General features: G+C 38.5%; 1 protein-coding gene across 1 annotated transcript; it reads left to right on the top strand.

Moving 5' to 3' along the window:
- The first annotated feature begins 5,517 nt into the window (after positions 1-5,517).
- Positions 5,518-44,605, top strand: LOC145989977 (meteorin-like protein). Its single transcript, XM_083125531.1, has 4 exons — positions 5,518-5,961; positions 38,485-38,867; positions 41,148-41,204; positions 42,106-44,605. Exons 1-4 carry the CDS (start codon positions 5,792-5,794, stop codon positions 42,429-42,431), a joined length of 936 nt encoding a protein of 311 aa, XP_082981657.1. The 5' UTR covers positions 5,518-5,791; the 3' UTR covers positions 42,432-44,605.
- Positions 44,606-72,089: the final 27,484 nt, after the last annotated feature.

Here is a 72,089-nt window from a genome sequence, read left to right on the forward strand (position 1 = left end):
TCTTCGAGGAAATGAAAAGATGACGTCAGTAGCATATGACTGGAACTTATATGGAATCTGCCTAGGGGTTAGCCTCAAATTAGTATAAAAAACTGTGTGAAAATCGTGTGCAGAAGCTAAAAAATTAGCTTCGTGGAGTTTTCCACCGAACGTAGGAAGCGTAAAGAATATCCAGATGGGAAAAGAGAGTTAAAACACTTCAGATTTTTTACTTGTCTTATAATATGGATAACCAGAGTGGAAGTAACCAGAATTTGTTTCTCGGGTTGGACCAAGCTCTTGAAAACAATAAAAATAACGTGTTGAGAAAATGTTAAAATATTATTTTTTGCCAATATATTGTCGATAACATTGAACTCACACTATATGTATATATATACATATATTATAGTTGATAGATTCTCATTCATTAATTCGATTACTTGTGGTTAATTAATTGATTACTTCTATTTTCGGTTCATGTATACATTTGTACATGTCTTCTTGCAAAAATCAATTTGTATTTATGTTAGCTGTGCGTAAACCAATATGTATGTGTGATTGATTGATTGATTTAGCTTATTCTACTTCGCTTTTTTGCCACCTTGGGCTAATCGTGACAAAGAGGATGCATGTTGATAGGAAATTGATGAAGGGACACTCACAAAGAACACCCATGTGACTGTGCTAACCACTTCGCCACAGCGGCCGGGTGTTTTCTGTAATGTTCACCTCTGTTGACTGCACGAATTATTTAAATTTAATTTTGCGAATTAGTAAAAAATGCGTTCAGCATGTAATTTATCCAATTATAATCAAATTTGGGCAATGATTAATATTTTTCGATGTTGTCACGATTGTGAAAAATGTGATTCTTTATATTCTGGTCATACACAAATTCAATATTGGTATGTGGTTTCGGTCAAATTTCCTTGCATAACATGAAAACATGAATGAACAAAAATTAACATAATTCTTGAAAGTCGGTTTCCCTAGACCCATAAAGACAAGACTACTTTTGTTTATGTTCAAAACTTCAAATGTAGAGAAGGGCGTTTTTTGCAAAATTTCGGAAGGGGCCGGGTGAGCCCATACCTAGCTAGGCCAATGGTAATCAGGTTCTTTTCTCGTAGTGGTCCAATTGGTAGAGCGTTTGCGTGCCCCGCGGGAGACTCATTTCACTTTCTATTCTAGAGTGGACGAATTCAGGTGGGAAATTACCCGACAATGTTTCTACAAAGTAACCGACATAGCAGTAGAGTACATGGTTCTAAGAGTAGTCTTAGTGTCAGTGGTACCCAGGATTTTCGAAAGGGAGGGGTTATACACACTTTTTCTGGTAGTCCTCCCTCATTCCGCCATCTTTTCCTATCTTTGACTTTCTTTTTTTTAGTAATACTGGGCCAAAAGGGGGGGTTGTAACCCCCATCAACCCCCCCCCCTTGGGCACGCCACTGCAGAGTAGACCAATAATACGAAACTTAGGAAAAGAAAGAAGGCCAGAAACATGTAGTTCCGCCACTTTCCTGTAGATGGCAACGCGATCGAAACTTTCTCTACGCCTACAACAGCATCGAGAGAGAGCAAGCAAGTGTTGCTAACCGAAGTAAAATATCGTAACTGCATAACTATGGGGTGCCCGCAATTACGACGTGGAGTCGTTGGATAAACGAGCGGTGCTACTGCAGCCTATATATGATCTACTGTCTGAAGAGCAGTGCTATTGCTATTTCATATTGTTCATAAAGAATTATGAAAGAAGGCATTTGGAGAAGATCCTGGAGACAAGGCTGAAAGAAAAGACATGGGTCCATTTTTCTTTACGAAGGGCGAGCAGTGCAACAAAATAATTATTATAATAAATTAATTAATATTATATTTTTTATTATATGAATAGGTAAAAGGACAGTTTAAGAATAGTGATATAACAACACATATTCATTATCTAGCTTACGTGTTGTTAAGGTTCGGAAAATTTGAACAAATAAAACTGTCCTCGTAAGGAAATTAATGTCAAATAAATAAAGAATTGTATATTTCAAGACTAAAATTGGTAAACACTGTAAGTGCCACAATAATTCAAACACCGTTTTCCACGTTAAACTTTGAAATGTGCCATGCTTTAAAATGTGGTAAACGTGAAATGTGGCTGGTAGCTCTCGAAGTAGTTCAAAGGGCGTGTAAAGAGGTCACTAGTGTGCACGTTCTTACAGGCTGATGTGCGGAACGATGCGATTTCCCAACACTTTCGCTTTTGGCACTTACAACGTTTACCACTTATAGTCCTCATTTATTAAATATAAAAAAAAGGTTGTTAGATCTGGTTGACGAAAAGTAAAGTTCCTGATGATATTTTGTTAATGTTACGTTGCAAGTAACATAACAAGTACAACAAGGACGTATTTAGGGGGGCCCAGGGGGTCCGGACACCCCCGTCCCCGAAAGATTTATCAAGTAGTAACATTTAATAATGAAAAATATATTCGTTTAGCCGTTGTTGTATAATTTCCTCTGAGCTTATTAGAAGACAAGGATTATATTGGAATCATACGGCTTTGAATAACATTACAAAGAAGATTTATGTACACTACTAAAATAATATGCATAAAATTTTAACCAGAAACTTACTTTTCTCCAACTACATGAAACATCATTTTTCATCTATTTGACATTAATTTCATTTGCCAGGCCACTTGATTTTTATGTAAATTATTCCGATCTTAAGTACAGGTAAGCTACGTAATGAATATGCACTCTTATATCTCTATTCTTATAGTCTTTTTACCTAATCGTGTAATAATAATATAATATTAATTTATAAATTGTAAGTAGTATTAATTTGATTTATAATTATTTTAATATAAACATTATTATTATTATTAATATTATTATTCCTGAGACACTTGGTTCGGATCCCCCCCCCCGAAACATATTTCTAGATACGTGCCTAAAGTACAAGTAATTAATAAATTTTGCATAAATCTACTTCGCGACTGTCATTCAGAGTCGTATGATCCCAATATAATCCTTGCCTTCCAACAAGTTTGGCGGAAATAAATAACGCTCGATTAAACAACAAGCATATTTTCATTATTTAATTTTAGTAATTTTATTATTTCATTATTTAATTTTTGTAACTAGTAAATCTTTCGGGGGTTCCGGACCCCTGAAGCCCCCTTCCTAAATACTTCATTGGCCTGTGTCTTCATTTGAGGCGCAGTGGGGGTTGGTCTGACTGCCGATTTGTCGAGAGGAGCTCCCCCTGTACACCGACCTGTCGGAAAATGTATCGTGCCGGACCACGTCTGCATCTGTGCCATTAACCCCCGTTGGTTTCTGGTCCTGACTATATCGGTGTCAGAGACGACATCGAATTTATCGGTGCGTGTGCAAACGTTCGTAGGGTCTGGCAACCTGCAGCACACAACGAATTGGCAGGTTGCATAATTTGCCAGGATAATGCGCCAATAGCGATGTGAAAAGTTTTCCTAAGCATCCTCTTTCTCTCTCTCTCTCTCCCTGCATGTGTGGCGCGGCGAGGAGGGGATGTCAACATTCCATCTTAATATTTATCGTTGAATATGGGCGATATCAGCAAGGAGCGGGGATTTCGAATAGAGTAAAATCAGAATATCTTGAGTTGCGTGAGTTGATGCTTTAATTCCACTTTATACACAGTAAGGCTAATCGGGACTGGACATACAGCTTAAAAGTGGGGTCCGAACCACTGCGCGCATGCACAGGGTATCGAACCCGGTACCACTCGACTACAATGCGATTGATTCTAAGAAAAAGGAAAGAGGAGATGCAGTGAGAGAACGGGCCACGTCACGGGTGTATAAGATGCTCTGCATTCAGGATACTGTCATACACAGCAAGATAACAAGATTCTGTGGGGTAAAAGAGAAGTCACAGGTTCGAATGCATGGGTATTCTTTGTGAGTGTCCCTTCTTCCATGTCACCACATCAACACTGATTCTTACCGTCGCGATTAGCCAAAAGTGGCAGAAATGCGGCACTAAATAAGAAAATTGAACCAATCAAGATAGAAGTCAATTGCCATTGTCGTTTCTCTCTAGGCTGTAGGTGTTGTTATATTGATGTTACTACATTATGTGCCACCTGCCTTGAGGATGTCTTGTTTCAGACAATCTAAATTTGGTTCCTCCTATTTGTATTAGTATTATTTTTATTATAGCATATTACCTGCTCTTCTGCCATTCTAAGTTAATCGTGAAACATGATTGATTCTCTCTCTTTCTCTCATTGTCATTGGCTTGGTTTATACAGTATTACTTCGCTATTCTACCACTTTTGTCTAATCGTGAAGATGAGAATGAGTGATGAAATTGATAAAGGGACACAAACCGGGATTCGAACCCGGTACTCTTGACGTTGTAACGTGATTACTAGGGCCGGGAACTTTATGTCCTATAAAACCGTAAAATATGTATGTAATTATGTCATAAAAATTGAAAAATATGTCAGAAAAAGGTAGAAATATTCCCAGTAAATCCAAAAATATGCACAACAGTACTTTCGAATTTCTCATAATAAGGAATTCAGTATCTTCCAGGGAAGATCGACAAGGGTGGGTGTGGAGTATTAAATGAAGCCAGAATCCCGCACAACAATGTGAGAACATTTTCCCTCAATAATGTTTGCATGACTATTAATTGTCGGCGTGATAAAAAAGTGGGGGTATTATTGTTCTATTTTTAGTTGGTAAGAAAGGACTGCACCTGCTTTTAAATTCTTCGTTCGAAATTTCCTTATCCTGGCATCGATAATATGAACTATCAGCTGCGCTAAATATATGAAGAAAAATTATAAAATAACAGAGTATACAAGACAATCACGAAAATTGAAGAAATGTGTTGTAAAAAACGCGAAATTGGTAAAATATGTCAAAATATGCTTTATCAAGTTGGTATATTTCGGCTGATTTTCATCAGATATGTAAAGATCTCACCCCCAGTACACGATCCGAAGCCAAATGAAAAATATGTTATAACATAAAGTCGCGGGCCCTAGTGATAACCAATCAGCCACGGAAGTGGGCTAATCGTGGAACTGAATGCGATAAAGGAACACTGATTGATTCATTGATTTGGTGTTTTATGCCCAATTTATGCACAGTAAGGCTAATCGGGACTGGACCTACAGATTAAAGTGGGATCCGAATTGTGCCTTCACCGGGGTATCGAAACCGGGACCCCTTGATTACATGGCGACGACTCTACCACTGCGCCATCGGGGAGGCCACGAATGGAACAAACCGTTACCAATGGGCTAGATGTAGTCGAAACTAAAATGTGTCCCCTGCTAAGAATTGAAGTCGTAAACCTTTGATTGTAGTGGATATATGGCACAATGCGTACCGAAACAGGCGCGAAAGTTCGACAGATATTCTTAAACTGTGCAGCTAGCAACACTGCGCTTCTTGCCTGCCCCTCCTCCTTTCCAAAAGCTTCGCGTTTCGGCCGCTAGGATCCGCTCACTCGCTCCATCAGTCAGTTCCATGTTTCCAGTTCCTGGTTACGCTTCGTCTAATAAAGCGGCGACAGTGTGTGCGTGCAAGTGCGTCCGTGATTGTACACAACAGGTGGATATTCGCTTCGCTTCGCCACACAGCGTGTGAACGTAAACAACAGGCACCTGTGGATGCGCGCGGTCTGTTAGAATAGTGCTAAAAATATCCTTTTTGGCGAACCTCATGTGTCCAGTCCACAGTGATGTGTTGCAGGGTTGTAGGTGACATGAGCAGTGGATGTGATAAATTTGTGTGTTCGGTTGGTGGTTGTCGCCAAAATGAAAGACTTGGCACGCAGGTTGAGGCTAGGTTGTGTTTCTAGTCGGAGGACCTGGTCGGATTTCAACTTGATCATCGGATGCTGTTTGTTTCTCGGGATGTGCATCGCTGTTGACGGATCGGCGGCCAGCGCTGGTTTCATGGGTGACCAGTGCGACTGGACCGGCAGGTGAGTGTGACCGTATGGTTGCCAAAAGTCTTGACTACTCATGTGCAATTGCTTTCCTTGCAGTTTCTTTGAGCGTAGCGGTATTGTACGCTGTGGAAATTTGTGTTGGCGATGTTGAGATGTAACGGGGTGGTCAATCTGTGACGCCAACGCGCCATATGGATCAGCGGGCGATGGTGGAATGGCTTTGGCGGGAGGTAAGCTATCGTCGGCCGACAAATTTTCGTCCACGGACTGACCTTTCGATTTGTTTGTCCACCGACAACAGCAGCCGTTGGAGGCAAGTTTAAGAATAGCGACGCAAGTACACTGATGACTCCACTGGAGGGGTGGTTATATATCCACCCTCATAGGCGCCGACGTTTTGGGGTACAAGGCACTTTCTGCCTCCCCAATGCACTTTCTGCCTCCCCAATGCACTTTCTGCCTCCCCAATGCATAAAGTATTGTTTATGCCAACCTTGCCCCCCAATTACCTTATGTTGGCGCCTCTGTCCACCCCCCTCCCTCTGCTCATTTTTTTAGTCATCATTACTGCCCTTATGACGTAAAAGTGAATTAAACACAATGTGCCAATCGTGTGGAAACGATTGCCACTACGACGTTCACAAAATGACCAATTACATCGTGCTACGATTCCAGGGGTGCCGTGTTCGAATCCTGGCCTGGTCATGGATGTTTGTGAATGTCCAGTCATCATATCATCACTCATCCCCATCTTCGCAAATTAGCCAAAAGTGGCACAAAAAGCGACGTAAAATAAAGCAAATCAATCAATCAATCATATATTGAGTGTATGCGTATCATTTTTTAATGTAGAAAGGTTATGAAGTTGCGAATCCCCGTGGGAGATATCAGAAAATTATGCGAAAGGTTCAAAATTTCCCTTTTTTAAAATTCAGATTATTTATTCCCTCAAGGGACTGGAATGGAATACTCGGTAAAAGCTCGTACAGTGGTGTACATTATTATTACAAGGTAAATTGTCATGACATATTTCCATTTTTCAGGAAATGGAATCCTCACTGAGGCTCATGCACAGATTGTCAGCTGTTTCCTTGAATTTTTATACCAATTCTAGAACCTCACATTGAGTTAGACGATTTGTTTGGTAATATTTTTGGTATATCGGGGTTGGGCCCGACGTGAAATTTTGCCAAATTACACTGCTTTCATATTTTGCAGAAACAGGATTAGTCACTTTTTGTAGATCTTGGAATGATGCATTCGAAAATGTAGCTCTTGTTTTCATGTTATGCAAGAGGATGTAACTGAAACCAAAATGCTGTGAACGTTAACTGTTGTGAGCATTTGCTTTTAAGTCGCGAAAAAATTCAAATTTAGCATTCTAAGTAATTGTTGGAATTTCTCCAAAATGTTATGCCTATATTGTGTGTAAAGTAACTACGAAATCCGTAAATTTTCTATGCGAGTATAAGTCTTCGATAACATTTTTGGGAAAATTAGTATGAATACATATCTGTCACAAATTATATTCATAGCTACAAAGCCAGGCATGGACGTACGGAAAGGTAATGGGAAACCACGCCCCCTCCCCCTGGAAGATGAACGTCATCCAAGATTTATATTTCACACATTTTATTTCAGGCACAGTCATTTATGTTAATTATTATGAGGGCGTTGCTTGAACATGATGATTTTTTTGTGAGAGTAACGCTAGTGTGAGGGAAATTAAAAAGAAAAAGCTGTGATTACCTAAGGAACGTTCTCTTCATTTTTGTAATTAGAAGAAAGACCGAGACCAAATAAATATTTCCGATCTTTGCCTAACCCAAGAACTTTTAAGTGCTGAAATATTCGACAGAGGGCATGGCAGCACGTAGCTGTCGTCCGCGGATTTTTTGTGAAATTTGATTAGTTATCTTTTTTATTGCTTTGCATAAATTGGCGCCACAAATTATCACTTAAGGCGAAAAGAACTTCTGATAAATACACACAATAAAGAAGGAAGGAATAGATTTTTCTTGCCTCCATTAAAGAAACGAACCTGTCTAGAAAGTTGTTCAACCTCTCTCTTCTTGATCTTTGCCTGTGGGGTGTAATTTTCATGTCTACTTGCAATCCTGCTTTTCCCTCCAACGCTCACAGCTGAAAGCTTGATGTGCTGCATCTTCAGTGCTCTGTAAGCTCAGTCCAGATATGCCCCTGGTGACAATGCGCATTAGAATTGGGTTAGCTTTTATTTTTTTCACCCAAGAAAAAGTGTTCCAGATTGTATTGAGCAGAGGAAGCGTCACCTAAGGGAACAAGAACGTGAATCTCAAGTAATCTTTTTTCTTTTTTCAGGTTGTTGTTTAGCGACGAAACAAACGGACCAATATATATTTTTTTCAGTCAAAAGAAGCTTTGGTGGTGTGAAAGTAATCCAGTTCTTTTAAAGCTTCATTAAAACCGGAAAAGAGAAAATAGGATTCTCCCTTTGGCTATATTACGTCGTTTGTTCTTACTAGGACTAATACAGTGGGATCCATTAGTATTGCTCGGCAAATTGTCCGTGACTATTTTCATTAATTTTTCTTACATCCTATGTGTTTTTAAGCTATGGATTTTTATTTTTGCTGGTGCAATAGTTGTCACAGCTTGTTTTGAGTTTTCTTTTAATTCTTGAAACTCTTATTGGGTCAAATAAAGTGCACGAACATGGTGATGGACAATTTGCACGGTAATGCTCATGGATCCCACTACCATCACAGAGATAGCGTTCTACAGAGATACATGTTCGATTATATCGCCAATTAATTGTATAATGCTTATGTTAAAGGGTAAATATAGAGGGGTAAACAATAGGGACAGATTATTATTTATGCTTTAGCATGCGCACATAAATTTCAGTAAAGTCAATGTTATTTCTAAAGATTCACCTTCCATGAAACTGAAGGAAAATGGATCCAGAATTCTGCTGGCAGAAGCTTCTCACAATCATGGACGTCCGCAGGATTTTTTCCAGGGAGGGTCAAGAAAGGTATTTTTTCCAGGGGGCCCAAAAGAGTGTTGTTCCCTAAAAAAACATTGCTTAAATTTGAATTTATGGTGTTCATGCAATAATTAACACATATTATTTTGGCTAAAATGAAATTTTATGTCTGAAATACATAATTTTTGGTTGACTTTCATTTTCCGGGGGGGGGTACGTCCCCCCCCTTCCGGACGCCCATGCCCACAATTTAATTCTTATTAGTGGAGAATTTACAGAAATTTAGCCGAGAAATTAAATGCACTTCTTTGTGTTCAACTATCTGGAACAATTTTAATTAGAACTCATCTTAACATCGAAAACAGATACATTATAGGCCCAGGATAGCCCATGTTAAACTGCTAAGATATGTACAGGGTTTCAAATAGGATTTCGTTTTTGGATCCCTGTTTACTATTTTAGCTTTCCATTTTCTAGCTACAACTCCACTTATTGTTTGGGGTCGTTTCCAAAATTTATCGAATCTCTTGTTTTCTTTCATTATATGGTCTCTGAATTCGAATCCTTGGCCCATGTATATTTCCTTTGCACACTGCACCACGGAACACTAGTTTCAACATTTTTGCACGACCATTTTAAGATGTTGCAAAAAGAGAATAGTCTGTGACTGCGACGTTTTCTTACGAGCCGAAAAATGTCGTCAGGGTCGCATATCGATGGTCGAACGATTGCGTGTTCGATCTGTGCCCTCTTTACATGCTCGTAAGCCGTGCGGAACGCACCTTGATGGTGCATGTGGCCAACGAAACACGCAAGCAACATATGCCCTTGGCTCTGTTGGGCCGAGCAGCATTCCACACGTTTAATGGAGCGAAATCTCGCCATATGTGACGTGTTTTCGTCCTTGTAGCGACAATTATTCAAAAGACAATGGCGTGGAGCGAGAGTGTCGGCAATTACTATGCTTTTCTGCGTGTCCAGAGTTTATTGAGGTCATGGATCGTTGTTTTGTTGCCATACAAAACACTCATTTTGCTTGAGCATCCGACGAACGTTCCTGCCGCTACATTCTAATGTTTACATTTTGAGTTGAAAAAGATTTACGACGCGAAATCGTGGAAGTACTCGAGAATACGGTTTTGATGTAACACTGAAATTGTGCAAGGTGAAGCACTAGGAACAAACGTTTTGCAATAGGTTAAAGGTGGATTTTAACTAAGTGGCTATTTCTCTCTACTAAGTAGTAAGTAGAAATGTAAAGTATTAAAGTTTATTTATCAGATTAAGACATAGCTGAATGTATCTGTGACACGGAAGATTCCTTACGTTGAGGGATATGCTTCCTGTTACAATTCTGTAAAATATACTGACTAATGTGGATGCAGTATATATTCGATGCACGCATACTCTCATTGAAAAACATTGATATCACCTGTAATGCATTTAATAAGAATGAAATTTTCATCGAAAAGTAACAACATCGATTATGCACATTCAGAACAATCGTCAGGAGCGTATATTCTAGGCTATCAGCAAAGCCTGAAGTCTAGAGAATAAAATACAGGAGGAAAATCGATCAAAAATTGTAAATTATATTATTCATATCAGTGAAATGATGATTGTGATTCTGGAGTTGGCAACCTGATTACTTAAAAACACTAAGTTGCTGAACTAAACTTTAAAAAAAAAAAAGTTTAGTTTAGTTCTTCGTCTGGGGAAGACCCTGATACAAAGTTGAAACGTTAGTTGTTAATGGAAACAAGGCTTAATTATATTACTGATTTGTTATGAGTTGGCAACCTGATTTCTTATAAGTTGGCAACCTGATTTCTTATGTGTTAGCAACCTGATTTCTTAGGAGTTGGTAAACTTATTTCTATTCATAGCCTAGGACCACATGACATAGTGAGATAGCCCATATCTTGGACTCAGTATACGCTATTGACAATCGTAGATTTTTAAATAGAGTAGGCCTATTCATAAACTCGATAATGACTGTGAGATTGGGTTTTGTCATTCTTCTGCTTTTCGTCCACTGCAGGACATTTTTATTGTCATTATTTATTTGAGATTGCCGCCTTTAGCAGTTTTTACCATAACAATTAAGACAAACACATCCGAAAATGGAAAATGTGTCACTTTTTCTTCACTCTTTTACCACTTGTGTATTAAATCCCAGGATGAAAAGCACAGGACTCTAGTAGTGGGATTAATGAGTATTACCGTGCAAATTGTCCATGACTATTTTCATTATTTTTTTTCTTACATCCTATGTGTTTTTAACCGATGATTTTTATGAATGCTGGTGCAGAAGTTGTCAACAGCATGTTTTGAATTTTCATTTAATTCTTGAAGCTCTTATTGGGTCAAATAAAGTTCACGATCATGGTGATGGACAATTTGCACGATAATACTCATGGATCCACTGTACCAGACCGTCAAAGCTCGGTTAATAGTTCAAGCCTCGTGTCTGGCTTCAATTAATAGTCCCGAATTAATTGAAGGCATTGATACAAACGATTAGGAACTGTGGATTACTAAATAGAGAACTATTTTGGGAGGATAATATTGAAATTTCCTCCAAAACTTCATGTACTATTATGTTGCTGCATACGCAGTTTTCTACTCGTTCTTTAGCCGTCTGTATTTTTACCTGAACCGATATTTCTTCCCGCTTCCATTGCTATTTTTTAAGAAATGAAGCCTCTTCCTTCTTCGTGGAACACCATCCTCGAGGCAGAATGAAAATTGCAGAGAATGAGTCAAGACGATGTGGTCGTATCTATCGAATTATCTGCTGGTAAGGTTTGTTTGCCCCCAGGGACTGTGAAGGGGAGATGTTTCTGCTTGGATAACTCCACTTACAGCAAAGATAACGTTTAGCTGCTAAAAAGAAATACGAGTCCGTTTCACTCGTCAGCTGCACCTGCGTAGACCTGTTGATAACACGGAGCGGTAAGGTTGCACTTCGGAGGGGAGAGGAGGGTTACCAGTGTTTCCAACCAATTCGTGTATTTATCCCGATTTGATCTACTACTGTCAGTGCTTAAAGTGGTTTCACACAGGAGTACGAAGTGCGCTTGAGGAGGCACACTTTAAGTCATCCTGATAAACCAAAGGGGATAGGCGTGGAATTAAATAAATTTATGCAAGAAACTTGGCCGGGGGAGGAGGCGATCGACATCATTCTAATATTTTCTCTTGTGGTGCCTTCTGATAAATGAAGTTCCAGAAGGAATTATACAAACTCCTGCACGCACGACGACAGCGCTATCTACTACACCACCAGGAGGCTTATGGAAGTATGCGAGAGTTTAAACATTTCAAGTAAACCTTGTGCATATTGGTGAACCCGGACTATGAGGCTGATGAGAAATGTAACAGTGGTCAAATTGCACATAATTGTGTTGATACACTTTGTTTTAAGCAGTACAATGTTCATAAACAATACCAAATAAAGGTGTCAGTCTAGAAGACAACGTCTGCTAATGGAATCAATTACACACACAAATTATACAATATATTACCTTTATTTCCGCAACAGATACTGTTAGCAGCAAACAGAACTGTGGCCCGAGCGAACTTCTATTCCATCCGGATCATTTATTCCAGTTGTACATTACTATATTGTATAAATGGGGAAGTGGCCTTAAAATAAAGTAATGTATTGCGAAAAAGTTCTGAAGGTTGCAACACTAGTTCCAAAAACCCTCTACAAAGTTGTTTTCCATGCCCTAAATGCCTGATGAAGAACGGTTGGAAAATAGAATGCCGAGTATATAAAGGCTTACAGACTTTTCTCTGGTTATTTTGCTCAAAACTGGGTCTCTCGCTCTGTGGATTCCAATGGACTAGAATTCTTTTATTGTGCCTCGGCTAACCCCGCGTCGTAGGAAGGGTTGCAGTAAAGTCCATTGTAGGGTTACTGCACCTTGCATTGCTGAGTTCCCTTGAACACTGATCTCCCCAGCAAAGTGGTTCCAATCGAAAGCTTGTGGCTAAAGTAGGATCCGAACCATGTGTCTCCACCGGACCCGAGACACCTTGATTACAAGTCGATGACGTTACCATTACGCCATCGAAAAGGTAATTTTGAGATATTACTGAAAGGAAAACTATTATGGAACGATTGAGATCATCCGCGACTTGGAAACATACAACAATGCAACATAATAACTACAATATTCGCCCAGACGAGCGGCTAGAGACAGCTTTAGCAACTTACAGATATATTGTCAGTAGTGACGTCCCGTATTTATTGTCCACTGTGCAAATTACGCTAACAGCACTAAACCGAAATATTTCTGCTATTAGATGCATGCGGTGGTAGGTTAGGCAGACCAGTTTGGTGATGTTAGAGCTACTGTATTGCGTTAATTTCGAACACAAGGCAGCACGACTGAATCTACATAATTTATTTGAACAGTTCGCTAGAAAGAGTCGAATGGTTCATCAACGACACCAACACTACTGGACTCCAGTCTCGTCAATTGTGAGTACGAAGCAACAGCGCCACCATACTCGACAAGAAAAATGGGTACCTTAGACATAGCAACGTACAGGCAGACATACCAGGTGAGACACACCATGTCAATTAGCGGCTGATAGTTTACAATAATGATTGCCGGTGGCACAAATGGTTATTAAAAAGGAACGCATGAAACAAAAGAAGCCGTTGCCCGTAGAGACAACCTGAGGACCTCCTGGGTCCGTGACTTCATATTTCATGTCATGGGCATGCGGTCACCTGCAGCGCGTTCAGGATGTGAAGATGGGGCGGGTTCAGTACATACGTGTGCTTCCAATCAGAATCAACTACATAATACAGTTCCTCATCTCTTAAGAGAGATTCAGAATAGAAACAATTAATAAAATGGAGTAAACGTGATGGTACGCGAAATTGAATTCCGTATGGCGATAATTTAGACTGTCACTTATTACCCGGAGCAGTATAACCTCTATGTCTTCTCATACCACTCTTTTTCTAGAATGGGTTAACCTCTCTTGAAACTTGTTTGTCATTATGTGCTGGGTGCCATGTTCAATTTTGTGTCGATAATGTTGTATATTCTTGTATTACTTTTCGTATTTTGCAAGAAATTGGCTCGACTGTATCCAACATGCGTAAACATACCAATTGTTTATTTATTGTTCCTTCTTTTAGAGTTCAAGAACAAGGTGTAGCCACAACACACAAAACGAGTTCATTGGCCACAGGAACGTAATTATGCCACACTACGTCATTAATAAGTCACCAGATTGGGCGTTCATGGCTGGCTCACATTATACAATAATGCGACAAGAAAATTGAGCCCTAACATGCATAGTTGTTCCGTAATCGTTATTCTGCCACGAGAACATCAATCAATTTGCAACCTAATCGCTGCAAGAATATGAGGGGGGATTGTTCGTAATCGTAGAATGTTAAGTAATGCTAATGAAGATACTTCCAGCAAAATCGTCAACTCGTTGAATAACGATATGTTTGCAAACCTGTGGAAATGGACAGTTTGTAGATATTAACAACAAAGGGTAATTCTGGGTAAAGAAAATACTGTAGAAAGTATTAAAATAGCAGCTGGCACTTTGTGACGTGTGATTGTAATTTTTATTTCTTATTGTAAGAAACTGAGGATATATAATTGTACCGTGAGAATTTGTAACAGTTTCTTGAGTCATGTCAGCCAAAAATAACCAACGTTTGGTACCCTTTATTCGTGTCATAATTTTGCTGAAGGCTTGATTGTGAATGTTTTCTCCACGTTTTCTTTGTGGAACTAGCATTTAGCTGCTCAAGACCTTTAACAAAGGAACTCCTTGATACATGCAAACTGCTGCGGGGGAGTAAAGGAAAAAATATCTCCAAGACTCTGACCCCCCTTCTTCAAGTCACGTTTTCTGATTTAATGGTTCTTGATGCCTACAGTCGTAAGGATATTTAGCTGCGAGGGATATGGCCTCGTTGGGTTATCATCCGATAGAAAACAATTGTTGTGGGTTTTTATTATGCTATAAAGTCTGGAGAAGATCGGCCACAAAGAGTCAGAATACCAATGAGTTTGTGCATTCGTGATAGAACCACATGTTGCTGTTCCCTAATGGTCTGGGCGTAGATGGAAAATGCAAGGATGATAGTTTCAAATCCTAGAGCTCGGATTCTGTTTAATGAGCGTAGTCACCTCAAAATCGAAGATAATTGAAGGAACAGGTTGAAAGACTTCCAAGGCCCAGGTATATAAGCTTCTTTGCGAGCGGCAATTATCGTTATGGTAGGAACTTGTGTGTACCGTTAGCTGTGGAGGTAGACATTCTAATTGACTGTTACTTAGGAATCGGAAGGAATTTTTGCAGGTGTGTGCGCTGCACAGAAGAAGACAACAGGGTCTGTGGATAAGTTTGAAGGCGCGATTGGATTTGAGTGTGAGTTCTGTTAAGCCGTTTTGCAAACCTGGAGTTCAGACTGGACCTTACAATTGTGTCTACTCAGGTGTCAAGAAGAGAATGAAAGCAAGGCTTGTCTTGGTGCCTTTTCCTTTGTATGTTTTCTCTCCTTTACCAAAGAAGTTTGACCACAGGTTTCCCCGCGGAAAAGAACTTTCACCTTGTGTCCCTAATGGAAGCTTGCCTTTGCTGGCTCTTGTGTTTGAACCTTCTGGGAATACAGTTACTCTAAGCTTGATTATTTGCTAGGGCTGTTGAATATCACATTGATACATAAGCGCCGAGAACAAAGAGGGCTAATCAACAATGATTTTGGATCCATTGCCTGACAATATATTTTTTTTTATGTGATTTGTGTTGTTAAGCGTAGCTTCTCTGCAACCTTTGGCTAATCGCCAAGGCCGTATTTCGAGGGTGGGGGGTTTCTAGCGTTCAAACTCCTCCCGAAACTTACGTATGACATGTTGGATTAATGGAAGTTCAGAAACCAAAATCTGTAACTCACTTTCAATTTTTTTTCGAAGCATCACAAAATACAAGGAGACAATGTTGAAACGATCGAGCTAGAGTTTTCATACATTTGGAATTCTGAAACTTGAGTGAAACAGGATTTATTCTCGGAATCTTAGCACTCGCGATCCCTCCATTTTCACTTCTGCTGTCCTCTTTCCAGTGTTGTTCCCGCGTCACAAGCCGTGTTGCCACAATATGAGAGCACAATTTCCCTTTCCAAGGGGCCAAATTTCCCTTCTTGAACCAATTTTTCCCTTCACCTAAGTAGTAGTAGCAGTAGCTGTAATTATTATTATTATTAGTGGTGGTGGAAGCAGTAGTAGTAGTGTTTCCGTTGGTCCATGTCCGTGTGAATCAAAATGTTAAATTTTTCACATACGTGTCAGTTTCATCGCTTCCTGACCAGATGTCCCAGGTTTGGATCCTGGTCAGGAATCTATTTAATCGTTAATCTTCATCGTTACTATTATCCGAAGGTGCAGAAAAGCGATGTACTTAACAGAAATATAAATAGATACAGGCTATATTCAAGGGAGCAGAAAAAATGAGAATGTGAATATGAAACTGGAACTTAACATAAACTGTAGTAATGTAGTCAGATTTCTTAAAATTTCCTTGAAATCGTGGTATTTTTAATCGAAATTCCCTTTTCCCTTTTGGCTGAAATTTCGGTCCGAATTTCCCTGCAGAAGGGAAATTTCCCTTCATGTGGCAACACTGGTCACAAGGAATATAGACTGAAAATTCCCTTATGATTGTCCCAAAATTCCCTTTCCAACTTTTAAATTCCCTGTCTGGAAAAGTCGAAAATCCCCCTTGATAGGAGTTCAAACCTAGGATCTCCAGTTTCTTAGCGCATTACGTTCGCGATTGAGGTTACAATCCATGCACCAGGCTGTTTTTTTTAAAAAAAGAATAACTGGTTCCACACTTTTCAAAATTCCAAAAATTTAGTTTTAAGGTATAACAACAAAAACTTTGATTAAAATTTTCATCTAACTTTTAAAGCTTTTTCTTGAAGTTATCTAAAATTTAATAAAAAAGTATAATAATTGTGCATTTCAGTTATGTAACATTAAGAAAAAACGTGCTGGATTGAGTAAGCCCCCTCATGGATATGATAATAATAATTATATTATGGAATAAAATTGTTTTATTATGAAATTTTAATTATTATTGTATAATTGTTGTTGTTATTTCTATTATTCAAATTTCTGGCGACGCCCATGGAAACAATTATGAATGAACCCGAAAATTTTTCCTGACTACGGCCATGCTAATCGCGACGATGAGGATGAGTGATAAGAAATTGATGAATAGACACCTATAAAGAGAACAAACACCCTTACCCATGCCGGGAGCCTTGTAATAATGTGAACTCACCATGTATTAATCTTAGATCAACAACATGGAGAATGGTACACGTATCAAGCTGAATTCAGCCGTAAGGTTCAGAATTTGCGAAGAACGTCTTAGTAAGGCAACTGCAAAATTTATAGTGTTCAGCAGACAGCACAGTTTCGGGCGTTCTGTTTCAGTAGCACCAACTTGATATAAATAGAGTGGGGCAAAAGTGGCATGAACAATATTTTATGTATACATCTATAGCTATTTGTTACTGTGGTTTGTGCATTGTAAAGGGCATATGTATATTCATTTTCTTGTGTAAAGTATATGATCTAATGTGGTAGTAGAATCATGAGACATGCATGTTATGGTTGATATGTCACGAGCCTTGTAAAAGAATACCTAAATATAGAAATGTATGTAATAGATGCCCTTCTTGAGGGATTATCGGGCAAAAAGGTGCTTCCCCCTACAAAGTCGGCGTCGATGTTCTGTTTACATGTTGTAAAACGATTCTTCCCGTGGATTGCTTGCAAGGATTGATCGTGCAGTTCGTTTAAATGTGTTTCGCAAACGTGAAATTTCTTTAGTGGAGAATAATGTGGTATCGACTAAATGAACTATGTTTATGTTGACAGAAACATAAAAATAGTGAAGTTTTTCAATCATTCATAGAATGGATGAACAGATAGGTCTTTATGAACAAGTAATTCCCGTGTGTGTTTACACAAGTTGTTTTTTTTGTGTGAAATATTCACTGTACAATTACTTAGACGACAGAGTAACTGATGCAAATGATGACTTTAATGTAAATTCGGACAGGATTTCACAGAAAACCTTTTTTTAAAAAAATCGAACATTCTGTTATCTCTATGTTGGAGAAAACGTCGTTGGAGGGTAGTTTTGCTTGCCAGGCCCTGAATATGGTTCCAGTCTTTCCCTCTGGAACCCGACACTCAGTCCGTCATTCCTCGAAGGGAGGGTTGCTTTGAAGAACAAGAGGGAGGAGGGAAAGCACCCAACCGTGTACCTCCCAATGAAGAGGGGTTGAAGCGCTGGGTTGAATGGGTCTGTTGAAAAGCTGTGGGCGGAATAAGGCCGCACGAGTACCTGTTGTCCTGTTGGGAGGAACATTTCAAAGCAAATACTCTCCACTTTCTTCTCTTCCCCGCTCATACAAACTTCAGTTCTTGACAATAGTGTCATGCAGAAACTTGCACGAGGTTGAACGAAATGCTTCTATTGCTACAAAAGACTAAAATCTCCTCGCTTCTTTCAATTCCTGCCCTTTGTCTTGGCTTGTTTGTTCCTTGCAGCCCTACTGCAGGTGGTTTTCTTTAGGGACACGAACTGCTACTAACCTGACATGAAGATCAGATTAAAAGTTTATCACCTCAACATGTCTCTTAGAAATTCAATTAACTGCATCTTCTTGCCTGTTAATTTTAAACTCAAGCGGTATGTACATTTCCGTAACTGTTGTGCAAAAACTAGCAATGATGGCACACCATACTTTTGGTTTTCTCATCGGGATGTGTTGAGCTTCCAGGCAAAATGATGAACATTCATAGTTACTGTACATTTAAATTCAATCATACAACAGATCTGTCCATAACAATGCTTGTCATAACTAATAACTTTGGAGTTTTAAATGTTTAATGAATAAATTCAGTGCAAAGCATCACAAGTGTAGTGCTTATTTCGTCGTATAATGTCACTGAAAATAAATAAAGCTCAAAACTTAAAATTATTAAGTCCAGATCATTTGGACATGAAAAATTGTTTGTCTTTAACTCGAATACGAAATCTACACCGTGCAAGATATCACTATGTATCTTACTTATACAGTGTAACGTCAAATATTGTTCATGTCAAAAATTTTATAGGGATGTGATATAGCACATATACTGCTTGCTCATTTTAGCAAGGATTAGCAAAAACTATTAATTCGTTCGTAAATAAAACAAGGAAAAAGTTTACTTTCGAAACTTTTATGAAGCTAAATGATTGTAAAATCTACAAGAAGATTAGCTTAGTACAGTAATTTGCACTAATGTTACTACACAATTGTCTTCATAAACCAATTAGTAGAACCTTTCATATCACACAGTGCCCTTGTACGTTTTTGTGTGTTTAAAAATTGATGTCTAACACAAGAATTTTTATCTACGACTCCTCTGTTCTGTGCTTGCTTAGGTTAAAGAAGCGGACCACATTTTTATGTGTAATGGAGTACAGGAAATGTAGCTTTTTGCTAGTTAACATATATTCATTGTAGAGAATGAATGGCTTTGCTCCTTCCCTAGCGCAGGAATTCTGCAATAATTTCATCTATAAAGAACATAAGACTAACTTGTGTCGTTGACTTTAAGGCTAATGCGCCATCTTTAGCTAAAGATGTGCAATTTAAAAGCAGGGAACGCACTGTCAACAGAAGCGTTTGCAAGTTCCCGATAATGTTATCAGGTTCCGAGAGCGCTAACGTCATGTAGATTTTGCCTTCTTATTTACATATAAGTGATATCGATTGCTGATTTGGCTTGCACTGTAATGCTGATATCTGGAAAACGCAATTTTCAAGTATGAGCAAACATGACTTCTGGTTAAAATTTGCACACGCGCGTTTCGTGTTATCTAAATGAGAATTTGCACAAGGACGTGATAGTGATATCAAATTGAGATTGTCACCAGGTAATTTTAGCTACAAATGCCCTGATACTCGACTCTAATTTGTACAATATCATTGCACAAGCATCTTCCTAAATCAACAGAGCCTTGCACAAACTGCACCCTTGTACACTTTCATGTGTTTGATTAAATAATCAATATTTCTTGGACGAGATTTGTGCTAGCAGATGTGCAAATCGAAAGTTGCAGTGTTACCAGACGTTGAACCAAATTCTCACACTTCTAAACCTGAAGAATTCACCAAGTTACCAACCGTTAATTTCTCCAAACAGACGAACACGTTGATATGGAGTGAAAACTACATCAATTTTGCAACCATGAACCATGGCTCACAGGATTCGAACTAGGGTCGCGTGCGTCGAACCAAAATGCCTTACACAAGCCACATGACTGAACTGGTTATGTGAGTTCACTATTAGACCTCTTCTATTTGTCTTTCCTTGCGTTTTTGTCACAGAAAACCGAGATAACGGTGTTATGAGATAAATGACCTGCTAAAAAGACAACTATCTTGTGCAAAAATATAGATCGTTCCGTTAGAAGAGCATGGGTGAAAAAAATCAACCACGCTCACAAACATTCATGGCGCCTTTTTTAGGCACGTCAAATCACCATCTAATCTCAATTTGTGTAGCAGAGGCAACCCAAGCAAAAAATAGTTTGTGGTCACAGCGACTACTGGTACCTGCACCAAGTTTTTCATTCTTCTTCGAGAAGAGCTCGCAAAGAAAACTGTGCATGCTGGAAGCCAAACAAACCAAGAGCTAAGAAGTTGGTTCCTTTTTTACCTTGTGACAGTCATTTATTTTTGTAACGTTGCTGTCGGGTCGTTTATAATTTCAATTAATGCTCTCCTTGAGATTTCTCGTTCCACTACTAGTTCTGCAACGCATATCGCCACGGGCGTTGTTTTTTATTTCCGTATGTCGATTTTTGTAGTATAGGCGTGGTTGGTTGTCCACATTACAATCAGACCAAGCGACAGTGGCGCCAACCCGTGAAGCAAATTTCACCATTGGCTGAATTTTCTTTAATCTTTTGACGTACCTTATAAACGGAGACTACAAGAAGCCAACTGATTTGTTTCTTTACACATTTTACTTACACATGATGCAATTGTTATTACTCGGTTATTATAAATTCAACCGTGGTAGGTGCTTAGTCAAATATGTAATACGGAAATCCATAGGACATAATTATTTACTAGTGGAATGAACACCATAGCGGAAACCGTCATGGCAAAGTCTCATCCCCGTAGTATGCTTTATTCGTCGAGATGTAGAACAGCAATATATTTGTCGTTCAAAATGTACTCATCAACGAATTATACATACACACCAACTTTTGCTCATTTTTCACACTTTCGAACGTGCACTTGCCCCATTTAGCAATAAAACAATGTAAATAAAATACGAGGTTTAGAAGAAGCAACAAGTCATCAATGTTGCGACACCAAAAACAGCAGTAAATCTAAATAATTTGAGATGAAATAGTTTGATATTGTAGTGAAGGTAAATTAGTAAACGTGTTTCAAGATGGCGGACTTTATACCTATAGATGATACTGCAAATCTTTGTAAAATACACTGTTTTTATGCACGAATTTTTGATAGAATCATGAAAGTTTTGATTTCTACGTACTAACATTAACAAAACGAAGAGTCCAATTACAGTTGTGCATAATAGCTCGTGTTTATTCTAACAGCAAGGGTATGGATAAACACATGCAGGAGGACAATCGCACATACAGTTAATCAGCACCTCTGCCAGTGATAAATACCCTGTTGAAATGTGAAAGGAAGTATGAAGAATGACAAGGGGGAGCATGTAACACGCAGGTGTTGCTTGCATTTCACAGGCTGTTGAGTCAAAAGGGCAAAAGTGGAGACATGCCCTTGCACTGCAAAAACCCCATTGTGTAGAGTCTCTGCTGCCAAGAAGGCACGCCCGTGACTTTGTTTACAATATTCGGCATGCTCCAGCCTTTTGCCTTGCACAGTTTTGCAAATGGACGCCTTGTTAGTATTTTTTTATTCCTACTGTGTCGTATGAATGGGCACACACAGGGAACAGAAAAGGAAAACGTGGGTGAGGCTTGTGAAAACAAAAGAGCAGTCATAATGTTTGCACAAGTGCGGTCTTGAAACGCAGTAGCCGAGGTAGCCAGCACAATATGGCGCTAATGCAAGCGAGACAGCCATCTTGACGAGTTGCTATCGTCCTTAGCAATGGTACTGTAAACATGGCGCGTTCTCGACCCGGTGTTTGATTTCCATACTCGCATGGTAGGTTGCGAGTGTCTTGTTCTTTTGCCTCTTGCAAGCAAAACAAGCCTACTTGGCTATTATACCTCGCCTACGTTGAATACTAATTCAAGGGTAATTTTCATGGCTCGGGAATAGGATATGCCTGCATTAAGGGAACATTAGTGCCTGATCAAGGGTTCTTGGTGCCCTTGGCAACGTTTGTTGCAGCAGACCTTGGATTGGACACACACTGTGGTGTGCGAAACCTGACGCTTTTGGGAAAATGGATAATTAATAAGCAAGCAAGAAATGCGCATTATCAAAAACAACCACTCATTTGTTTAGTGAATGGAAAAAACGCACAATAATTAGTTACGTGTGTCATATTTCTTTATTATATTGTACATTTATTTATTACATATCTTTAGTCGGGGCAATCTTTTCTTTCGAATTCGAAACGCGAAAATACCCTGTTTATTTCAACTCACATTCAGGTATGTTTTTCGTTATAAGATCTCCTTTTCTCACTCTTTAAAGCATGCAACTGTTATACGTACATTTAAATTATGAATTTACATGATACTTTCTAATCAATGGAGGCGATTAGCAGGGGCGTGGGGCAATTGCGGTTTCTTAATGTTTAAAACCGTGTCTATCAAGAGAAAGTAAACCGTCCTTGCCCGACCCACCCAGTTTTTGCACCCAATTACCGCCACTGTTTCTAATCATTGTTAAATGAGAATTGAATGCTTAAAATACGCACCAGGCTTGTTGATGATTGTTGGCAGATCGGTAAACATACATGACAGTTCGTGGATTGTTTACATCAGCAGCATCAACTGTGAATGGAAAAAGAAGATTACAACATGGAAATAGAATAGTGATCGGACACTCTAACTTCCTTTCATGATCCTATTTCTTCTACTCCACCCAAAAATAGCTATCAGTCACTATCCCAAATATTCACTGCTTACGAGACTAGTATACTGGAAATGACACCTACCTGGACCAGGCACGTATCTAGATATATATTACGGGGGGGGGGGTCCGAACCAAGTGTTCCAGAAATAATAATAATAATAATAAAATTAAAACATTTTTATTATTACATGAATACTTAAAAAGAAATAACATCACATATTTATTATATAGTTTGCGTGTACTTAAGATCGCCAAATTTGTATGAAAGCAAGGAAATTAATTTCAAATAGATAAAGAATTGACTTTTTTTTTAATAATATAAGAAGGATGTTCCTGATAAATAATTTATGCATATTTTCATAACAGTTGGGCTGAAAAGTTCGTAGGCTGACTCATAGATGGCGTTACTAGAATTAAATCCATGTGATTTTTACTTAGTACTAACCTTCAAAAGATACGTGTATAAATTTCACAGCTGCCGGATAATTAGTTCGTGAGATATAGCATTGTGAGTGAAGCAGCTTTTGTTATTGTGAAAAAATGGATAAAAAAGAATTTCGTGTGTTAATAAAGCATTGCTTTTTGGCGGAAAAAAATACTGTTGAAGCCAAGGCTTGGCTTGATAAACATTATTCGGACTCTGCACCAGGAAAATCAACCGTTGAGAAGTGGTTTGCTAAATTTAAACGAGGCGAAATGAGCATCGAAGACGATGCACGCAGTGGACGTCCCAAAGAGGCTGTTACCGACGAAAACATCAAAAAAGTCCAGAAAATAATTTTAAATGATCGTAAAGTGAAGTTGATCGAGATAGCTGAGACTTTAAAAATATCAAAGGAACGTGTTGGACATATTGTGCATGAATATTTGAACATGCGAAAGCTGTGTGCAAAATGGGTGCCGCGCGTGCTCACAATCGATCAAAAGCAACAACGTTTTGATGATTCGGAGCAATGTTTAGCGATATTCAACCGTAATAAAATTGCTTCCCCATCCACCATATTCTCCAGATCTGGCCCCCAGTGACTTTTTCCTGTTTGCAGACCTTAAAAGAATGCTCGCTGGAAAGAAATTTAGCACTGATGAAGAGGTAATCGCCGAAACTGAGGCCTATTTTGAGGCTAAAGAGAAATCGTACTATAAAAATGGCATCGAAAAATTGTATGACCGCTATAATCGTTGTATCGCCCTCGAAGGCAACTGGGGCCTCCCCGATGGCGCAGTGGTAGCGTCGTCGCCTTGTAATCAAGGGGTCCCGGGTTCGATACTCGGTGGAGGCACAAGTGGTTCGGATCCCACTTTAAACTGTAGGTCCAGTCCCGATTAGCCTTACTGTGCATAAAGTGGACTTAAAACACCAACTCGAAACTCGAAGGCAACTATATTGAATAATAATATCGAATTTTGTCAAAAAAATATTTTTTACTATGTTAGCCTACGAACTTTTCAGCCCAACTGTTAAGTAGTTGTGTGCATAAACCATGTTTGGTTCTGTCCTTCAGAGCAGTATGATTCCAATATAATAAAATATTAATGAGGAACATCCTTTTTTTATTATTCAATAAATAATCCTTGTCCTCCAAGTTCATAGGAAATAAATAACCATCGATTGTCATTATTTTATTTAAATGCTTGGTAAATCTTTCAGGGGATCCGGACCACCCGTACATCCCCTAAATACGTCCTTGACCTGGACATCTTATTTGTTAATCATGAAGATTAGAATGAATGATGAAAATTGAAGGGGGCTAACACAACTACCACACATCTGGACTCGAACCTAGGACCCTCATGTAGAATGATAATAGCGCTCCATCACGGGAGCTGTCGTAGAGTAGGATGTAAGTATTATCAAGCAAATTTTCCGCCACCATATTTATTTTCTCCGTTTCACGCAGCGAAATCTTCAAGGTTTGAAATAAAGCACGAATCGAACTACTGACAAACTTTGCATGAGCATTCGTAAAAATCCATTCCTCAAATACACGTAGGATTCAAGAGAAAATGTAATAAAGACAGTCATGGACAATTTGCCGAACACATCTCACTGTGTAAGCATTTTTGAATGACTGCATTTAATGTCAGTTTATCGAAAACGGGAGCTTACTTACACTTCTCAGATTATTAACTTCAAAACTATAAAAGCTAAGTTGAATTTGGCAAGGTAACAGTTCTTTGAGACTCAAGGAATGCCAAGTGGTTTTGTATTTTCTAGTAGTTACGGAGAACGAAGTTTTGTCGCCATTTTGTTGCACACGGTTTGCATAACGAATCCGAAACACGTACACCATTTGAGTGCAGTACAAGGTAAAGAAGCAGATTTAACCCTGGCCATCTGCCACAAGACAAACAAGATCATCGATATAACTTAGCAAGAAAGACGCATGCGTCGTGCATATTACTAAAGACGCTAGCCTACTTGTCTGAGCTTGTCACTTTACTGTGAAATGGACCACGTGAGTGTTTCGAAGGATAAGATTTTCCCTTCATGCATAATCACTTAGCCACCGGAAGCCGTTTCGAGTGCAACAGGTGTACAAACCTCAGAGGCGTCTTTTAGATTCCTCATGTGAGAAACACCTGTTGCGTCATATCCGTATATTTTTTTATATTGCTTGGTTGTCCCAAGGGTCCGACAAGCAAAATCATTGTTTTCCTCCTGTCTTTACGTTTTTAATGAATTCCGGTAACAATAGTCTTCCCGATCACAAGCTGGTGCAAAGATTTTTATCGACCTAGATTTGGTGGAAGCATTGTTATTCTGTAGGGTGGTCTCGGAAGATGTTTTAACCCTCGACGCAGTTCTACTGCAGTTTTTACACTTCAGTACAATGAAATTCCACAGTTATGTGAATTATATACAATATGGAGGGAACTGATTTTAAAAATCGACAGGGTAGAACATGGACTTCCGCAGGATTTTTTCCACAGGGGGGCGAGCATATTTCCCTCATAATAGTGCTGCCCCCCTCAAAAACACTTATTCAGATTGAAGTCATCATGTTCCTGCAATACCCTTCCAATAATTAACATGAATGCCCATGGAATAGAACTAATAACTTGTATATTGTCCTTCACGTCTAAGTTCATTTGTAATTTTTACAACCCAGCGTCACAGTTGTATGACATGGGGTCAATGGTGAAACGCGGATATGATACGAATTGCACATAGCTTAGTGCGAACAATTTAAAGGTGGAATGAGAACCACTATGCATCGGGAATCGAACCAGGGACCTCTTGATCACACGACAACAGATGTATTCGTAGTGCTATCGCCCAATTTAAGTCTCCATTATGCAAACTTAATATGATACATGGTCAATATTGAGACCCTTCAAACGTGTTTCGAATAGCACTAATACTGTTCAAGAATTGTATATTTTTAGTTGATCAAGACCATGAAGATGGATGATGAAATATATACAAAGCAGACAGTAATCTAATTCAGAACTTTCGGAGAAGTGTTTAAACTGTAGGAGATCGTTCAGACTAATAAAGTCTAACTGGTTCTGTGGTTGCAATATAGGCATTGCATTTCTCTCTCTTCTACCTCTGTAGAATGACGTCATTGTGAGAACAAGTAACATTGCTCCTCAGGATATGACTAACCCACGATGTGAATAATCGTGGGAAATATTGTATACTTACATAAACAAGATCTTTGAGAGGATGTACAATAATTAAGTACAATTTTTTTTAAAAAAAATCATAAGATCACTTGCTGCTTTAACTTCACTAACTTTTATTGGATATCTTTAGTAATAAAGGAAGAAGTAATGTCAAGGTCAGGGCATTTGACGTAAATGCAATGCTGCAGACACGGATCCGAGTATCGCGTTTCATTTGTTTGCTTTAAATGGTGGTCCATGGAAAAAAAGTGGCGGGCCTAGTCATTTCCTGGCAGCTGTTGTATTCACTCCAAATCTAGAGCTTTGGAGCAAGCTTTTTTACCTGAAAGCGTTATCACGCACACAGGTGGTACATCAGCCAGTATAGTACAGTGCTTACACTGAATTAAATGGTGGAGACCACTTGACGTCCATAGTAAGCGTCAAAGTGTGAGAGTGGTTGGTACTTGTCATTCTATAAATCTAGGGTGTTCGGAAAAATGAAATTTTACAGCAGAGAGTAATTTATATTAATTCTTTTAAAATGAAACATTGCAGGCATGATATATGTTGCATCATCACTAGAGACCGGATTTTAAAGGGAAGCCCTTTTTTTATTTTTCAACACAGGTCATGGAATAAATAACAACAGTATCTTCCACCAAGAAGATTACATGGTTTCCGGTCCCTTTATTGACAAAATATCAAATATTTTGTACGACTGTATTTTCCCCAAACAAAACATTCAACAATTTTCTATTTGGTGCAGCTTAGAGGAATTGCAGCGATTGTTGCAACAATGAGATCTGGGCAGCAACACACGCATTGCAAGCGGCGTGCCTGCTGGGTTGAAAGTGTACTTACATATCTGCTAGATTTAGACTTTTATTGTGAAGTTTTTTTAGAATAGTTTTAACTTTACTGTATCCCTTTTTACATATGATGATATGAGCTTTCATTTAAAATTGTACTTTTAGTTGAGTGCAAAAATAAACTATAGTCCTTTTTCTTTCCTTTTTTTGGCAATAATTTTCTCTTTAAAATCCGGTCTCTTAATCATCACTGTTAAGAACTTTAATTGATTTAGTGTGGCTTAAATTAAAACAACATAAAATCGCAGTTTGTGACTTGTAAGTGCTTTTTCCCGAACACCATAGAAATAATTTTGAACACATCTGATGTATGCCGAATGGGCGGGAAATGTCCTCATTACTACATAAGTAGGGAACGTTATCTGGAGTAGTAGATAGGAAATATTTACACTTGGTCGAGTAGAAGCCACAAGGAATACCAGATATGATAACATGGCAACTAAGCGCCATCTTTGTATCCTCTCACCCTACGCAACGATATCCTCCCCTCTAGTACTAAACGTCTGTGTGATCCGAAACCGAGAAACATCTATATTTGCCAAGACTGTGCTCGTAAAGATCCTAAAAGTTACCAGATTTCATCAGTATTTCCCTGTCGCGAAAACACTCCTGCGTCCTGTAATTTTGTGCGGAAGCGCCAGCAATATACCATGTGGCGATACTTATCAATTCAGTCTTTTTTTCATGTATATGTCGAACAGTTGAGGATTTGTTGCTGCTCTTGCAGCCATTAGGCTGCTTCCTTTTTCTGCCACAGTGGCGCTGTGTCTTGATTTCCTCTTCCAATGGGTATCTTGAGGCTTCATTGATACTTCTTAGGGCTGCTGAAGGGTGGGTGTGTGTTTGCAAGGGACGAGTGATGCTGACTCATACGTGGAGAAATTAATGAACAAAATATTCCTTTGTTGCTTCTTCCGGTTAGTGTCTACAAATCCTCCATAACGTCCTTGGACGAATGAGGAAACAGTTGCATAAGATTTATACTGAATGTCAAAAGAAGAGAACGAATTTCCCCGTACTTAAAGGAACTAACTAATTGGTTAAAGGTTACAAATAGAAGAACATTTTTGGAATTGTCCTTACTGTACAGGATTCTGAACAACAAGGAACCTGAATATTTATATGATCAAATTGCCCCGTACAGGAAGAACGGAAAACAGATTAACCTTCGTCAGGAAACTAAATTCACGATTCCTATATAGAAAACAACACTTTACGGAAACTCTTTCACAGTCACCGGGATAAAAGAATTGAATGAATTTCCCCCACCACTGACTGACCTGAGGGGAGGTCCACCCTTAAACATACAAATTAAACTTAAAGAAACATCTACTGTTCAAACAATATTGCCTGCTTTGCGTATCCTGTAAGGTACAGAAATGAGGTATTGTCTTTATAATAGTATACTAATTGTGGTTTACTCTCCATAATCAGTACAATATGAGTATATTTTTCTATATTTTAAACAAGTTCCAATTGCAATATGTATTTGACGAGGGTTTGTTGTGAAAGCAATCCGTGAAGCTGAAACACACCCGGTCAATGGCGTGTATTCTATCTACCAATTGGTCAATTATTCAATCTTCAATCTTAACCAAAATCATAGTTAACCTCGAATATCGGCTTTTACCTAAATTAGTTCCCCTTGCACATTCGTCTCACTTATTAATGTGACACTTCCTTTGTGCATCTTATTCATCAATTGAATTACTTTCATTGTTCAACATTTTATTGCTGAAGCTACCTCCTTTTTAACCTGACATGAACAATATAGTGTATTTGTGTAAATCTTACCTATTCTAACCTTCCTAGTCACGTGTTGATAACAGCTTAGAATGTTGCACTGCAAAGATTGTATCGATTGAACATAATCTGTTATCACAACATTTCAAACAACCAATGAGTCAATTAGAAACAAAACAACATTTTCCGCCACATGTAAGGGAAATGTTGCTTAACGTAACGACTTCTTTATCGCATTACGTCCTGTTAATAAAAAAAAAGACTTGATTAATTCTTCGGCCAGAATGCGAAAGCTGGAACAATTCTTACGCAAGTCTGAGCCTGCACGGTTTATCGCCTTCGTTGGCTGATAGAGTTGGCGGAAAAACATCTGTTAATTGGGACACTCTCCCTCCTTCCCTTAACCACAATCTCCCAGTTATCAAGATCCATTCCAGCTTGTTAACATTTTAAGGGTCGCCGCTTTTTCCTGTCCGCTTGCCAAGCGTGGCAAGGGAACGCACTTAACCAGGTCCACTGCAACACCACATCAAAGGTTCCTCTCTCGCATAATGTCTACAGGAAACTCTTGAAGACGAAGATAAATATTTGGAGAATATCGCCCGATAATGTGTCACAGAATAATCACGGTCTCAATTTCTTCTTCGTCAGAATTTTCTGCAGCGGGCCCTCACGTCGCCAACACGAATCATAGAATGCTGCTACAACTGTTCCAAGTATTCCCATTGGCTGGTAGCTTTTTGGGGGTAGTAAATAATCTGTGGTGGATAGGTTAGGCTTGTTGGGTTTGGTTCTCTTAGAAGAAGAAGAAGACGAACCATAAATAATAATAACCAAATAACAATTATTGTTATATCGTTGAGGTAAATGTTCCCAGTACGCCAGATGAGTAGCCAGTACAACTTGTTTTCTTTTTCTACATTTAATAAAGTTAATACATTCATGTATAGCTATCTATTCCATTCTGCCTTTTTACACACCTCGTTCAAACTAAATCTATGAAAGGTTAGGAAGTTTTTAGTCATAGAGTTTGCATTGTGACCTCTTACCAAAAAAAATATCATTTTTGGAATTGTGAAAACACATAGAACATTTATACTGTGAGTTAAAGAATAAATAAGGAAAGACAAAGTTTTGACCTTGTTCCTGAACCTTATTTATTATTATTATTATTATTTCACTATTGTTATTCTATTGGAATTGGTCCTGTCACACAGAAAACAAAATGCATTAAACCTACAGTATCATTTTTTTTATTATTGAATTGATGGGATTTTTTTCTGCACCTTCCAGCATCATCTCGATGATACACTTAAACATTTGGTCTGGCTCTGAACTACATGCATTTTTTTAATGCATTTACTGTCGTCGCCTTGTAATCAAGGGGTCCCGGGGTGGAGGCACATAGTGGTTCGGATCCAACTTTAAACTGTAGGTCCAGTCCCGATTAGCCTTACTGTGCATAAAGTGGACTTAAAACAACAATTCAATCAATTATGCATTTACTTTTGGGAGCCCCTTCGAAATCTCTCAGGACGCCCTTGGAAGGAGAAGATACAGTCAACATCCACACACACACACACACACACTCACAACACCACCATCATCAAAACACCAACCGACAAGAAGGGAAGATATACTCTCTAACTGGTTCCCATCGAGCATGAAGTCTAGGCACCATGTTGATCCGCTCGAGGCTAGGGGAGTTGAAATTGTACCTTTAAAAAAATGGTTTCTGGCATTTTCTTCTCGAAGACGCGTCATCTTTTATTGTCCTTCCTTGCTTTTCCCTTTTACATCCAGTACCCATTGTTCCTCGACAGTACAATGTCCATTTTTTCATCTCTCTCTCTCTCGTCTTAACACTCTGATATGCGACATGAATATCAACGATACAAGAGACCGTTTTAACATGCAAGAAGTGCCCTCTCTTTGAAAGACGCTAAGACTTTTTCATACCCGTTCATCAGGAACTCTCCTCCTCCATAGCAGAATAAGAGAAAACAAGTTTTCTTGGTTTTGGGTTTATCTTTGCTAGATACATACCGTGCGCATTCAGTGTACGGTAAGCTGACAGATAGCACTTGAAAAAGATTGAAAGCAGACATTGTTGAATTCGCCTCATAAATAACATAAGCAAGATGTGTCTTCTGTTTATGAAGGAGAGGGTATAGCCTGTGACAAACTCCTCGGAAATATAATAAATCTTGGAATACTTAGTTCACAGTAGAACACAGCAACGTAAACTAAAGGAACCAATGGCGGCGATTGGGTTCCGAAACTGGGGGTGGGGGGCAAATACAGTATATTTCCCTTTGTAGATAAGGTTTAGCATAGTACGGGGGCAAAAGTGGCGAAAAGTAGGGGGCAACCGCCCCCTTGCCCCCCACCTAATCGCCGCCACTGAACTAAACTAAAACTAAAGATAATCATGATTTGAGCTCAGTGCACAAAATCGATGAAATTACAACAAAACTACGTTTCTTTAAAAAGTTTAGAATGAAGAAAAAATAAAAATTAGAAAAACCCGTAATACACAGTGCGACTTCTAGAATCAAAGATAAGTTTCCCCAAATGTCTATAACGTAAATAATTGTATTTTTTAAATTTTTTTTTTACAATAATTCGGCTCACATACGTCGCGTAACTTATCCTCAAAACAAACCACAATTAAATATTTTATTGGGAACAATTCACATCTACCCAGTATTCTATAATTATTAAAGTTATTGTAATAAATCTGCAAGTGTAAACTTAATATTTTAGTGTGCAATAACACTATTTCCAGATAATTTTCGGTCAAACATTCAATAAATTTAATTCTGTGAAACAAATGAGTTTTTAGACTGTGGGAATTATAGCAATAATTTAATAATAGTAACTCTAATAACGTTTGATTTTTGTGATTTTAAATGTCTTTCAAAAATGAAGGAGACATTTTGTTCTTTCTGGAAGGGCAACACTGAGTAGAGAGCAAAAATGTACCCTGCCTATGATTGATAATGAGTCCATGAATTCTTAATGTACAAGAATCCTCTTGAAAATCCCTTGTATCTGGTTCACCAAGGAAATCTAATAAATTGGTGTTTGACCCATATTTAGAGGTTGCCATCTTTTTAAAGCCCCTCTTAATTAAGAAACCGTGAACTTATTAGTGTATAATGTATGCTCTACAGCGGCATAGTGAACATCAAAAGATCGGAACGAAAATAAATAAGATGTAGGTCAAGTGAACAAATATGGACGATTATGGCCGTGTGAGAAACCACAGTGTGGAGCTCACATAACACGTGTGTCGTATTCTTGAGTGAGAGCAATTGAACCGTTAATGTCAGGGTCAATTGGCCTTATTTTGCTTAGTTCGACCAATCTGTCTTGGCGCATGTCTTTGCAGTTGTGCTCTTCCAAGGAAAAACAATTGGTCGTTGAGGTGCTTGTGAGAATCTGAATATCAGCTTAGAATATATGTGCTACTGTAGCATTAGTACAAGAGGCTTTCTCTTGACTTAAACATTCGACACTAGCGCCACATCTTCCAGGGTAGTTCTACAAATATGGTGGCGGTTCCTGTTCATTGACACGGTGTTTATTAAAGTTGGTGATTTATCAAAGATAAAGATATTCGATAGACTGAAGTAATTTGAATCTAATGGTACTGAATTCCTAGATATTAATCACAGATATCTATCATCAGAACGGAAAAGTAAATATTCTCAACCTACTATTATTGGTAGAGTTGGGAGTCGACACTATCGCCACTGCTTCCAGGTCAGTGCACTGCAGCGGTTCCTGTTTATGGACTGTAACGGTTGAATTGTGTTCGTTGCGTTTACTGTTGCTAAAGATGATGATTTATCAAAAGGAAAGGTATTCAATAGACTGAAGTACCGTAATTTAAATGTGAATTCTTACTGATTTCTCCGATATTAATCAGAGATATCTAGCATCGGAGCATCTCAGCCTATTATTGGTAGACTTGAAGAGTCCAAAATACTAGACAGGTTGATAGGCGAGCACATTTAATGACATGGACTTCGTAAACCTCATTTATTTACAATTGGTTCGTAATCCTTAATCTTAAGTCTGAAAAAATCACGGTAGGCATATTTTTTTTAAAAGCCACGGCAGTTGCCAAACTTGATATTGTCAAGTATTGGAGGTCTCTGAAAAAATACTTCTTAATTTGTAGATTTATGACGAATCATTAAAAATTACGCTCATTAATACTTTCACTTTGAAGTACGTCCGTAGATAAAAATCTTTATTCACTGATACTGAAATACTGCGATGTATATAATTATAAGTAGTATTTCAGTCAAGGGTGGATAAATAAGATAAAAGGATTGACCTCAGCCTTTTATTAATATTGAAAATAATTTTCACAAAATCTGTGAAGTTAATAGTCTATAAGTAGATATAATGTGCTGCCTCGTAATCGTTCGATCCCCTGTGGAGCCACAGTATTTCAGATTCAAGTTTAAATTGTAGGCCTAGTCCCGATTGATTATCTTATCTGAGCATAAAATTGGATTTAAAAGATACATTAACGAACTTTTGTGATATATTCACACACATTTTTTCTTTCTTCAGTGGAATGTATGAAAAGTCATGTTTTCTATCTCCATGAAGTCAATTGCTTTACAAGCTTAATAGAAAATAGTGCTCGGTACAGAAGTAATACAGGGTAAACCGAAGTCCAAAATTTGTTTACAGAATGTCTTGCAAAATTGTTTGGAATCTGTTTCACTGCAAAATGATGAACCAATCAGTCAGTGAATGGCTTTGATTTAACAAAAGTAAAGTTTGATTCGTAGCAACAAGGATAAAGAGAAGTATCATGGTACGTACGTATTTGCATGTACTGCACTTTGCACCACATGAGAGCTGAGAATGCAAGCAACAATGCTGACATCAGTTGCTGAAACAACGCTAGGACATAGTCCAACCACGTCGCATTGTTAAGATTCCCTCAGGATACAATGAAATGGCTATAAACCCATGACGGTGTATATATTCTGATGACAATATCGGAATTTCTTCTTTTTTGTCCCGCATGATCAGCCGGTTTTCGCTCGTTTCTTTTTTGCACAGCACTTTGTTGAAGATCGGCCGAAGGTCAGCTTAGGAAAACCAGTTTAACCTGCGTACGTAATCACATCAAACTCGTGCCATGCTGTTTTTTCCATGTCACGCGCCAAGATTTGGCCACAGCTCGTGGGAAATCGAAAACTCCAGCTGCTGTAATTATTATTAGTGTAGTTGCCAGAAATGAAACCATTTTTTCTGTCTACAATAACCACAAGTGTATATCAATCCCTCTGAATTGGTGGAACCTTACAAGGGATTATTTAATGTTATGCATCTTCATTCTCAAATTACAATTAGAAATCTTGTCTAGATAAAAATAAGATACAAAAAGTGTCAATAAAAAGTATTTAAAAATATATGCCCAGAACTTTTTGTGTTCATGACGAGAATGTGATTTTTTGTTTTCGTTATTGTATTTTGTGGACACGTGTCAACTTGCATCGGCTCTCCGTAAAGAATTAAATATTAATGGTTTGAAGGGTTTGGTCAGGTTTCGGATGATTGTTCGCCAGAACCAAATTACATGAGCAATCGTGCGCATTTGTTTAGTTCACTGGCGTACTCAGAGGGGGGATGATGGAGCTACAACCCCTCCCGAAATTTTGAAAAAAATTCTAATGAAAAGAGTAAAGAACTCGGGAAAAACCAGAGTAAATGTAAACCCGCCTTAAGATGACACCCGGTTAGAAGTTTTAGTCTTTTACCAAGGTTAAAAATGGTAATTGGGAAATATTTAATAGCGTATCCCGGCCCCCCTAGAACGGAACTATGTAAAGACATTCCAGCCTCCTCCGAAAAAAAAATTCCGCGCACGCCACTGGTTTAGTTAAGAACTAATTCTGTCTGAATTACGAAATTTAGTAACGGGTTGTTTATAGACTAACCTGATAAACTATTTTTAAGACAAACTGAACACTGTAAAACTACAGGAGAGCTTACTGGCTACCCTGTTGGTTCATACAGTACTACTAGCGTATGCAAGATGTTATTTCGTAGGGGGTTGGAATCAGCTCTCTCATTGCGTACGCCAGTGTTTAGTACTCAGGTTGACGAGAATGAAATAAACATTGTAGTATTTGTACTAAATTTAGGATTGAATTGACGTCGCTTATTATGAAATTGATGCGAGTTCCTATCGTTTGCCAACATATTCTTCGAAATCAATTTTGTAGCCAAAGAGACGCGACTACTCAATCACAGCTGCAGGTAATAATAAAGCTCGTCTGCTCAATTTCTTGTCGACGTAATTCCTGTTCCGATCACTTCGCATGTTCTTACGTTTCCGTTCCAGATTGGTTGAATTGTCTTCGTTGCTATGCAGGGGACACGAAAATTTGCGCCAAATCAGCTTGTTTAAAGATTGTTAGGACTCCAGTTTCGACGTTCTGGTTCATGTAGACTGGTTTTCCTCTTTTCTTCATCTTCTACACCCCCTTCCCTGTCTGAAAAATTGTGCTTGCGGCCGTCCGGTAACTTGTTTCCAGAGAAGACCGTAGAGCGCAACGATAAGGTCGTTTCGGCATTTGTGGTCAGGTCTGGTTTGCTAGCCTTGTTGTCAGTGTTGCCAACTGGCTCCTTTTGTTTCCACATTCAGAAACATTATGACGCGACTCTCAAAACGAAGCACTGGCCCATACCATTTCCATTTCCCTCTTCTAGTGAGCCGTCAATCAAAGATAGAACTAATAGTACTAATTTAAGTCGGTGACTAAAAGGTAAAAATATTATGATGAGTAATGCCAGTCAAATACAGGGTGTCTCAAAAGTAATAGCGCAAAGTGACACAGGTGACATAAGCATTTTACCAACTAGGATGACGTTCACAAACAATGAAGTCAGTGGCGGCTTATAATCACACATTCGCAATTATCTCGAAAACGGCTAGTTTGCAGACCCATGTGTACTGAGACTTTTTTGCTTGTATTATCGTGTATGCTCTGCGGTTTACCCAGCTTCAAATAAGCGAGTACCCGGTGGGGTTACGGAGCGTGGTGCTGATCACATCACTTTAAAAATATCTGAGATTCCGAATTTGTGAGGCCGTTACTTCAATTTTTCCCATAGCCTCCCCGATGGCGTAGTGGTAAGGGGTCCCGGGTTCGGTACCTGGCGGAGGCGTATTGCACAGCGGTTCAGATTTCACTTTGAAATGTAGGTCCAGTCCCGACTAACCTATGTGTGGTTAAAGCTGACTCGAAAACAACAGTTCAAACATCCCCCCAATATGACTTCATGCATGTTGCGAAAAAGTATAATATTTCACACAATTTAATTTCAGTCACAGAATTTATGTTAATTATTAAGGGAGTGTTGAAGATTATATGTAAATATATAATTGTAATTTCGGGTTTGGCCCCTTCCTAAAAAAATATCCAGGCCTGGTAGTGAGTTCTAAACCAATGTTTGGTGTCTACATGGATGCTTACTTGGCAACATTGAATCTTCTCTCAAGTGTTTTCCCTTCGGCATATACCGGATCAGAAGGTTTTTTTTAATGCTAGTGCGGCAACGGCTACACGGCATGCTTTTTGAAGTAAAAAAAAAGGTATATGATGCGGGCGGTCATCCATTTTATGGCGTGACGCACGTACTCTGCCCTCCGCCCCCTCCTCCCCCTCCCCTATTTCGGAACTGTAGATCATCCTAATCTCCACCCCCGTCAGTTGCGTCGACGGAAAAGGTGGGTGAAAGGTGACCGGGCAGATAATGGACTTGCTTGTGTGTTTTGAATTTCCGGTTTTCAATGGCTGCCTCGAAAAGACCTGCGGTGTCACTAATGCTGTCCATACAGGATGCAAGAATTATCTTGGACAATATTGTTGGACAAGTAGTCAATTGAATTAAATGTTTTCTTTCAAGAAATCTTGGATTCCAGTGCTCTAGATCAATTTCGTGAGACCGGAGCCTGGTAAATTCTTTCTTTTAAAAGTCGATGCCCCATTCTCAACAATTTCACTCGTAAATATACCTTTCTAATTTTCTTTATACAAGAATTAATACGTATCCTTGATGTTGAATGTTAACAAATAAACTATGGCATAATCATAAACAGTAATAGTTCGATTTTGTCTAGGCTTATTGACAAATAACAATAATAAACTTTAAATTAGTTGTAGAATCTAATGAAATTTTCTAGTTTCCTCAGACCAACATCATTAAATGAATTTCGAAAGTGCTGATTTTTCATTGGTATGTTACATTTTGACCACCGAAAAATTTCAATTAATCAGAATATTCCTATCACAAAATAACTGTTAATGAAAGTTGCTGTGCAAAGAAAAATGACGAATGTCAGAAGAACCTCTCGCGACCTGGTGGTTGAGAAACACAGTAAAGCACGTTATTTTGTGTCTCAGATGTAATTTTAATAATTAATTACTAAAGTAATAAAATTAAGAGGGGACTCGCCTTGTAGAGCTGTAGAAATTTTTGTAGGCGAGGCCAGGCCGTTGATATAAAATTGAATATTCTTATTATTAAAATCAATAATAATTAGTACGAACTAATAACAAGTGTAATTCATTTTTGTGCCGAAATGTTAATGTTATTATTATTATCTTTGGGTCGATGTCTAGTCGATACACCAGATTAGTGAATATCCAATGGGTTCACTGTTTTCATTTTTTTTCACACCGTTAATATATTAAAATGTATGATTAAAATTTGTTGTCTGCCCTCTCACATTAAAGAAAAAATCATTTCTGTAACTGAAAACTCCTAGAGCCATATATTCTTTGGATTAGGTAGTAGAATACAAAACAAATGAGTTCTGACCACGAACGGCTATAGCTACTTGAAGATACAGTGCGTGAAGAGCACCAAATGTGACCCGACTAACCTATTCACACGTATTTCTTCTACAATGCATACGTGAGTAGGTTAGGCATGTCCAGTTTAGTGCTTCAAGCTTCTATAGCTTATTCTTTGGATGTTCTGTTACAGCGCTAATTAACTGAACCTTATTTCCAGTGTTGGCAGTCAACGTAATTCATTATTACTCTAATTTATAAATTTTAACACCAATTTCCTGTGTATCTTGCTTGAGTAAATGTTTGTCATTAGTTTTAAACGTCTACTGATTTGGTTCCGTTATTTATAATTTCATTTCTCTCTCGTTCCAGCGGTGTTCAGAACGGAGAAAGCAGAGGAGTAACGCCCGTGTATCTACGCTGCTCGCAAGGGAGACTGGAGTGGTCCTACCCTCGAGGTGCCCTGCGAGTCCTGCTCCGATTGGGGTCCTCGGGACGCGAATTCCGAGGCTGCATCAAGGCCACCAGGGACTTTCAAGGAGCCCGCCTGTTCCTGGAGGGAAAGCGATCTCTGCTCCCCCTGTTCGACACGCAAGATGGCGCCCACCCGCAACTCGCCCGCTGCTTTCAAAGCAGGGGAGGACAGGTCGCCATTTACGTGGAAGCGGGGCCCACCACCCTCAAGAAGCAGGTCGCAGCCTTCAAGTACCATCTGCAGCCGCTTCGGAAACATACGATGTACGACCCGTCAGAAGGTAAGAGAAGTTATATTGATTGATGTAGTTTATTTTACTTCGCTTTTCTGTCAGTTTATGGTTAATCGTGAATATGAGGATGGGTGATGGTATGATGAAGGGACACTCACAAAGCCCAGACCGAGATTCGAACCCGGGACCTGTGGCGTCGTAGCACCGTGTGCTAACCACTCCGTCACGGAGGTGGGCAGGAGCTACAATAATTTAACATTCAATCAAAATACATATTTATCATTGCACGCAGTACTCGAATTCAAACTGAGCCATTCTGATAACAATAACAAATGGTCAATTTTGGTAGGGGTAACCCCCTCCCCCTCAAATTCCTCACGAGAGAAGCAGAGTGCAGTTCGGCCTCACTCAGACAACGAATTTCATTTTTAAGTGGACTGGGAGAAATATACAACAAAAATTCTACCATGTTCTACAGCATCTTATTTCTTTACAATAGATGATCTCCATAAAAACTTGATTTACAACAACAAACAAAAACCATTCTCTAGAGCTATGAATTTGGTCAAGTGTCTTTAGGATGTAAATTAGATAGTTTGTTACATGAAACAGAAACCACGACTTGTCAAATTTTCTGCTCTTTCATTTTGGTTATCTTTACTTTTTATGTACGACTCACCATTTTCGAGATATTATTTTTTTATTATTATTTAAAGGTGAATTATTAGCCATATTTTCAAGATGGCGGCGAATCTACAAGTCGGAGAGTGGTGAACTTTTTTTTACTGTAGAGGCAGTTGGGTTTCATTTCTGTTGCAATTGGTTCCCCAGACGACACCATTTTTTACTAGACTATGAGGTGTTTCACTGAATGTAGCATAGTCTGCTGTCACATTTTATCATTCCTGACGCAAAATGAAACTTACACCAAACAGAGATTACATTTAAACTGTATAACATACCTTATTTCCACCAAAATTGAAGATACACTTTTTTTTAGGTAATCAAGGTCAAAGGCCACATCGTATGATGTTGAAATTAAAATTTCGATATTTTCATACAAAACTATGTTGTTATGAAAACTATGCCCCCTTAGCTTCAAACAAAACAAGCTCTAGATGAAAGTTATACCATAATTAGAAGAAAAGTCATGTTTTTCTTTGTTGACATTTCAAGCATAAATTTGACATTTTTTATGTAGTTGGCAACGCTGCTGTATGAACACCATCCTACCAAATTTCATTAAAATCTGAGATGGTCGGGTTGAAAAGTTAATTTTTTGTGATGATTTGCCATGGAATGACCCTATGGTTAATTTGATATAATGGGGCGAATACCCAAGTCCATTTTTTAGGTTATGTTAGGCCTTGCTGGGCATGCATTACTTTATCCCGGAAGGAAGGAATGAATGAAAAATAAATCTTTGAACTCTGGTATTCTTTGTCTGCTTCTGAACAATAACAGTCACAGAGTTGATAAACCATTATCAGTTCAGATACACTCAATCTGACGCTGGACTTGCTTCAATCTTTTATCTTCTTGCCAGCCAGCACCTGCTTGTTAACAAGGCACCAAGTCAGTGCTTGTTTTGTGTTCCACTGTGTTTTGAAAGCAGAAAAATAATCTTCAGATGTTTGGCTAAGATGTCCTTCCTAGAAGGAGGATCTTGACACACCTGACTAAATAATGACAACTGTTTCGGGAATAAATCCAGATAACGCATATGTATAAAGAGGATGGGGAGGGGATTCAGAATTGAATCAATGGTTCTTGCATTTTAATTTCAGCATTTTCCACAATTATACTGTTCAGCTTATTAATGGACGCCAGTATAGTCCAAGTGCCGATCTACCTGGCGGAATGGTTACCAGGGGTCTCGGGTTCGAATCCCGACCGTGGCATGGATGTTCCTTGTGTGTGTCCCTTCATCAATTTCATTATATCATCCTCATCCAGAATTGACAGAAAATCGATGCTAAATAATAAAAATCATAAGCTTTAATATACTTAGTATGCAAATAATTATCATTTAGTGACAGAAGGATGTGTTCATATAATTCTCCAAAACCAGGAAAACATTTGTGATATCCTGTATCAAATGCACATCTGTTTTGTCAATGCCCTAAATAAAAATGGAGCACTTACTGGAAAAACATTTACATATTTTAATATTGGAGTAGAAAATTGGAAGTATTTGTTAATGAAAATATGCTCATATTACATATATTCTTCAGAAATTACATTATTCCTCAATTTCATGTTTCAATTTTCAGTGACTAGTAAAAAATCTTAATTTTGTCCTAATTTATTTTTCTTTTCTTGTAACAGATTGTCGGCCATGTTCCAGGGAAGAAATGGCTCAAGCATTCTGCACGAGTGATTTTGGTAAGTTCGTTTCTCAGTATATTAAACTTAGATTTTTTTTAAAAAAATGTTTAAAATTCAAAAACTTAATAAATGTTTACAATTCAAAACTGGATTCTAAGACTTTTGATTGTGGAATAACGAAACCTTTTTTTTACCAATGTCAATGTAGTCAATAAACAGTTTTGTCTTTTGAATAGTTTTATACTTGGATATCAGTCAGTTTGAGGGTTCAAAACTAAACTTGGATATATAGGTGTGATTTGGTAACTAATGTATAATATTTAAGCATTAAAATGGCATTCAATATCAAATGTCAGGTATAAAACTTTCATATGTGCTTTTTTTGGGATCACACCACAAGGAATAAAATCAATACAGTTTTTATTTAAAAATATTTTTCAAATTGATACTTGTTTGTCTCTTCTTTGTGTTGGTGATTCCCTCGTGAATACAGGTATTATCCTGTATTGATTTACATCCTGGCAAATTATCAAATTGAATAAACATTGTCCAATAAAAGGAAATGTCAAATAGTCGATGGTTCTGTATTCAAAAAAGCTAACAGACCACGAACATTTCCCATGATACTTTTGACTTATTTAGCTTGTACTATCTAACATAATTTGATTTTTTTTTTCTACCACTTTTGACTAATTGCGACATCTAACATGATAAATGTACAAAAGCTATTTTTAGTAGATTAAGCATTAAAATCAATTTTTACAACAGTATAATTTACAAAGGGATAAGGACATGTGAAAGGCAAATCATATGGAATGTTGGAAAGCAGCATTCCTGATGGAAAACAGTCAGATTAAGAATATTTTTTTTAAACTTATGTTGGTTGACATTGGATAAACTTGCCATACATGTACTTACTATGATTTTTACGTTAATTTTTTTTTTGTTTCTCCCACAGTGAGTCGAGGAATTATAAAAACAATTGACAACTGGAAGGATTTGGAACTGACCAAATTGACAATTAAGGTCACAAAACTGCTCCGACATATTAACGAAACGTCAAGTGACGATTTGAACAATTTTGTCGATAGTGACATTGGTGATGCTGAAGTGGTAGTGCCTCATTATTGTGGTGCAAAACATGGTGAGGGGGAGTTCGTGTTCATGGCACACAGAAAACTTGGTGATCTTTACTTATCTTGTGCTCCGAGACTAGAAGACTGGGTGGACATAGTGAGCAAAGTGAATAAAGACGGTTCAGCACACTGTGTTTTGAGTTCCTAGCATTGATTTTTTTGCAACTATGAAACAGTGAAAGTAACTGGCATTGATGTTTATGAATAGAATTTTCAAGTGATTACGAGCAATAAACTGTGCATAGTGTTCTTATCTACATCATTTGCCAGGGAAAAGACAGCATTGTTGAAATATTGTGTACAGTGATTGTTGAAACAGCTTTGTATAGATGTACAGTGAGTTTCTATCTTCTGTGTGATATGCAGGAGGTGTATATAATTTCTCCATAATGGAGACACGATGAATTTTAAATGACCAAATCACCAGATCCAGATGTGTGTTTGCTGAGAGAACCTAACTCAGCGATATGATCAAGTTTAAAGAAAGTGTCTTTTTATATCTTGGTTTCCTTATATCATATTCAGTAACAATATGAAAGGAACTGCAATGCTAGATGATTTTTCTCAATTGCTTCATTAAAAAGTTTCTTATATGAAAATTATGATACAGTGGTATCCAGTTAGAAATCTTATATGTTGCAGATGAAAAAATTACATTATGTTAGTAACATATTAGCTACTGGAAAATGTGTTCCGACATTATAACATTTGCAAATGCAATGGGCTTTGCTTCGGTGCTTCCAACAAAAGATATTATGCAATTTTATATTCTGATTACAATTATATTTATAATCAACAAGTTGTTATTTTTTTTCTCAACATAGACAAATCAACATGTGTACAATACTGTACTCATTTACTTCACAGATGCTACTTTCTTTATCCAATATCATGACATTTATTTTTACTCTGCAATTTTGAAAACTGTTGTTCAGTATATATTATTTGTTAAGTAATATGTTTTTGTAAATAGCTTGTATTTGTTCATTACTCTTCATAATTTCCTTTTTTTTAAAACAAATTACTTCCCTGTGAATTCGTCGTGCCAAAAGAAATTGAATGGATTTTGTTTGTATAGTTTTATTATTTCAGTTTTTCAAGCTGGTACCTACCAGCATTGAATTGACGGACCAAGGGGAGATTAACAAATTATGCACTGAACTGCAAAAAATGAAAAGCATTAGTGAATTAAGAAGTCTGATCTCTTATGTAAAAATATAAGGATATTCATGTGTCTGTTGTAATACCTTATTGATTTGAAATGAATATTTACAATGTATCAATTTATATATCATTTACGTTATCTATAATTCAATTTATGATCAAAATAAAATGTGCAATATTTCCAAATAATTTCAAGATATGGGAAATATATTGGTAGTATTTTGTAAAAGGAGTAAAGCACAAGTGAGAAATACATGACGTTCTATTCACTTTTGTCAGACCAGAAAATCGTATTCAGTATACTTTTGATCAAACTCATTTTTTTGTTTCACAATACACTGATTGGTGATCACCTTCCACAGAAGTTTAGTACCAATTGTTCAATTCAAATAATATGCAACATTTGTGTTTTCTTGAAAAGCAGCAGACATGTAAAAACTAACATGAGTCTAAAAATTTATATTGTTTGACATAACAAGCAATATTATCACATGAATTAGCAAATAGCAAAGAAAGTGTAAATGGTAAATTACAACAAATTTGTAATATAATTAATTTCACATTTATTTATTAAATGAAGGTGAATTACCAAGTTATTCTTTTAGATATTTTTCAGAATCCAAACTATTAGATATTGATCAGAAGTTGAAATTTATTGCCCTTGATATTTTCACAAATTTTATGTAAATGTGTATATATTTTGCAATGGTGCCATTATTTTATATGTATTATAATTCTAAAGCAATTGTAATTACAATAAACAATTTTGGATCTCAAGTACCCAGAGCAAAGCTCATGGAATTAAAGATATTTCTTCATTAAAAGTGAAAAATTGTTTGATCTCAAAATAATTTGCTGAAAATTTCCCCAGAACTTCTCTTATTAGTAAAATAGACGTAATCATATTTTGTTCTTCCTTTTTTTAAACTCATGTTGTGTGGTTTAGCCTTAAATTTCTTGTTCATTTCAGAATATTGTATATGTTTCAGCAGTCTGTGTTGTATTACAGATGAACCAAGTTGAATAAGTACAATTGAACAACTTTTCATGATAACATTTTGTTTGTTATCTTATGTAAAAATCCTATTTTACATATAGGTCCTGTTTTATGTCAAATGAATAAATTCTTTATGTTCAGTGAACTGTGATAAATAAGAAACTACTAAAATATATATATATATATATGATATATCTGCTGTTTTATTGTGTGTAAGATTAAAGTTTATTTTCAGATAACCACCATGTTAAGGTAATTAGATTACTGACTTCTCTAGATTTAGGAAAACGGTCTAACATTTCAAGGGTAGATACCAACTTAGGAGAATACCCAGGTTGCAAAATCGAATTGCATATAATCAAATAACATGGAATGCATTTGTAGTGTTAATAAATCTTCTGTGTTTCTTATGTTAAAATACAACACAGTCTTCTTTATAATTTTGAAGTAATAATTGAATCATGTCAATTAGATTAGAATAGTAGAAGAAAGTAATTATCATCTTTGTTTATTAATTAGATTGACTTGCAGCATATCTACTTTTCAGACTTGAATTTGCTTTCAAAATAAGATATTCACTTTTGGGAATAGTTTATGCAAGTCACAATAGCTTTTCCAAGCTGTATATATTTTATAAAAGTTGAAGTAACCCTTGGAATTGTAGAAGTGTTTTTCACTAGTCTCCTGCATGAATACTTGACAAGTTACTGCCACACCAATATGATTCATAATCATTTTGGGCTCATCATTTGCTGAGGAGTTTGACAGAGTGTATACTGAAATGGAGGATTGTTGATTGACTGATTTGGTTAATTTTACTTCGCTTTTCTGCCACTTTTGGCTAATCGCGAAGATAATGATTAGCAATGAAGAGTCTTGCAAAGAACATCCATACCCAAGCTAGATTCGAATCTGTGACCGCTATCATGCTAACCACTCTGCCAATAGGCTGAAAGCAAGACCAGTACAAAGGCTACAAATTATGCATGTTACCACAGGCGGTCTCCATATCAGTTGTCTTCATGACTTTCGAGTGAGATCTTGTACCAAGAGGAAGTTTAGGGAAGTAATCACATTAGACCCATAACGAAATACATTTCTTAGTAGTGTCTTTAACATGTGTTGATGAGAGTCATTGCATGTGAAATGAACCAATGAAGAAACACTTTTCAATCTGAAAACATTTTGGTTCATTTGAAATTTGGCATACTGAAAGGGTTACCTGGGGTAGGAAAATATACAATTTCACCATATCCTTACTTTTAAATTGCAATATTTCGGCAATCGGGGCACTTAGAAATGATTCAGACACTGTTGGGAAGGCACTGGAGAGCTCTTTCGCATGAGATATTACATGCATACTTCAGTGGGCAGTTCGTAAAGGTGGTGTGATCAAAATGTGGGTAGCCATTTTCTCCCAAACAAGGCTTAACTTATAAAAAAAAAATACATGCTATACATACACCATTACTTTATAACTACAAAATTTGAAAATGGTATGCCAATGGGATCCAGAGTTAGGATAGGTAATGCATAACCTATTTTGATAGATAAATTCCTATAATTCAAAAGTAAAGGTCTAACAGAAATGTAAATCAAATATAAACACAAGACTGTTTGCATTAATAGGTGTGAAGCTGATGTTTACAGTTGCTGCTCTTGGAAATATATTGCATCTTAACTGTATGTTTATTAATAGGGCTTGGAAGTTGATGCCCCCAGAAATCTCAAATAATGACCTGTAGAATGACCTTAAAATTAAAAAGTTACCTAAAATGTTGAAAAATGACCTAAAAATAATTTTCGCTCTTAAAATGAAATCTTGATTTTTCGTAAATCATGTGAATGATGTACTTTTAGGTAATTTAAATATGGAAATTATACTAGCATATGCATGAAACAACAGCGAACGAGCGAAAAGAAACCTCAAAAATGAAAAAAATTCAATGAAAGTACTGAAAAATTACCTAAAAGCCTCTCCCCCCCCCCTAAAAGGCAAAATGAAAATATGAGTTTTCATCAACTTCCTTGCCCTATTGATTAATAATAACAAGTACAATTGTAATCTTTTTGACCCAACTGAAAGTTTTACTCCCCACGCCTGCTTAGAAATCTTGGATCTAGACGAATTCCAGCATTTGGAACGGAGTGATACGAAATCAGCCAACGGCCATCCCTGCTTGATCAAAATCAACATGCAATGTTGGGTGAAATTGGTGGAATAGCCTCCCCCTTGTCCTGTCTGAGGGCATGAAACAATTTCCAGAATAAAAAAAAAAAGTGGGCGGGAGAAAAGAAATAGATGAAACCAACAGAGCGAGGAGAGCAAGTGGAACTCCTGAGGGAAGAATACATCATCCACCTGTTGTTGTGCCAAAGGGGAAGAGAAACATGGAAATGGACGACGGTTTTATATTCTGTCACGGTCGGATTCCTTCCCAACACAGACTCGCCTCAACCAGGACCGTATGTGAGGGAGAATTTAACGGGTCCTACCTTTTCCATATCTAACTGGCGCCAGCGAGGATCGTCAAAGAAGGTCACTTGACCCCAAATCCGAATTGATATATGTAGAGGCCCGTGTCCCGCTGTATATAATTTCAGTTATAACTTTGAGGACAAATTACAGATGCTTATTTACCGTATTCGGGTGGGGGTGGGGGAGCTGGGTGTTGAATATTTAGGTGCGTCTTGAATTCGAGTATATATGTATACATATACGGCATTGATTTAATATACAGGGTGTCCGTATACACATCGACAATTTTTGCAAACGACTCCACATCTGTCTTTTATCCATGTTTCTTTTTACTTCGTACAAAACTTTTACACCTTAGTAACTTTTGCCGGACACTCAACGTTCATGTAGTCTGCAGAGCATGATTTTTCTTGTTTAATGTTTAAAAAATATCCACATAGACAAAGTTAATATCCAATGTAAGTGTCATATCTCTATCGCTTTTTGTACAAAAGTTACGTACATCCAAAATCTCGATTGCGTGACTTTTCGGACACACTGTAGAATGGAGTATTTGCTAATTTCGATTATTTAATTTTTCCTCCATGCTTTACCGAAATATCTTTATTGATAAAAATCACCCTTATTTTTTTTTATGGTAGTTCTGCGGTTGTAACAACAGTGTACATGTAATAATATACGGTATTGTTCTAATAAAATACCTGTATGTATATATTTGCACCTTAAATGAGAGTATTTATTTCCTCAAAAACAGAAGCAATATTTAAGGTGTGTCTTGCATTCGATAGTGCCTTCAATTCGAAGACATACGGTGATTTGTTGTTTTTTAACCACGTTTCGAATACCTCAATTTTTTGTATTATTTCGTAGTCCTTTTCAAAGCGTTTCCTCCCAGTGGAGACCCGGGACTCTAGCCCTCTCTAAATCAGGGCCTGCTTGACTCCCATCTGTATAAAGTAAAGTTCTAGGTTCACATTGCACCATACCATGAAGGCACATGGAAGTGGGCCCCACACATTCTCGATCTAGGTTATTTAGAGGTGATTTGATCACCTCTGGCCGCATTTACCCCAGAGACGCTTTATACAGGGACAAGATCGGAAAATTTCGACTTCAGATCACCCACCCCAGGAATAGAAACCGGGTATCCCGCGTGGCAGTCACACGCCCTATGACTAGATCAGCGCGACTCCCTCTCATCTGAATAAGAAAAGTTACATATTTTTGCCCTTACACTCCGAAAATAGTAAAAGAAAGTGGGGTCACATTATAAGATCAACTAAGAGGTGGGGCTTGTGGAGTCAAATCCCCTCTTGGAATTTCATTTATTGAAGAAAAATAAGGCAATGCTATATTTATTTCACTCAATATTTCTATTCATGACTACAAAAAAATATGAACAGTATCCCACGTTTAAAACTTTCTGGGTGCACCCATGGTTCACATGAGCATAAAATTGACGATTGAGTTGTCACAGTTTAGTTGTAAAGAAAAATAACAACCAGACAAACACTGTCATTTTCCTCAACCCTGTCTCAGTGTTCGCAGTCGGGGACCGAGACTGCAATCCTCGAAAATTTTACATCAACCCCCTCAAGCATCGTTTCCGAAGTTGTAAAATCCTAAAAGGGGGGAGGAAAAGGCCACTTAGGCTGGAGGGAAACGAATACCAAAGAGCAAAGTGGGAGTGGAGACATTTTTGAACAATGGCCTCCGATAACTGTATAATTGCCGGCTAAGATAGTCTCCGAAAACGTTTCAGATTCTCTTCTCAACCCCTGTTGCGTGTAGAGTTTTCTGGCCAGAGCGTTCAGCCTGCGGGCGCGAGCCAAACTTTTCCCCGTTTCGCTCCACTACCGCCAGGGGCAGCACATTCCATCCGGAGCATTTCAGCGTAGCCTATCAGCACAGACCCTCCCTCCGGGTATATTCCAGGTAATCAGAATGCCTAAACACACGAGGCCAACGATCCTGTCTACTCTAGAGACAGAAATTCTTAAAATACGTCTTTGAAGAAGCTAAAAAGCGTTTGTCCTTATTAATAGGTTGGTTACCTTCGATCGCCAATTTCCAGCTTCGTGTGGACATTTAATGTGAAAGAACAAAAGGCGAAATAACTACCTTTTGGTAAATCGTAACACGCGATGTTCGATTGTCTCCAAACTTCTTGCCCTTTATCATTAATGCAGAGAAATCGTTTCGAATTCTAAGAAAGCTTTATTGCTTGAAGCAGCGCTTTGATGCTTCCACGAATATACCGAGACATAAATTCAACAGCAACGGAGTTAAATAAGAGATCTATATTATACAACAGAACAGAATTGATTTCTAGTATGAGCCCTTATAACTGTACACATTGGCGGATTTAGCGGGAGGGGCACTGGAGCAGGTGCCCCTTTCAAAAGGAATAATTAAGTATTCTGAAAAGTATTGATATTACAATGAACAAAGAATAAGCAATCCTTTACCAGATAGTAAAATAATAAAACAAAGTTACAAATACATTATGGGGACCAGATTTGCTAGGCACTTAAATAAGGTGACGCTGGAAATCGAACCCGGGACTTCTTGAAGAGTGTTCTACGTCAAATATTTCCTTTGTGAGAGTTTCGCCTGAGGAAATACATTTCCAAGCTTCTTCCTTTCTGTAATCATTGTTAATACAAATAACGTAGAAGTAATTCTGTTTCACAAAAATCTATTAATGAAATCAATTGATCCTGGGTTCATTTTCTGATAAAGTTTATACAGTATAATTAAGTTTTGATTTATTTGGATCCATAAATGATATCATTTTCATTCAAAAGTTTTAAAATGTTACTAACTTTATTAACTGGAAAAAAGTTTTGTTTGGAATAACCAAGAAATAGTTTCTCGTAACCAAATATTTGTTAAAATAAACGACAAAGAAATTATTATTAACCAGAAACAAATATTTTCCGTACTTGTGCACATTTGCGCAGAGTTACCAAACAATTTAGTAAAAATTGCCAAATTTAGTACAAGCTGCCAAATTTCTTTGTCTGTGGATAATAAAAATTTAACTAAACGTGTTGTATTCATTCATATTTCTCTGTATATGGTTACATGTGAATTGAACAGAATCTATACAAAAATTGATTTTAAGTTTACCCAAAATTATGAAACAATTTAAAGGTAATATGCAGGTTTTAAGTAATTTATAGTTAGATACATGCATAATAATGTCAACAATTAATTAACTTATGAAGTTCCTATCTTATATTTGAGAAATAAAAAAGTTGACTAAATGAATAAGAAAAGTGTATAATTTTTAAGTCGGTATTGCTGCTACAACTATTTTTCGTCGTCTTCTTCTTCTAACGCCCAAAAATTCTTCTCTTAGCCTGTGCTAAGAGAACCAAACCCAACAACGAACGCATTCCACACTGACCAATGATTTTTTAAGTTGTTCCCGATAAGTGAGATACAAAGCTACGAGCCAATGGCAATGTTTAAAACAGTTGCAGCAGCAATCAATACCAATTTTTAAAAGCGAAGTGGAAAATCAGTACTAGATTCATGTCAGAGACTCCCGTATAGTCCACAAGGAGGTTGCAACCTCCAGCTCATTCGGAGGGTTTTGGATAAATTTATGTATCTCCAGTGGCAAATCTAATTTCCAGTAGTGTATTACCAAATTCATGACTGACATTACTATGTAAACAACATTAATTATTGTTGTTGTTATTATTATTGCACATTGCCCATAGATCATGCGACGAATCCACCTATTGCAAGAAGGAAGATCTGGATTGCCAGGCTCCCCTTGCACATGACGTCACGTATGTGTGGCCACACTTGCTTTGAATGCGGTTACATGTGGGATTGGTCAGTGGCTGACCTTGCAGCAAGGACAACTGAATCTCGCCGAGTTCTTGACCTCCTTGGAACGAGCGTAGGTAGTAGCATGAAACCCTGAGCAGCAAAAAAAAATACATTCCTCCTCCCTTGAAAAATGCCATTGCCTACTTTAGTTCCTGACTAAGTTGCAATCATTAAAGTGGGAACTTAAATGTTAATGGTATACGTACTTTCTGCAGGACAGTACTTCTATAGTCAGAACGTGTAAAGTTCAAAGAAGATATTTAAACACTAGCCCGTGATTAGCGTTGTTGGCCACATATGTAATAAAAATCTCTTCGTCTTAAGACTAAAAGAGTAATAAATACGTATGTATTTTTTTAAAAAAATTAAACTGATTCAGTAATTTCAACTGAATTTCATTCAAAAATATTTTGCTTGTTCTGCCTCTCGAATATTATAATCTAGTTACAATATTCGAAAATAATGTGTTTTTTTTTCATGTCTTTATATTTATGAAGCGTACCTTTTTAACATGTTTTACTGTACTTATACACCATTTAGTACCACCACAGAATGCAAATCCAGCTCTCTTGATCTTCTGGCCGTCGCCAGAGAAGCAATTTTAGAAATTTCCTCTCTATTTAAAAACTGTTGCCTAGATATTCACCATAGTTCCGTATTTACAGATACAAAGATTCACATGAATGCTCTGGGAGAGAGCAGATGTAATTTTTCAGATTTTGGAATATCAAAATAGGTGTTTTCCAAAAGGAGAGAACTTATCTCCAGAAGGGCCTTAAAGTCCAATGTCGTTATAGTTTAATACAAAGTTAGGTGCAGATTAGATATTGGATTTCCAAGATCCCCTTTCCAAAAGCTTAGAAACCATCATGCCGCAGATATTTTACTTCAAGAAGCCCTATCCAAGAAAGACCCCTGGCCGCCGCACTGACAGGATATCTAAAGAGTCCATGCAGAGGCAGACAAAAGATGAACAATCAAGTATCAGTTAATGCAGAGAAACAACATCAAGCAGAGCCATGGCCGTATTTAGAGGGGGGGTTTCTAGGGTTCAAACCCCCCCCGAAACTTCTGACATGTTGGATTAATGGATGTTCAGAAACCAAAATCTGTAACAAATTTCCAATTTTTTTTCGAAGCATCACAAGAATACAAGGAGACAATGTTGAAACGATCGAGCTAGAATTTTCATACATTTGGAATTCTGAAAGTTGAGTGAAACAGGATTTATTCTCGGGTTCGCAGCCCACCGGCGACCCCTCCATTATCACTTCTGCTGTCATCTTTCCAGTGTTGTTCCTGCGTCACAAGGAATATAGACTGAAGATTCCCTTATGATTGTCCCAAAATTCCCTTTCCAGCTTTTAAATTACCCGTCCGATAAAGTCGAAAATAAATCCCCCTTGATAGTTCAAACCTAGTACCTCCAGTTTCGTAGCGCATTATGTTCGCGATTGAGGTTACAATCCATGCACCAGGCTAAGCTTTTAAAGAGAATAACTGGTTCCATACTTTTCAAAATTCCAAAAAATTAATTTTAAAGTCAAACAACAAAAACTTTATGACTAAAATTTCCATCTAACTTTTAAAGTTTTTTCTTGAAGGTATCTAAAGTTTAATGACGAAGTAAAATAATTGTGCATTTCAGTACACACTGTATGAAACGTAAAAAAGAACAAAAAGGAACTTATACTGGATATTCACTCATCTGCTGGATTGAGTAAGCCCCTCAAGGATATAACAATAATATAATAATAATTATTATTAGTATTATTATTATGGAATAAAATTGTTTTATTATTATGAAATTTTAATTATTATTGTACAATTATTATTATTATTTCTATTATTCAAATTTCTGGCGACGGCCTGGGAACAATTATGAATGAACCCCCCCCCCCCGAAAATTTTTCCTGCCTACGGCCATGAGCAGAGCACCTAAAGAGTTCACGCAGAGCAACAAGAGCAATCAGAGCACCATAAGGAGTTCATGCAGAGCAACAACAGATATCAGAGCAACTAAGGAGTTCACGCAGAGCAACAACAGCAATCAGAGCACCTAAAGAGTTCATGCAGACCAACAACAGCAGTCAGAATACCTAAAGAGTTCGTGCAGAGCAACAACACCAATCAGAGCATTTAAAGAGGTCGTGCAGAGCAACAACACTAATCAGTACACCTAAAGAGTTCATACAGGTTAGCAGTACCATAGATAAACTGAAAAGTTCCTAACGATATCAGCAAGATACATAGGCCTCGCCTTGCCTCGTCCTATTGTCTATAGAATCTAGCATCCTTCCTTGGAGACTGGGGGGACATACAGAGGAAAAAGGACTCTGGGAAAATGACATTTACACAGAAATCACCTAATTTCTGAAACATTCATCAGGGAGAAAGAAAAACGAGCAACTCATGAAATGAGATTCTGTTCTTTAGCAACCGTAAAAGAGCACCCAACAAGCGAGGACACATTTCATCTTCACGGTCCCCTTGTTAAAATATATCATCTGCGTTTAGAGGACGTTATGGCCCTTTTTCTTGTAAAAAGCTGAAGGGGAGCCTTTCCGCAGAATTCTTTCGCAAGACAAGAAATGACTGATGGCGACACGGGCGCCATGTGGTCATTCGAGGAATTAATGCCCCGCTGCCGCCTTGCATCCCCTAGCAACATCCATCTTTCGCAGCGGGGGTTGAAGAGGGCAAACCACCCTGTGGTGTCCTGTGTCTGTTTTACTGTAGGAGGGCACGCTTGAGAGAAGTTTCCCAGAAACGGGAATTTTCAGCGGGATGTCGGGGGAAAACAAGGAATTTACATTTCTCTTTGTTTCAATACTGTGTGGAGTGTTTAGCAAAGCGCTACGACGCCATGGGTCTCTGGTTCAAATCCCAACGTGGGTGTTCTTTGTGATGGTCCCCAAGGTGCAAAATCCTGGGGGGGGGGGTAGTATCCCCCCACCAACAATCTTGGCCTCAAACCCTCCCCCCCAACAAAAAATTCCCGGGGGGAGAGTTTTTGGTACAACAAACAAAAGATAAGCAATTACTTTTAATTTCAAATATACTGTACTAAGAATAATGTCGAAAACATACACAAATTAGTGTAGTTGTGAGTGTTCAATGCTTTTTCTCTGTCAAGAGATCATTAACAAATCTACATCAATACGCATAATAAAAGTAAAACAAGAATGCAAAATAATAATAACTATCAAATCTAATTCATTTATATTAACATAAAGCAAAAACTAAATAAAAATTTACACATAATAAAAGCACTTCAACTATTTCATAATTTATTAACATCTTTAACCAGTTACTAAAGGAAGAAGTTTGCTACATTATAATATCTGATATACAATTTAGTAATTTATTTTTACTTTTAATAACATTATAAATATGTATATCGTATAATTTATATGTATGTTTGTGGGGAGGGGGTTATTAGATTAAGTTCTTTCTCGCACCCTGATGGTCCCTTCATCAATTACCTACATCACATCACACATCTTCGCAATTAGCCAAAAGAGGCAGAAAAGCGAGGTAAAATGAACCAAATCAATCAATCAGTAAACCCTTGAACGAGATTCGTTGCTTCAACATGTTGTTACACTAATTAATATAATGATTAGTGATGTAATGAAAATAATCTCTTCGATTCGAAGTAAAATGTATAGTCAAATGTAGGTATGTATAATTTTGTTTAATTTATTTGGGATTATTTTACTTCGCTCTTCTTCCACGTTTGGCTAATCGCGAAGATGAGGAAGAGTGATGATATGATGAAATTGATGAGGGGACGCTCACAAAAGAACACCAATTCCCATTCAGGGATTTGAATCCGGGCCAAATACATTTTGTTTGTATTTATCTACGTCATCAATAAATTGAAAGGTATAAGAATTATCATACTACATCGACAAAGTGTCGGTGGCGTACCCAAGGGAGGTTGGCGGGTGTTGTAACCCTCCGTTTCCCTTTGGCTTAGCATATCTTTAAAATAAATAACTTTAAATGCTGCAAAATATGCCAAAATATAGGGGCCACGCCACTGGTGAGAAGTGGCATATAATATGCCGAATTAATCATACAGCAAGGAATGTTGATGCAACAATAACATGGACGGACTATTGTTGTCAAACAGAACGTGGATGTGGATCTAAGACTGTGTCCAAGAGGTACAAAGGGCAGACGTGAAGCATGGTATTGTCGGAAGTGACGTCATCTAGTGCAGCGCAGAGCACGCATCATTGCAGGCTTGAGTACTTGACTCGTTGTTCGTTTGTTTGAAATCACGTAGGTAAAAAAGCTAGCAAGTTGCTGGTGGAAGTTCTAATGTGTGGAAAAATATGTATAAGAACATTTTAAAATGCTGTAATTTCTATGGTGAAAAACAAGTGCTTAAAACACAGAAAAAGCAATATGTTCTTAGTTTTATCTACTGATCGCACTTGGCCCTGCAGTCGAAGTGCAATATGAAAGACTTTTACTTGCAGTCCACGACTGCGAGACCATTATCCAAGGATGTTCGCTTCAAGTACGGTCTTGCAACTTTCGGACGCGGAGCATATGCAGAATCTACAATAGTAAATGGAGATTCATAGTGTTCATGGACGTCTGTCTCACCAGCCTGCAAGGGTTGGTCTCTGGAAGCGACTTTCGTGAGAATGGCTTTTTGGTTTTCGTTTGTCGAGTAAACAAAACGCCAATGCATCAACTTTGGTTTTGGGACTCGTTTATATTTTCTGGAATAGCTGGCGTTTGAAACTGAGCAAAGCCACCAAACCTGTGGTCCCGGGGAGAAAAACCTGTCTCTAAACATTACTAATTGTGTTTACTTTTTCTCGATACTTCGCCAAATAACCGTAAACTGGTCTGTTTTGTCTCCGTCTCCTCCTCCAGCATCTCTGACGATGGACTCCTCGCAAAAGTTGCTGCTGCACACGTACACAAGGAGAAGGGTGTCGGCAGAGAGGGAACAGGGATGCTCGGGTTTCCCCTAATTATGAAAACAGAAGAACACTTGCTGACCGTCTCTTCAAGAGGGAGCGGGGGGAGGACAAGGATGTTCTCTGTTCTGGAATGCGAGTGGTTGCCACGGAAACACACTCAACATCCGGTGGTGGCTGGACCGAATGCTGGTGGGGTCATGTTACCCAAAGCGTGGTTGGATTTCTGCACCCGGTGCCGCCTTTTCGTCAAAATTCGGGGCCGCCAGAACAACCACGAAAGTGAAATTTTCGCGGTTTTTCCTTTCGCGCCTATTCCGGTGTTAGATTTTGGTTTCGCGATTAATCCGTTTCGCTGTTGTTCCTTTCGCGATTAATCCGTTTAGCAGTTGTTCCTTTCGCGATTAATCCGTTTAGCAGTTGTTCCTTTCGCGATTAATCCGTTTAGCGGTTGTTCCTTTCACGATTAATCTGTTTAGCAGTTGTTCCTCTCGCTATTAATCCGTTTCGCGGTTGTTCCTTCCGCGATTGATCCGTTTAGCTGTTGTTCCTTTCGCTATTAATCCGTTTCGCAGTTGTTCGTTTCGCGATTAATCCGTTTAGCAGTTGTTCCTTTCGCGATTAATCCGTTACGCGGTTGTTCCGTTTCGCGGTTGTTCCTTTCGCGATTAATCCGTTTAGCAGTTGTTCCTTTCGCGATTAATCCGTTTTGCGGTTGTTCCTTCCGCGCTTATTCCGGTTTCGGAATTAATCCGTTTACCTGTAATGCCTTTCGCGCTTATTCCATAGCGGTTATTCCGTTCGTGCTCAATCCGTTTCGCTGTATTTCTTGTCGCACGTATTCTATTTAGCACTTATTCTGTTTCGCGTTCAATCCGTTTCGCTGTATTTCTTGTCGCACGTATTCTATTTAGCACTTATTCTGTTTCGCGTTTAAACCTCTCGCGCTTGTTCCTTCCCGTTTATTCCGTTGTGCTCTTGTTACTCTCGCTTTTAATCCTGTGTTACGTTAGGGGGTTGTGCCCTTTTATTTTTCGCGGTTATTCCACCATCCCAAAATTCGAATATTTCCAGTGGATATTTTCATTCTTTAGGGATAATACCGTTGCATCCAATACAAAATCAAGACGAGTTGATTTAATTCTTGTTATATAGCGTCGCTTTTCTGCCAGTTTTGGCTAATCGCGACGACAGTGATATGTAATGCTATGGTGAAATCCATGAAAGGACACCGACAAAGAACACTCATGCCTAGAGTGACCAACTCTCCCGTATTTCCAAAGATCTCTAATTGTTCTTATCCTCCCGGCTTTCGTATTGACATTCAACTTCCTTTCTTTTTTCGCTTCGTCTTCTTCTTCTTCTAGAAGGAAAGAAAGAAAGAACAGGTGGGCCCCCAAACCTCCTCGCACCCCGGTAAGAGAGAGAGAGAGAGAGAGAGAGAGGGAGAGGGAGGAGGGAGAGAGAGAGGGGGGGGGAGGGAGAGAGAAAGAGAGGGAGAGAGAGAATGATAGGGAGAGAGAGGGAGAGAGAGCCAAAGGTAGAGAGAGAGGGGGAGGGAGAGAAAGGGAGAGAGAGAATGATAGGGAGAGAGAGGGAGGGAGAGCCAAAGGGAGAGAGAGAGGGGGAGGGAGAGAGAGAGAGAGAGAGAAAGAAATGTGAAGGAAGGAGGAGCGAGAAAAGATGTTTCTCTCTCTGTTTTTACACCCTTCTCATTCTTTCTTTCCTCTCTCTCTCTCTCTCTTTTTAAGAAAGAAAGAAGGAAAGAAGAAAAAGGGAAGGCGGATTCTCTCTCTCTCTCTCTCTCTCTCTTACAAATCCCCCACCCCCTCTCTCTCTCTTTATGAGAGAGAAAGAGAGAGAAAAAGAGAGGGAGGGAGAGAGAGAGAAAGAAACATTAGAGAGAGAGAAATATAGAGAAGAGAGAGAGAGGAAAATAGAGAAAGGAAAAGAAGAAAGAAGAAAAGAAAAAAAAAGAGGGTGGGCTCCTTCTATCTCTTTTCTATCTCTCCTTTCTATCTCTCTCCCCATCTCATTCTCTCTCTCTCCCGGAACCCCTTTTTCTTCTCCTCCTTCTCTCTCTTTCTCTGTCTTCTCTCCTGGGGTTACCCCCACACCTCTCTCTCTCTCTCTCTTCTTTCTCTCTTTCTCTTTCCCCCTCCTTTCAGAAAGAAGTAAAGAAGAGCCCTTTAGAGAGAGAAAGAAAGAAAAGGGGGGTGACCCCCCCAAACAATCAAGATCGCGAAATTTGAGTTCATTCCGATGTAATACGAGTTCGTCGAGTCGAATAATACGATTACGAGAAAGTGCAGAAGAAAATAACCTAATTTCCTCTCATTTCATCCTTTCACAGTCATTTCAAACAATTTTCATCTTCTTAAAAAGGTCTCCAAGAACACAACTAACTAGTAACACAATGAAGTAGAATAGGTTTACTTGCAATTATTCGATTTTACTGGAAAGAAAGACAATGTTCGTGAACAATGTCAACATTTTGTGTTGAGACAGGCCACCATTATCAGTGATTCAAGAAACACAAATTGATATGGCAAGCCTTAGCATTCCCACACTGAAAGGATTTTTTTTTCACTGATGGACTGATCACGGAAATCAATTTAGTTTTGAAATAATTAAGTCAGAACTATAATGGTAGCAATTAATTATGAGCATAGTTGTAAAGAGTTTTTGAAACTTACACACACAAAAAAATTAAAATCCACCAGTGAACAAGTACATATAAGATTAAGAAATATGCAAATTTTGAAATTTTTATTCTGTATTGTGAGCTGTATATAATGTACAACGTAAATGAATTATCTTGTTTAATATTATCCATTCCACGAACATATGCTGGAGTGACGCTGTGCAAACTTTGCTGCAACTAAATCTTCATGTCCGAAAGTTCGTTACCCTATCCATGCCCAGGCCGGGATCCAAACACGGGACTCCTGGCGACATAGCGCGCTGTTCTAACCACTCTGCCGCGGAGGATGGCTATTAAGACGAGAACGTGGACAAAAACTTCGAGACTGACATATTCAACTAATCTATGGTATCAATCAATATTCTTTAGCCAGTAGATAGGGATGAACGATATCGGAAATTTTGATATTGCGATATATCTTCAAGAAAATATCGTCACAGACGATACGATATTCTTTCCGTATCGTGATATCGGCGATATATTGTCTCCATGATATATCGCTAAAATATCGTGACGATATATATCGTCTAGTTGATATCACCTTGACCATTTCTTCAATATCGCGATATATCTTCTGGATGATATGGCGCCCAACACTAGCAGATACCACAGTGCAAGGTGGGAGAATTGGAATTTTGTTAGAATTAATGAATAAAACAAGAACAATCTCATGTTATCACAGAATGCAATCCAAGGACACCCCTGAGCGATCGTAGATTCCAATACCAATTCACTGGTGCGCATGAAAGTCATGGAATGGCCCCCAAGAAGAAGACAACGCCTTGTCCCGCAACGAAATAGATTTCTTTCATTCCCTCAGGAAGGGTCGTTTCCTCCAAGGTCCACCAGTGCCCTCTGGTAGCTGGAGCGAGGGTATCGGAAAGTCTCGCTTCGGGGACGCAATTATCGGAAAGTATTTATTCTTTATTCATAGCCGGTGAGGAAATGCCCAGGGCATCGAGTCAAGGCATTTGCTGCGACAAATGGTGAGCTACCAGGATAATTCTCTCCTTACATTCCACTGACTTTTTTCCTCAAGGTTCGTGTTGCGCACTTATGGCACTAGAACAGGTATCCAGAGCGATTGGGATTCTTAGGGTATGCTCACACTGGGGAAATGTTTGCAAGCAGTTATATTGCTTATTATTAACATTGAATTGTTACATTGTTATGTTGTGTGTATCCAAAATACTAAGGTGGTAAGCAAGGGTGACCGCAAGATTTTTTTCTCAGGGGGGCAGTCACAAACTTTTATTATTATTACTATTATTACTGCAATTATTATTGTTTTCATTTTTGTTATTATTACATTACTACTACTACTACTAATGTTTTTTTTAATTACATACATTTGTAATTTCCATATTCTGTATATCTATATATAATTTGCATAACTGTATACTTAACATTAATTCATGTAGAACAAAAAGCTGTTTTTTATAGATAGATAATCAGTGTAAAATAGACTGTAAGCTTAAATTTAACCCTACTTCAAACTAATAAAAATAGTTGCTCTAACTTATGTCACAGAAAACAATATTTTTTGTTATAAAATATCTCTACAATTTCACCATTCGAAATACATAACTCTTTCCAGAAATTTCAGGGGGGGGGGCGTTCCCTCTTCCGCCCCTACCCCCTGCGGGCGCCCATGGTGGTAAAATTTAAGCGCTATCTTATGGTGATTGCTGCTAGTGTTGTTGAGTGAGTGGCGCTAGTGTCGCTCTCGCTACATTAAGTTGCGGGGAAGCCACAGCTGTACAATAATATTACCTAAGCAAAATTTTTCTCACAAGTGGACAACTATGCGTGATTGATTGAATGATTTGCTTATTTTTACTTCGCTTTTCTGCTACTTTTGGACTAATCGCGAAGATGGGAATTTAAATAAGAAGATAAACCTGATTTCTTAGGAGATGGAATCCTTGCTCCTGCCCGCTTTCTTTGAATTCGTGACTCCAGGGGGTGACGGGCGAGCGTGACAGTGTATCTTAAGGATCACCCGATTGATATTGCAAACCAACTTTTCCCAACATGTAATTTTCCCAAGAACAGGGAATTGTGGAGCCAAACCGTTACAGAAGAGGGAAAATGGTTGCATCTGGCGGGAAAATTCCTCTCTGAACTTCCTCAACTGTCTGTGTCAATGTTGCAAACCAATTTTTCCCAGCATGTAATTTTCCCAGGAACGGAGAAGTTTGAAACCAAATTATCGCAGGCAAGGGGAAAGCGTGGCATATGGCAGGGACAGGAACATCATTGAACGCTTGCAGACGAGTTGAAAAAGAGGTCGTTGACCTTCAAACAACTAGAGTTACAGTGGGAGGGAGGAACAAATTGTTCGCTGACCGGGGCTGGTTTGTGAGTGCATCAAAAATTACCGAAGTGACAAAGACCAGTTCTAGTCTAAATGGCGTCGAGGGTTCCTTAGAGCGTGGAATTTATTTAGAGGCAGCGTGTGAATACAGTAGTGAGTGGATAGTATTTTTGTGAATCATATGTGCTGTGTTGTGTTGTGTAGTGAACTGAAATGAGGGACATAATTAACAAGCTGTCTATTCGGCTTAATTTTGACGATAATCTCCAAATCGTTGTGGATTTCTCTTTTATGTCCACTTTATGCACAGATAAGCTAATGGGGATCGGACCCTACAGTTAAAGTGGTATGCGAACCACCATATATCAAACCCGGGACTCCTTAGTTTCGAGGCAACGACGTTACCAGTGCGCCAACGAGGAGGCCCCGAATTTCAAATCATGAAAATGGGCACGCAGAAGTTTTATATTTATTCTCGTATGTAGGCCTACATAAATATTTCACAATATGCAAATAAGAATAAAATTCTTGAAATCCTTACTGACATAGTGTATTTTATTTATGAGGTACATATTTTTAATCATAATGTCACATCACTTCAACCCCCCTCCCCTCCTACCCAAATGAGCTAAAAAGTACATCCCCAACAGCAAATTTTTGTCTATTTGAATACTATGATATGGTGCGATAGCCCAGAATTTGAACCCAGTATACGCCAGTGGCCGGGGGGAAAAAATGAACGACGTCATGACAAATTAGTGTTCTCATAAAAGTCCTTATCGAGCTCAAGACGTCCCCTACACAGTAAGAAAAATGCACGGTGATATTCTTTTGTGCAGCAGACGTGACCGCTTGCAGGGAACGGCCTTGGCTGGATGGAAGAGCGTCCCTCGAAGGATTTCCCCCCACCCCCTTCCACCTGTTGCTCCCCCGGGTGGTGTTTCCCCAAAGGCAATGGCAACACGCAACGTGACTTATAACTTTGAAATGTTCCTGCTTATTTAGGTTGCGTGCTTTGGAGGTGTCCTATGGTATTAGAGCATTTTCCTCGCGGGCAGGAAAACTTCTCCACTACCTGTGGAATTCCTATGGAAGTGTTGGAAGTATGCATATTACAGAATTACGTTCTTGTGTGACTATTGATATGTCTACTGCAAGGACGTGAGAACCCAGTCAACAAGGTAATGTTGCCACAACGTTGTGGCAACGTTAGCCCCTAACATACCTAACGTTGTTACAACGTTGAATGTATGTTGATACAACGTTGTGAAAACGTTGTGTCAACGTTTAAGGGTCATTTTTTTCAACGTTGGTTGACAACGTTATCACAACATATACTGAACATTATGTAGCAACGTTAGGTATGTCAGGGGTTAACGTTGCCACAACTTTTTTGCAACATTACCTTGCTGCCTGTGTAATTTACGAATATAACAATGCATATTTAAAATATGGTTATTTTGCATGGTAAGCTATTAGCAATCTTGCCAAGCCATTTTTGTATATAATACATATGCGTAACAGGAAAAACTCATGTTTGTAATCTCACAGTTTCTCTTTAAATATTATAAAAAAAACTTTTCCTGCTCCACCAAAATAGGCAATTGTTAGTCTGGAGATGTTGATGAATTAACCAATCTCTAACTACACCTGGTAATCAGTTTTGTTTTGCAGTACTTAGCTTCTGATTATATAGTCTGGAATAAAAATATTTATCTTGGGAGTTTCACTTGTATTCAACACATTTCATTTTCTGATCTTCCTTACAACTTCAATATTCACACATCTTTTGAAGGATAATAAAACACATTTTTTCACTAATTACAATCGAAAGTATCCTTATTTGTGTTACTAAAAGTTATGTTTATTTTTCATTTGAGTCGCACAGCCATCTAGTGTACGCTGTAGGAAATATAAGGTTTGGTGGTCAGTGCACACAAATTCAGATTAAACAAAACACTCCGATCTGACGCTTGTGGCGCTCATGGTGGTGATCGTCCAAACTAAAGCGTATTCAGTGGAATGTTTTTTGTAACGTTGATGCAACGTTATCACAACGTTGTTCCCCTACATACAACATTCATCATAAATACAACATTCATACAACGTTGTGGCAACGTTAGTGTGTTGACTGGGAAGGGAGAGACAACGTCAAGCTGCAATTACATATTCCATTTCACACGTGATTTCGCAAGGCAGGGGAAAACCCAAGAAGTTCAAAGAAGTTACTTATATTACCCGTCACCCAAGATGTTAAGAAATAAATCTGGAGCATCATAAAAGCACATTCCAATCCCGTTATCAGCAGTATTGGTACACAGATGCTCCATTTCTGTACATCTCTCCCTTTCTCTCTACCGTTTCACTGAAATTAGTGACATCTCAGCCCTCACATTGTACTTCAAATCATTCATTTCCCCAATAATAGAATACTGCTTTCCCGTCTGGTCCATGGCATGTCCCACTCAGGTCCCTAGAATAGATTCAGTCTTTCACTTCAATAGTCCGTCACAGGTTTCCCTCATTACGCAATTTTTCATCTCCGCATCTCTTGTCTTTTCTAAACTTTCAAACTTATCAGCGACGTTTGCAGAATGATTTCAGTTATTTATACAGAATTGTGAATGGCAAAATCCGCTGGAACACACTTCTTGAGGAATTCCACTTTCCAGTACCCATGCGCACAACACGCAACACAAGATTATTTTATACAAAAAAACCTAGATTAGAAATTAAAAAAGATCTCTCTTTTACAGACTTGCAGCACAATACAATGATCTCCCCTCAATTATTGATATATTTTCCTCCGAGTTTGCCTGTCGGTCTTCCATCAGAAGAAATGCTTGTAATTAATATCATATAGTGCCATCTTTTACTTATTTTTTTGTTCATTTGCTATTCACTTTTATGTTGTTTTGTTACCCTTAATATTTTTTTAATTTTTTTGCTTATTATTATTGTTGACAATTTCAGTGTAAAATGGCCACCTGTGCTGTATCTGGAATTTTCTCAATAAATAAATAAATAAATTCTCTACCTTTCCTCCTTTGTGTCTCTCGCGTTTCACTTCTCCAGCTTCCTTCCTTTATGTACTTTGCGCTTAACTTCTCTGACTTTCTTCTTCTCTTCTTGTCACCCACTTAACTTTCTACCTTTCTTCCTCCCTATCATTCTCGTGCTTCACTTCTCCATCTTTCTTCTTCTCTCTTCTTAATTTCTTCCTCACTGTCTATCCCGAGCTTCGCTATCTTTCTTCCTCGCTCTCTATGTCTTGCGCTCCTCTTCGCTATACCTTTCGTCTTCTATCACTGCGTCGCGCTTCACTTCTCTACCTTCCTTCTATTATCTCTATCTCGTAACTCCATTTCTCTACCTTCCTTACTTTTTCTCTTGGTTTATTTATACATTTCCTTTCTCTCTCGCTGCATTTGTACCTGTTCTTTACTCTCCCTTGCTTCGTTATTTCTCTTCCTTCCTCTCCATCTCTACACCTTTCTTCATATCCCTGCTGATACGTAAACCTGAGAGCACAATTTTTTCTGTGCGCACCCATGGTTGAGTGTTTGGTTCGGTTTGTTTTACTTCGCTTTTTGTGCCACTTTTGGCTAATTTGCAAAGATGGGGATGAGTGATGATTAGACCTTGGATTTTAGGTTTCTAACCTATTTTTTCCTTTACAGGTATGTAAGAAATAATAAGTTATGTCAGCGTTTCCTTAAAAAAACCCAACAACTGATGAAGTTTTATAGTGCTTAAAAAAACTACTTTGCTTCTTAGAACCTATTTTAGGTTTATGCGACTAAATCAAGCCTTTTTCTCGGTTTTTATATATTTTAAAGGCTTTACAGGCTTTATATGTCACACAGAGACATTTTCTTTGTTTGGTGACGGAAAAATTCAATGACGAACGTGTTTGAAACATACTCTCTGTCGATTTCCCTTCCTCCAAGTCCATGGTGATTTTTCAAAGCTCCAAACAAGAAGCACAATGTCTGGTGCCACTGTTACGTGCACAATTCAAAGTGGTTTGATCTGTGTGGTCTTGCTCACTTTCGCGTCACTTCCATGCTTTGTGGCATTCGTGCCTTGCAAACTAACATTTAAGCATTGAAGTTTGCACCACTGATTATGTTTTTGTTGAATGATTATTTTCAGCATATAAGATGATTCTCACAGACAAAATTGCAGAGTTTGACTGTAGATAACATGTTAAACGATCGTTATACGGCGAAGAGTGGATTTTATAACGGTCAAATATTGAGTAACATGTAATTAATCTAATTGCCCGTTATTGAGAATTAATTACAATTGGTAATATTAAAATCCGTCGCGAATAAAGATGTCTAGCGACTGTCTTAGCCAACACTAGCTTGCTCAACCACCGTTTTTAGCCCGAATTCGGATTTACATGCATTTACAAGCAGGAAAAGTGCAACTTCTAAACCAATGGACCGAATTGGATGAAATTTTAACCAGCGGAAGACCACATCATGAAAGTACTGATTCCAAGATTTGAGCCTAATCAGAACAGAAATACGGGAGTTATGAATTATTAAAGATTCATCGCTGGATTCAATGGGAGACGGTATCCTGGTGAGTTGGCCCTTACTGAACGTGTCGAATACAATAGCCGAGGATTTAACCTAATCTCTCCACGAGGGGCTGCTACCAGAGGTTAAGGACCGGAGTGAGCGTTGACCAGGATAGGACAACGGTCAAAGCACCAGAAACAATAAATGAATACCTAAACACTGAGGCTAGAGCGTCACTTCGTTCAAATCTGGAATAAAAGGGATGATTCGGAATAGCGAAAAAACAGTTTGCCTACAATCGCCACCGAAGTGTGAGCTACGTGCGACCTAGCTCAGAGTCGCGATCCGATACGAGGTCTGGATTTGTTTTTTCCTCAAGTGAGTGTTTCAGACCAATGGAGTAGAGCAGAGTAGAACCAGGGGGTCGTTTCCCCCTCGCCGTCAACGCATTCGTGCACATACGTGTGGTATGTGAGAATAACGCCAGACACGTCCACCTGTGTCAATCGTCCGAAACAACGTCCTAAGTTAGCAGAAGTTAATAACATTTAATATCCACGTGTGTCCATGGGAAACCGCGAGAAGCGAACGAGTGAAGCCAGGATCCGATGATGCCAGACGGAACTGCCGGGAGATCCATTTTCGCCAACCAGGATGACCGCGAAGTACAACGCTGAACTGTGGACGTCTTCCAATACTGTAGGACCACTTTCACCCTACCCAAGTCAGAGGGAATGCAGCGAAGGTAACATACAACCATGTGCGTGTGTGAGAGAGATGACGCCAATCTACCGCGAATCTGCGTAAATCAAATCATTGCATAACTTAAATCAGTGCTAGGGCATAACTAGACATCGGTATTCCGGCGGACAATCAATGTTGTAGATCAGAGTTTATGTTAACAGCAAACAAAAGTTCATTGAAATATATTTATACCTTCAGAAAAGATAAAAGGGGTTCGCACAAGGAACAATTATTCACTTTATACTTAAAATCCTAAACGGTAAATTGTAAAAGGCAATGTAGCCAAGAAATAGCATGAGTACAGTCAAAGTATTAATAAATCTAACCTTTGTAATTGTCATATTGTCGCAATATGCCATGGAATGAGTGTATGAATGAGAGATCGAGTGAAAGAGGGCAAGATGTAATGTGTATTTATCTGTGCTTTAATATATGTGTATATTCAGAACCACCGTAGTATTATGTAACGTCATTTCAGGTACTTAAAATCAAATCCTCCTAGGTTTATTCTCGGTAACTCCGACTGTAGGTACTTATCCTGACCGTATTATAATTCATGTAACGTTTAATCCGCGTGACAGGTGTCATGGGGAGAGATTCTGCGTTGTTGCGTTGCTTAGTTAGTTTTTTAGCGCGTAACAATTTTAATAGCTAATTTCCAATGGTTAAGTTCTGCCATCGCCGTAGGGTTAGGCAACACACCTAACGTTATGCATGATAGTGCGTATTTGAGGATATAGGTGTCCCATTTTCATTGACGGTGGCTATACCTAATCAGTATTTTTAGGAGTTTTGAAGTATTTTATGTTTCTCTGAACCTACTTGAGGATTTTTTGAGCCTAACTCAAGATTTTAGGACCAATTTAAGGATTTTTAGAACCTAGAAGTCAGTGATGATGATATTGATGAATGGACACTCGTAAACATCGATGCCCAGGCCAGGATTCGAACCCGAGACCCCTGTCGTCGTGGCGCGATGTGCTAACCACTCCGCCACGGGGGCCTGCGTGGGCACCCTTGGATGGCATGTTTCATCATGCAGCAACGAACTCATTCCAAGGACCGCGCTCCACCAGCCTGGAAAACACTCGTTAGCATGCATCATCCGGCGTCACCTCTTAACCCGTTCCCGCACGTGCATTACCATATCATCGGCATATTCGCATCCACAATCATGCAGCGGGGATTGACCAGACCAGATTGCAGCTGACGTCAGCGCCCGTAATGGGCCCAATGCATGCCGGGAAGGGCTGAAGAGAAGATGCCGATGAAGAGAAGAGACTCTGGCTGACAGATTCACTCGAAGGCCGCCGTTAATAATTCGATGCTCTTTGTTGCGTCTGTCTGTATATGGAAGTCGGCGATTTGGCGCCAGCGAGGGGGGAAGGGGGGGGGGGCACGACAAGAATGCCACGTCTGTAGTGATAAGTGATGTACTTGCCTTGCACCGAGGCTTATATTACCTGCCTGTCTGTCTGTTGGGCGTTGTTGTTGCAGCGGGATAAATGATGATGACAATGTCGGAACGTTATTGTTGTCTTGCTCGAAATTATCATTGTTATGACCCCCACCAACCCCCCATGGGCACTCCACTGGCAAGCAGGTATCCAGAAATATATCTCGGGAGGGGTCCGAACCAAGTGTATCATTTATTTATTTATTTATTTGTGTCTTATTTATTTATGGCTCAACCACATACAAAAAGTTCATAATATAAAACATATTCATAATTTGATTCATATACATGGGCGTCCGGAATGGGGGGCAAGGAGGGGCCGTGGCCCCGCCCTGGAAAATAAAATTAAACAAAAAATTATGAATTTGACACATATAATTTCATTTTAGCCACTATAATGTGCGTTAATTATTGTATGAACACCATACATTCAAATTTAAGCAATGATCTTTTTTTTAGGGAAGAACACTATTTTGGGGGAAAAGGTGTCTTGTTTGCCCTCCCTGGAAAAAAATACGTTCCTTGCCCCTCCCTGGAAAAAAATCCTGCGAACGTCCATGTTCACATATAAACATTGAAAATAACGATCATACACATACCTTTCATGTCAAACCAACCGCGATAAAAAGAGGGAATTCTAAGAAATACATAAAACATATATACACATGTATACACACTCATACATAGGTTTATATACATAACAGGCCACTACAAATATTTATTAAACATGTATTAATTACTTGACAAAAACAAAAAAATCACTCCATAAAACTTTCTCTTAATCTTCTTTTGAAGATACCTATGGAAATTGATTTTCTCATTTAATGTGAAAGTGCATTCCAGTGTGTTATTTAAGAAATTTCCAGAGGGGGGGGGGAATTCTACTGACTGTCTAGAGACAGCATGAGATGATGTGCTTTATATATATATATATATATATATATATATATATATATATACATACACATAGTACATACATACATACATACATATATACATACATACATAGGTTTGTGGCCGCTAGAGGAGAGAGGTTGCGGGGAGGAGGGGTATCTCAACAATTTTAAATGGTAAATGGAGTCACTCCACACTTCATTTTATATCACTCAACTTAAATTTAAAAAAAGGAGGTTAGAATCAAAAAGTTTTCTACCCCATAAAAATAGGGCCCAAAACTAATTTGCTAAGTTGCGGTTACACTTGGGAAATCATAAAATGTACTCATCAACTTGCTCCTTAGGTCTCAGGAGGTTAACAGAAGTTCCATTAGCTTATTAATTCTGTAAATTTGTTAGGTGGCCGGGTGTCCCTGCTAAGTTACGCCTAATTAGTCTGGGGCTCCTTGAATACAAGACAATAACGATTACGTACCACTATTATGTATATCTAACGCCCATCATTTTGTACGTAATTTCATAATCAATTGTTGTTACGAAACTAATGAAAATAGAATTCAATATCGATTCTTCTGTACTTTTAGTCGTGATATTTTATACATGTCTTTAGCTTGATGCAGAATTACAAAACTACCAACTTAACAACGCATGCTCAAACTGAAAAAAATAAGTCCAACAATGGATACCACATTCCAACTCACCAATGTGTTTCAGTTTAATTGATTGATTCATTTGTTTAGATTATTTTACTCACTTTTTTGCCACTTTTGGCTAATTGCGATGATGATATGATGAAACTGATGAATGGACACTCATCAACACCCATGCTCAGGTTGGGATTCCAACTTGGGACCCTTGGCATCGTAGCACAAAGTGCTAACCACTCCACCACCCATCTGTTTTAATTCAGTGATGTTGAAAGATAATGTATGCGTAACATCACTACAGGGTGATCCAAAGTCGCAGTACAGTCTATTATTTCAGCAGTTGTAAGGAAAATGAAACATTTGAAGACACCAATGTAAATGGGTATGAGGGCCCACCTTTTGGAGCATAACACAACAATGCCCGCCACTTTGAATTGCCATCCATTTTTTTAAATGCGAAGGGGTCAAATGTGGGTTATTCAAAACACATTAAAATTTTGCCAGGAATTCATTTCTGGAATCACATTTCACATAACTGTTACGGTGTAGGCGTTATTGGCATCCAGAAGTCTGAAAACCTTATTCTGTTGCAGGTGACATATGATGGCGTTGACGAAGCAAGAGCGAATTGAGGTGATCCTGATGTCTGGGGAACGAAGCAGTCGAGTCGTTGCAGCAGATTTCAACAGGCGCCACCCAGAGAGACCACCGATTTCGCATAACACTGTTGCATGTCTCCTATCCAAATTCAAGGAAACTGGAAATGTGTCCGACAGGCGACGTAGTGGTCGTCCCAAATCTTCCACTGACGAGATAACCTCGACGATGGTCTTGGCTGCCTTTGCGAAGAGCCCACAACGCAGCACTCGACGTCTTGCAAGTGAAATTGGTGTTAGTCGTTCCTCCATTATGCGTATTTAGAGACACTGTCTTTCCTTCCCTTTTAAATGAAGATGGTACATTCCCTTCGTTTTTCCAACAAGATGGTGCTCCGCCACACTATGGGCTAATTGTTCGTCAGTGGCTCTATGTCCAGTTGCCTGGGCAATGGATTGGTCGGCGTGGCCCAGTGGAATGGCCACCAAGATCACCTGATCTCTCAGCTATGGACGTTTTTTATTTGTGGGGACATTTGAAGCAACTCGTTTACGCAGAGAAAATTCATGATGTTCACAACACAGAATTCCGCTGTGCTGCAGTGAAATCGCACCAGAAGTGCTTCTGCGAGTGTCTGCTGACTGGATTACGCGACTGGAGTTATGCATTCAACAAGACTGTCGGCATATTGAACACATCATTTAGCCGTCCAGTGTCAACTTGGATGCCAATAACGGCTACACCGTAAACGTTATGTAAAATCTGATTCCAGAAATTAATTCCTGGCACAATTTTAATGTGTTTTGATACCCCACATGACCCCATTCCCATTTAAAAAAAGGACGGCAATTCAAAATGGCGGATTTCAAAATGGCGGATTTCAAAATGGCGGCCATTGTTGTGTTATGCCCCAAAAGATGGGCCCTCATACCCAATTTACATTGGTGTATTCAAATGTTTCATTTTCCTTACAACTTCTGAATTTATAGGCTGTACTGCGACTTTTGGACCAGCCTGTAGATACATCAAGCCATGGCCGTGTAATTTTTCATTTCTTATATTTTTTTACAGGCCACCAACAATCAAAAGGAACTCACCACTTTAATACTCCTGCCTTCTTGTGTAGATGCACTTGCAAATTTTCAGAACTCATCCCTTGCTCAACACAGCCTTCACCGCCACCAGATTTCGTTCATTTTGAAGGCAGATTCCTGATATTGGAGAGTGTGGAACTCGTAATGCTCACTTTTTCCACTAACATTCTAGCTTCGCAAAGAAATCTAACTCTTTCTTCCCAAAAAGCACTGTTCTTTAAAAAATGACTTCGCAAAGGGCTATAACGTGCTCACGTCAAAAAATCCATGTAGGCTATCTTCGTATACTATTGTTCCAATCACACAAATGCAGACGTTCTGTGGTGACAAGTTCGAGTCACATGACAACTCATTTTTAACTTTCACATTGATTACGGTGGCATTTTCCTGACAAATTCCTGGACAAAGAAATGGGAAGAGGGGAGGAGGTCTTCAACACAGTTGCTGTCTGACAGAAAATGTTGCAATTGAATGGCGAAGCGGGAAAAAGTAAGAAAATTGCCAATAATTTCTTGTTTCCATCCCAAATATCATTCCCCCAGGGATAAAATTTATCAAGCAGAGGGGGGGGGGAGGGACACAAGTATCCAGAGGGGGGAATTCCCCCATTCGCCTACAAATACCACACTGCGTATCACAAGTAATAATATACATGTTTGTAATTAATACATTAATATAATCGCTGATGCCTATTCATAACAATAATTAATAAAATACATTCGCATTTCTGCTACTTGTGGCTATGACAATGAGTAGGGCTGGAAAGTTGAGGAAATATCCTTTTTTTCCTAGTGTCCGAAGACGAGGCTCAACATAATATATGTTCATTTTGGGTTATTGTAGGCCAGAAAAAGGGCGGGTTTTATTTGTCCTTTTTTGCCTTTTTCGGCGTTTTTTGGCTTATTGGTCCTTTTTTAGCCTCTTTTAGGTCTTAACGGCTTTTTTTTGCAACTTCACCTTCTTTCGACTACTTTTTTACTGCCCATTCTCAATTCGAATCATCATCAGTTCATCACCTCTTAAACATCCTTTCTGTAGTAAAGAAATAAAAAAAGAGAAATAAATATATTTGAACCATCCCTGAAACGAGAGAAAAACATTTTTGGACGACTGAAGCAGGTACGGTTCAGTCACGGACACTGCCGGGTTGTAACGATTCCATTGAAAGTCAATGTATTCATTACAACCCGGCAGTGTCCGTGACTGTACAAGGTCCTTTAACCCTAACTTGTCTGGAAGGTCGCGCTGTAAGTGGCAACTTTCTCTTGTTTTGAAGCTTTCAGCACTGTGTATACGACCAGACAGCACGCGCCTGCAAAGATCTCAAGGTGCCGCGCAGAGGGACGGGGTGAGGAGGTTAAAACTGTGAAGTTATTAATTAATTTGGATC

The sequence above is a fragment of the Lepisma saccharinum genome, chromosome 7 (assembly GCF_977018435.1).
Source record: "Lepisma saccharinum chromosome 7, izLepSacc3.1, whole genome shotgun sequence".
Classification (NCBI taxonomy): Eukaryota; Metazoa; Arthropoda; class Insecta; order Zygentoma; family Lepismatidae; genus Lepisma; species Lepisma saccharinum.

Bases quoted from the DNA above. Each gene is read 5' to 3' on its own strand.
- LOC145989977 (XM_083125531.1), top strand. From the start codon at position 5,792: ATGAAAGACTTGGCACGCAGGTTGAGGCTAGGTTGTGTTTCTAGTCGG. The intron at 5,962-38,484 runs GTGAGTGTGACC...CTCTCGTTCCAG, and splicing joins CAGTGCGACTGGACCGGCAG to CGGTGTTCAGAACGGAGAAA. The intron at 41,205-42,105 runs GTAAGTTCGTTT...TTTCTCCCACAG, and splicing joins ATTCTGCACGAGTGATTTTG to TGAGTCGAGGAATTATAAAA.